This window comes from Pelobates fuscus, chromosome 3, assembly GCF_036172605.1.
Source record: "Pelobates fuscus isolate aPelFus1 chromosome 3, aPelFus1.pri, whole genome shotgun sequence".
NCBI lineage: Eukaryota > Metazoa > Chordata > Amphibia > Anura > Pelobatidae > Pelobates > Pelobates fuscus.
Window position 1 is genome coordinate 250,952,182 of NC_086319.1, and position 72,089 is coordinate 251,024,270.

The 72,089-nt window shown below is 42.3% G+C and overlaps 1 protein-coding gene across 1 annotated transcript; it reads left to right on the top strand.

Moving 5' to 3' along the window:
* The first annotated feature begins 1,443 nt into the window (after positions 1-1,443).
* LOC134601057 (NACHT, LRR and PYD domains-containing protein 14-like) lies at positions 1,444-56,573 on the top strand. The gene is made up of 9 exons (XM_063445474.1): positions 1,444-1,502; positions 15,292-15,377; positions 18,852-19,193; positions 20,179-20,307; positions 26,613-26,645; positions 35,775-37,497; positions 40,700-40,786; positions 48,917-49,084; positions 55,735-56,573. Exons 2-9 carry the CDS (start codon positions 15,296-15,298, stop codon positions 56,051-56,053), a joined length of 2,883 nt encoding a protein of 960 aa, XP_063301544.1. The 5' UTR covers positions 1,444-1,502; positions 15,292-15,295; the 3' UTR covers positions 56,054-56,573.
* Positions 56,574-72,089: the final 15,516 nt, after the last annotated feature.

Genomic DNA, 72,089 nt, shown 5'->3' on the forward strand with positions numbered 1-72,089 from the left:
TAAATCAGGACATATACATGAATTTAGTTTGAATTACTTTTATTAAAGGGACACTCCACTGTCCAAATGGCCAAAAAGAAGAGATTACTGTTTAATAGATATAGCCCCAATGAATACATGCATGGTTTTGTTATTCATGTATTCATTGAGGGTACATTTTCAAATATATATTTCTTATGAACTGCAGCCTTTGCACGCCCTCCTCTTTTTCCCCCGGAATAGACTTTAAGTCTCAGTAGAAAAGCCTCTGAATTGGCACCGTTTCGTTCATTGATCTGAATTCTGTGTGGGAGGAGGCAGATGTGCTCAAGTAGGGTGTGCCTGCCACTTACATTAGTTCACAAAAACAAACAGACGGTAGCAGCAAACCTCCCTGACTGTTTGATTGACAAGTAGGGGGTGTTCCATAGTTTATAAAAATGCTGATTCTTGAAAGTCTACACTTTTATAAACTGGGGTTAAAACAGATTACTCCTAATGCATAAAGCAAGTTGAATTGCTTTTGAAGTTTGGAGTGGCCCTTTAAGATGCACTAATTGCATACGCATTATTGCTGCCAAATCTGTGAAAAATTAGTTTTTCTGCATTTTTTTATTTTTTGTTATAATAAATGAAAATGTATATACTTATATGTCACATCAACGTTTTGTCCTTTAAAATGGTTTATAAATGTGTTGGTGCAAAAAAATGAGAATGATGGAAATTATGGTTGAAATGCCAAAATGTATTGTGTCCTTAAAGGAACACCGTTGCATTAGGAATATCAACCTGTATTCTAAACACTATAGTGTCACTGTCCCTATTTATATTAAGGTCTCCCCCCAGCTACCTGCTGACCTTTCTATCTCCTGTGACATGTCAGAGGAGTCATAGCCTCACAGAGGGGCATTGGGGACATTCTATGCATGTACGGAAAGAGCCATCTGCGCATTTAAACTTCCGCACAGGAAAACATCGACTCTTGCTGCGACTCATGCTTTACTATGGGTGCTTCAGTGTCACTGTTTTACTTGGTCAGTACAGCGGACGTCCCTCTAGTGGTTATAATACTGACAGAGGTAGAGGTAGATTTAACCCTACAATGTAAATACTGCAGTTTCTAAAAATACGGAAATGTTTTTTATTTTGCAGGGTTAAAAAGAGAAGGACACTGCACCCAGACCACTTCATTGAGATGCAAATGAAGCACACTGAAGTGGTTAAAAAACATTTTTGGAATAAAAAAAAAATATATATATATATATCTTTGCATCATGCTAGCAACAACAATAATGACAATAATAATAATAATAATAATAAAGTTAATATGTACATGTTTTGCTTGAGAACCAGGAAACAGTCTAGAAAAAAAAAACATTACATGCCCTTTGCTACCTCTGTTTATTACAGTAACAAAGGTCTAATGTATCTATGTAAAGACTATGAAAAGTTACCTTTGCTCAGCTTCAGGTTTCTAGCAGGTTGATGAAGATGCAACAAGTGGAATAGCAGTGACAAAAAATGTAAGTACCTAATGGAAGAAGATTAATAATAATATTTTACACATTTTGGTTTTTTGCTACTTTATGTTTCAGCGAATAGAGATTTATAAACATTTCCCATTCTCTTCCTAGCATAGACCGTTATGTGAGAATTGAGAATGTAAACTGTATGGGGAGATTAATGGAATAAAATACATTTTAAAATACCATGCTTTCTGATACACAGACTGACATGTTTTTATTATATAAATTATTAGAAGGTATTGTATTACCCCGGGTAAATGTTGCACCCTAACCTAACATACACAAATCCTTCTTATAGTACACTTGGAAATGATATATCTCCTAGTAAAGGTGCAGGATTGGGACCCCCTTCTTAGAGCCCTATACTCTGTTTCTGTAAGTGATGTGTGTATGGGGTTGGAGAGTGTGTGAAAGTGATTGAGAGTTGTATGAGGAAGGCTGAGGTTGTCTGTGTGTGCTGGTTGAGAGTTGTATGGTGACTGAATTGTGAGCACATGGGGGGTATTTGAGTGTTTTCTGTGTGTGTGTATGTTCTCCCCACCTCCTGATATCTTCTCCTGTGGTCCAGTGGGGAGCTCCCTAACCTGCACTAGTAAAGGGTGCAGATCACTTTAAGGGTGTCCTTGTGGCTCCATTGCTATGAGTCATCTAGAAAGTGGTCTGTACCTGATATTGGAACATAACACAATGCTCTCTCTGTGAAGTTATGGAGCGCAGGGCTGTGTAAGGAGTTCTTTTGACCTTCCTGTCAGTTTGTGAAAGGCCCACTCACACACTTTCTTTCTATACCATCTGTACACACCCTATACACCGTCTATAACCTCTATAAACACCCTCTACTCCTTAAACACACACCATATCCCCTATACAGATAATTACCTCTGATACGCATACTATGCCTTATTTTAGTAACACACACTTTATACTCCCACTACATCCCGTATGCACATACCCCCTATACACACAGTACCTATGCACACATGTGCACTACAAAACCTAGACATTTATATAACACACTAGAGAGATACACAAACAATGGAAATCCTATACACACATACATACTGCAGCTCCTTGATACACACATTAACCATTAAAAACACGCACTATGCAGGTCCTATAAAACTCACAATTTCTACAGCCACTATATAAATATGCACACACAGTTTACAGCCCAGAAACACACACAGTCTAAAGCCCCCAGCCACACATAGTGTGGTGGAATCTCAGTAAAAATAAATTTACTAGGACAAGAGTGCCATGTGGCATATGTGTAAATGTTGGTGTATCAGTTACACATAGCTAAGATACAATCAACACTCTATTGAGCAAATGCAGGAATGCAGAAACTGAAAACACTTCCCCCTCCTCCATTGTTCTGGGTGAGCCATGTGGTCTAACAGGTGAGGGAAGTTAGGCTTTGTTCAGCTGATTGTGTAAAGAGTATATGTGGGTAGAGTTAACTATAGGAGGAGCTATATGTCTATATCATGCATTTACACAGTCAGTTCTGGGCTCAGTTCTTGTTGTATTTTGGTGACATAAGTCCCCCTGAGTCCCGATCGGTGATCCAATAAAGAATCTCTTCCTTCCTGAAGAAACCTGTGTCCATCTCTCTGTGCTTTGCTTCCGTCAGCTGTTTTAGACGGCAGACCCACTAGGGGTATACCGATTGTGCGGTAGGCCCAAAAGGGGTTTAAATCTGTGTATGGAATCTGCCCCCTCTGTCGGAGGGAAGGAGCGAAGGCGCACCGCTCAATCGAACGCTCTTTAGTAAGACCGTTTGATTTGGTTTGGAGTCAGGCGGGGTCCTGTGTAAATAGCCCTAGCCGGACACCGGTGTCTTGTCTAGACTAGCGTTCTAGGGTGTATATTACGTTCGCTAGGTCGGAGGGACCGGGAGACTAAGCGGCGTCTGTGTAAATTCGGTTCGCTAGCTCTCAACCTATCTTGGCTAAGTGGGAAGGCGTGTAAATTTGGAACCCACTAGATTTTTGATAGAGTAATAGACTAAGAGGCGTCTGTGTAAATTCGGTCCTCTAGTTCGCTATATGTGGTGCTTGGGCAGTGTGGCTAACCAAAACGGGTGTATATAGTTTTAGGTAGTCCATTCAAGGTACTGGCCAATAGTTTAGTTGGGATTGTAAATGTGTTAAAGATTGTTTAGTAAAGTGTATATCTTGTTAGATAGCGCGAGCTCTGCCGTCTAGCGAGAGTGTGAATAGTGTGTAACTGTATTATAGCGCACGGTACCATAACCATGTATAATAACTACTGATATTGTAAATAACTACTAATAACTGTTGTCTATGTTGTATGTTTAACACCATAACCACTACTAATTGAACTGTGACTTTAAATTGTACTCTAACCAATGCTAACCGTACTATAACTACTGTTTGTAAAGACGATGTTACTGGGGTATGTTATAGACGGGTAATTCAGATATAGGGAATTATAGCGTCGGTGACTGTATAGTTTCGCCAAAGAGCACAGTATTAGTTACTTAGTGACTGGTGTAACAGCTGTGTGTGTACGGGAATTCCCTGTATGTTTTGTTGTATGAGTTTGACCTAGTAACTGTGCCACATGGTGCTGTTGCCAGGGAAACAAATGTGACTGTTGTAGGTGTGTTTGTTGTGTTTCTTTGAATTAGTTGCTAAGTATGGCAGCGCCGGAATTTAAAGATTGTTGATCCCTTAGAATGTATGCTAAATAACTTTAAAAAGGGATATAATGTGTGTGATTTTGGGGACTACCTTATATAGTAGAGAATGACCAGTTTTTGACTGTTAACACAGTTTGTGTTACTAGATGGTTATCAAAACTGGTCTGTCCATCCCCAATGGAATCTGACCCATCTGACCATCCCTCAACTAAATTCTTTAGCAAAAACTGGTGCAGCTGGTATGTCCCCCTGTGCTCTAATTGTCTCTGGCTCTCAGATGCCTGTCCCCTCCTTTTTCTGTGCCTACCTACCCCCCCAACTGGTTCTTTGTATTCAGTTTTATTATTCTCAGTCAAAATTGTGAGGAGAATTCTTAATAACAGTAACTGAATCCACTGAAATCAGATAATTCTCAGCAATTACAAAACACCATAACCACTGAAAACGCCATAACCACTGAAAACACCATAACCACTGAAAACACCATAACTACTGAAAACACCATAACTACTGAAAACACCATAACCACTGAAAACACCATAACCACTGATAATACCATAACCACTGAAAACACCATAACCACTGATAATACCATAACCACTGATAATACCATAACCACTGAAAACACCCTAACCACTGATAATACCATAACCACTGAAAACACCATAACCACTGAAAACACCATAACTACTGAAAACACCATAACCACTGATAATACCATAACCACTGATAATACCATAACCACTGATAATACCATAATCACTGAAGACACCATAACCACTGACATAACACTATAATTACTGAGCCTTGTGTGCCTTTAGTAACAGTAAATTAGTTTTGAAATACAACTGGATGAAATGGTCAATGGTATAGGACGCTGGAATACACTTTAACCATTTTTGGTTACTGGTCAGGCTCCTCCTAGCCCTGTCCGAAACATTTTGTTAACCGAGTTACTGACCAGTAAAATTAATTTATCCATTTCCACCTACCTCACCACTCCCCGACCGGAACCTATGACTAAACAACCCTATCTAAGTCCCACCCTAACCTGACAAATGACCGGTGCCCTCCAACTTTGACATTTACAAATGCCACTGCAGCTTACCCCTGGTCCCCCACACATTGATATTAATGGTCAATTACAGTTGTCAGACCCTGTATTTGTTTATGTCCCGTTCACCATGACTGATATGTTTAATCGGAAGACCCATAATTCCTTTACGAAAGCAGACGAGTCACCTAGTGCTTTCTATGAGAGATTGCTGGAGTCATATAGATTATATACTCCTTTTAATCCAGAGGCCCCTGAGAACTCTCGAATGAACAACTCAGCATTTGTCAGCCAGACCCAAGGTGATATCAAAAGAAAATTGCTAAAGTTAAAGGGATTTGTAGGAATGTCCATATCACAGTTCAGGTGTATATGAACAGGGAGATTGAAACAAAGCAGGAGGAAGAACGTAAAATGAGGATGAAGGCAGATATGCTAGCTGTAGCTATCATAAGTGTAGAGAGACAGGGAAGGGAGGTGAATAGAGGAGTTGAGAATAGCCTGAGTAAGGGAGGAAGTAGGAATCACTGTGCGTATTGTAGAGAGGAAGGATATTGGAAAAGTGACTGCCCACAGAGGGAATATAAAGCAAGTTATAGATAAGACAAGAGAGAAGGTTACGAGATGGTTACAGAGGTGGCTATAGAGAAAGTCTTGGAGGGAATGACAGTAGTAACAGAGGAGGTGTTCAGGGAAGTAGATACTATTCCCCTACCTAGAGATTAAGGGATAGAGAAGATAGAGATTTTGTCGGTCTGGCTGACACTGTCATGGACGACTATTGATACCGACTGGGCTCCATCCCCCTTTAGCCGAGTGCAGCCTATGGTCGATGTATCAATAGAGGGAAAGAGGAGCTCTTTCATGATTGACACTGGTGCTGAGTACTCTGTGGTAACTAACCTAGTTGCTCCTCCTTCAGGAAGACTATAATTATGATAGGAGCTACTGGGAAAAGCGCTGCTAGACCAATTCTCAGGAGTCATACTTGTATTCTAGGAGGCCATTTTGTTAAGCACCAGTTCCTATATATGCTGGAGTGTCCAGTTCAGCTTCTAGGACGAGATCTATTATCAAAGCTTCAAGCCCAGATAACTTTTAAACCCAACGGATCAACGTCTCTGAAGTTTAATAGATCACCAGGCATAATATCAGTATCGGTGCAAAGGGAAGAAGAATGGCACTTCTACTCTATAATAACAAATACAGACCCTAAGAGTGATGAATCCTTATTTGACATTTCAAGAATATGGACAGAGAATAATCCTCCAGGACTTGCTCTCAATATTCCACCAATACACATTGAATCAAAGCTTGGAGCATATCCTGTTAGCCTTAGTTAGTACCATATATTATAGAGGGCTAAGGAAAATATACAAACCTATGTGGATAAGTGTGTAAAGTATGACATCCTAAAATTCTGTACCTCCCCTTGGAACACTCCATTATTACCTGTTCAGAAGTCGGGATCAGATGAGTATCATCCTGTACAAGATCTAAACGCAGTTTATAATGCAGTAGTCAATATACACCCAGTGGTACCCATCCCCTATAATCTGCTTGCTTTAATACCAGGTGGGGCAACCTACTATACCTTCCTAGACCTCAAAGATGCTTTTTTTTTTTTCTGGGGTACTGCTGAAAAATTATGTATGGGCATCCACCTTCCATACTTGGTAACTTAAGGGGGGATTTGAGTCAGTTGGGAGAAGGAATTACCCGGCAGCAGGTTGTAGAGTTGGGTAAAACTATGGAGGAGGTACAGAAATGGGTACAAGATAGATTACCTGTGAATATTTATCCACCTGTTCATTCTTACCATCCAGGGGATCAAGTGTGGATAAAAAAATGGAACACTGTTCCATTAGGTTCCAAGTGGAGAGGTCCCTATGTTGTTCTTTTATCTACCCCAACAGTTGTAAAGGTTGTAGAAGTGACTCAGTGGATTCATCACTCTAGGGTAAAAAAACCAGCGGCAGATTCCTGACAAGCTACCATAGATCCAGAGAATCCTTGCAAGATCCAGTTGAAGCGTGTGACCGAGTTGGATTAAAAGTGTTTTTTGCGAAGATAATATTGTTAAAAGGGAACATCAACAAAGATCTACAAGTGAGTGTTTTTGACGGCCATAATAAAGCCTGACCACTCACCCACGTATTATAGCCAGGGTGTCTCGAAGGGACCTCTGTGAAGAAGAGCAGAACTCCATTCCCTGCAGCCCTTACAGCCTGGAAGCTGAGGTGCCATCGCACGGACGAAGACTGAGGATGAAGACGTCGAAAGAAGTGCTTTTGATAATGTATATTTTTGTGTCTTTTTATATTCAGGAAGGTAGAGGTACCGACACTCCTAGCTGTGAGGTATGCATTAAGACTACAAGAACAGGTAACCATATTTCCCAGACCCTAATTTGGCATTCACAATATGAATGTAACGGAGATGTATCAAGATGTAGATACATAAATATAGAATATAGTGTGTGCCATTTAGGAGTAGGAGAACCTAAGTGCTTCAGTCCAGAGTATCAACCCCGTACAATTTGGTTGATTCTCAGGAATGGAGATCCTCAGGGGACCCTAATAAACAAAACGGTGTTAGAATCCGTACATTCTTCGGGTGTTCTGCTATTTGATGCATGCAAGGCGATATCAAGTGGTAGAAAGCCGTGGAATGTATGTGGGGATCTTAGATGGGAGAGAACATATGGGTCTAATGATAAATATATTTGTCCCAGTAGTAAAAATAAGTATGTGAGTCCGAGATGCCCAAATAGAGAATATAATTTTTGCCCATATTGGTCTTGTGTGGGGTGGGCAACTTGGGGACAGACAGCAGACAAGGATATGATTGTGACTAAGTTGTCTACCAATCCATACTGTAAGTCTATGGAATGCAATCCAATCCATATACTTATAAATAACCCCGACAAGTTCTTAGATAAATATGGTAATTTATTTGGGTTTCAAATATATGGGACGGGTTTAGATCCTGGGACAGTATTGTTTATAGGGATAGAGACTGATACGGTAACCTCCCAAACTCATCAGGTATTCCATTCGTTTTATGAAGAGATGAGTATAGATAATAAGATCCCCCATAACGCTAAAAACCTGTTCATAGATTTAGCTGAGAGTATTGCCGGTAGTCTTAATGTTACCAACTGCTATGTGTGTGGAGATACTAACATGGGAGACCAATGGCCTTGGGAAGCAAAGGAGGTAATGTCCGGTTCTGAGGCAGTTGACCAATTAATATCCTCACAAGCCGATTATCAGATGAGTGTTAGAGGTAAATCTGAGTGGAGATTAAAGACCTCCATCATAGGTTATGTTTGCATAGCAAGAAAAGGAATAATGTTTAACACATCTGTAGGAGAATTAACTTGTCTAGGGCAAAAAGCTTATGAGGATGATACAAAGAATACAACTTGGTGGTCGGCTTCAAATGTCTCAGAACCACCTAATCCGTTTGCAATTTATACCAATTTAAAGGATGTGTGGTTTGATTTATCCATCACATCTAACTGGAGAGCCCCAGCAAATTTGTACTGGATCTGTGGTAAGAAAGCCTATTCGGAGTTACCACAGGACTGGGAAGGGGCATGTGTGTTGGGTATGCTCAAACCATCCTTCTTCTTGTTGCCAATTGAAACAGGAGAGACCTTGGGAGTTAAAGTTTATGATGTGAATCATAAAAAGAAGCTAGCATCCTTGAATGGGAAGATAATGAGTGGCACTGGCTACCTTAGCGCGCTTCATTGCCAATAGGAAGGATGTAATATGTGAGGGAACTGGTTAACAGCCAAACTGTATGCCCATGAAGTGTTATTGTATTCTAATACAGGGATTCAAGCCTCATTCTACCATTAGGCAATTATGGATTCCTCTGTAAAGCACATAGCCTTCTTACCAGGTAAACCAGTTGGGCTGTTGATAAAGTCCTCCATTCACTTCCAGTGCAAATAGAAGGAGGTGTATGTGGAAAGTTCAATCTCAGCAACTGTTGTCTGCACATAGATGATGAAGGGCAGGCAGTGGCTGATCTCACAAGCCACATGGCTAAACTGACGCATGTACCGACTTAAGCCTGGAACGGGTACAATTCTAGTAGTTGGTTTGGAAGTAGGTACGAACAGCTTGGAGGGATCAAGACATTGGAAGGAGGAGTCATGTTGATTATAGTGTGTCTCTTTCTACCATGTTTGGTTCCATTGGTAATTAGGTCCATACAGAGTGTCATAGAGAGCACAACAGAAAGGAAACCAGCTGCGCATGTAATGGCTGTTTGCAAGTATGAACCCTTAGCCCAGAGAGAATATATTCAGAATGAGGAGTGCTGAAGGAATTTGTAATGATGCTAAGATGCTTACGAGGTCTGTTCTGATTCATGGCAACCTGAGGTGTAAGCAAACTATGGTTAAGTGATGCATCTGGAATTGTGAAATATCAGAAGCATCAAAAGGGGGGAATGTGGTGGAATCTCAGTAAAAATAAATTTACTAGGACAAGAGTGCCATGTGGCATATGTGTAAATGTTGGTGTATCAGTTACACATAGCTAAGATACAATCAACACTGTATTGAGCAAATGCAGGAATGCAGAAACTGAAAACACTTCCCCCTCCTCCATTGTTCTGGGTGAGCCATGTGGTCTAACAGGTGAGGGAAGTTAGGCTTTGTTCAGCTGATTGTGTAAAGAGTATATGTGGGTAGAGTTAACTATAGGAGGAGCTATATGTCTATATCATGCATTTACACAGTCAGTTCTGGGCTCAGATCTTGTTGTATTTTGGTGACATAAGTCCCTCTGAGTCCCGATCGGTGATCCAATAAAGAATCTCTTCCTTCCTGAAGAAACCTGTGTCCATCTCTCTGTGCTTTGCTTCCGTCAGTTTCTCCGGTATCAATAGTACACTACAAACAGATCCCTTTACACATACACTGCACCACAAACAGCCTCTTCTATACACATTTAATCACAGAAGCAGCCTCCAAACATATAAAAATACATTTTGCTCAATACCCTTTTCCAGCCCTGTCCCAGTTGCAGGCACCAGAGACAAGTCGCTAGGAAACAACACATGCATATCTTTAAATTTGTTTGTGCTGCACATAAACAAAAACGGGCATTTTCCCATCTAAAACCACTTTACCAGTGTTCTGCATGTGGGATGCCCTGGAGGAATTAAACTAACATCCTAATTTTGGGGTGGCATAACACTCCCCCCCTTTTGGTCCCTCCCTTCTTTTTGGGCGGCTCTGTCTTTAACTGCCTTTGAATTTGTGTCCCAGTTCAGCCCTGAGGGTCATACTATCTTCCAGTCATAATGATCATTGCAGCTTGATTGGGTTTATCCCACATCTACCACCAAAGAATGAGAGGAAATAGAAACCATTGTGAAGATTCCTCCTATATATATATATATATATATATATATATATATATATATATATATATATTTACAATATACACTCACAGACCAGAAGATGGGTTGAAGAGTGTTTGGACAAGATAGTATGCACTAGTTCAGATTACATTAACCTTTCAACCATCACCAGTAAATGATGGAAAATTGAGCAGGTACCCTATTTTCTATCTAAACTCTATCCAACAGCACGGAAAATGGTAGGGTGAGTAGGCTAGGCAGCAAGGCTTCCCACTTTCTTACCCTTCGACGTCCCAATCCTGGTTAAGGTGATAGTGAGACCATTGAGTAGGAGCTATAAACGTTGTTGTGATTTATTCAGCAGTTACATACCTGTTCCCTATTTAAATATACTGCAAAATATGAATTACATTAGTGAAGAATTAATTATGTTAACTAAATACCCACAACCCTTCGATTATCAGACAGCAAACGTATCTAATATATCAGTTGGATTATACTGGTTTGCATAACTATATGGATATATATTATCATTAAGGCTCTTAACATGATATTTGCTACTTTTACATATGACTTCACAGTAACAGCTGAGCAAAGTATACCAGTCAAATTCCAAATTGAACTCATCCAACCAGGTCTTTATGGGCCTTGCTTTGTGCACCGGGGCGCAGTCATAATGGTATTTAAAACATTTTATAGCTCTAGTTTTTATTAGCATTGTTATTGGGTCTAAAATCCCAGACTACCTGAACTTTGAACATATAAAGGTATTTTACAGCCCATGTTAGGTGTGGCCTAATGTAAGTATTATTGTGGTGGAGCTGTTGTGCACTCAGGTACACCAACAATATGGAGCTCCAAGAAAATAGGGGCAGTACAATGCAGGCCCAAAATGGGTAATCTCCCTAGTTGGGATGTATGGGCTCCAGTTTATTGATACTTTATGATACTACTACAAAAAAAAGACCTCCCCCATCATCTAATGATAAACATTAGTAAATATATTATTTAAAATCATACATATAAGATAATGAAGTAGTCCAAAAATGAGACATATTGCTGGGCAACAAATAGTATAACGCAGACTCATCTGGTCAAGATGAGAGACAATGAGAAAAAGGAAACCAAGAAACACCATGTCAAACTTCAAAATGAAAAGAATTCGCTTGGAGTCAACTTGGAATAAATCAGCAAACCCCAACATAGTAAAATATGAGAATAAGAATATCAGATATTCAATACAAAACTGAAAAGACAAACAGGGATAATCACTAAAGTAAGAGTGACTGGAATTTAAAGGAATTCAAAGAGAATATCAAAGTAATGCATATGTAGCTGAACTGGAATTCACTTGGTAAATAAAATCTAAATTCCTTACATTTCTCATTTAAGTAAATAAACCTGACAAAGACAAAGAATGAGCTAACATAGATTTTAAATCTACTTGACTCAACTATGACGTTACTACCGGGTGGAGTGGCGGTGCGGCTGCCCATAATGCTAAAATCAGGGGGAACAAGCTGAATGGGCCCATCGAGTTGCCCATCATGCACTTAGGGCCACCCGACAGTCATTGTTGATCAGTGGCCCAGTCAGGTACTGGGCGCAAGTGAGTACATTGCACTTCCCCCAGCCGCACATGAGAGTAAGAGAGGCGAGGACCAGAGAGAAGGGAGAGTCTGAACCTGACTCCTATCAGACCCAACCAGATGCTAATGGACCCGAGGGAAGTCCCTGCACCAAAAAGGTATGAAAGTAGAAGGGTGGCTAAAAATCTGTAAATTGTAATCTTTTTTTGTAAATGTCTATATGTGTGTATACGTGTGTATGTGTTATCTGTGCGTGTATGGGTTATCTGTGTGTATGTGTAATATGTGTGTGTATGTGTTAGCTGTGTTTGTCTGTGTGTGTATGTGTCATTTATGTATATGTGTTATATGTGTGTGCCTGTATGCCAGTGTGTGTACATGTGTGCATTTGTGTCTGTATGTGTACATCTGTATATCTGTGTGTTAGTGCGTATCTGTGTGTTTTAGTGTGTGTATGAGTCGGTGTGTATCTATGTGTGTATGAGTCAGTGTGTACATGCTTGTCAGTGTATGTGTCAATGTGTGTGTCTGTGTGTATTTCAGTGTGTATTTGCGGGGCAGTGTATGTACATACATCCCAACAATGAAACACCAACTCTACACACAAACACATTCAAACACAAGCACTAAACACAAGTGCATCACTGCTTTTAAATAGCAATAGTACATACAAACATACAACGGCATTCAAATGCCAACACTACACACAAATACATTCAAACACACAAAACATGCTTACATTTGTCACCAGTATTTTTTTTCTATTGCATTAATAAGTGTTTATTCATAAAGAAATTAATGCTCTTTATTGACAAATACTATTGTCTTTACATATGTTGAATTAACTAAAAAACTAGAGTGACAGGGTGAATGGCACTAAGGGGGAAGTAAGGGAGGAGAGAGGGGGGAGGTGGGGGAGGGTTTCAAGGTAGGTGGGGGCGCACATTTCTTTCCCGGGCGACTGTAGCTTTGGTTACACCACAGAGACCCAGATAGGACAGGCATTACTTTCCTAGTAGCACATGTAAGCAAATACTCAGGAACAGGGAAGGACTGGGAAAGAAATTCGACCTGGGCATTTTTGAGTCACAGTGGCCAACTGAGAAGGGGGCAGTGCCAGAGAGGGGGTGTTTTGTCATCACCAATGACAAGTACGCCCCCTCTCAAAGTGAGCAAGTTGTTTCAATGCTCTTGAAGGGTTCAATGTGTGTGTGTGTATGTGTGTATGTGAGGGGTGCAGTGTGTGTGTGTGTGTGTGAGGGGTGCAGTGTGTGTGAAGGCTGCAGTGTGTGTGAGGGGTGCAGTGTGTGTGTGTGAAAGTCGCAGTGTGTATGAAAGGCGCAATGTGTATGAATGGTGCAATGTGTGTATGAAAGGTGTAGTGTGTGTGCCTGTGTAAAGGGAGCAGTGTGTGAGTGCAATGTGAGTGTGGATGTAGGGTGCAGTGTGTGAAGGGTGTAGTTAGTGTGTGTGTTTGGTGTGCAGTGGGGGAAGTGTGTGTGTGTGTGTGTGTGAGGGGTGCAGTATGTGTGTGTGTCCGTGTGAAGAGTGCATTGTATGAGTGCAGTTTGTGTGTGTGTGTGTTTGTGTGTAAGGGCACAGTGTGTGAAGGGTGTATTTAGTGTCTCTATAGTGTGCAGTGGGGGGAGGAGTGCAGTTTGTATGTGAAAGGTGCAGTGTGTATTTGTGTCCGTGTGAAGAATGCATTGTGTGAGTGCAGTTTGTGTGTGTGTGTGTGTGTGTGTAAAGGGCGCAGTGTGTGAAGGGTGTATTAAGTGTCTGTTTGGTGTGCAGTGGGGAGGAGTGCAGTGTGTATGTGAAAGGTGCAGTGTGTGTGTGTCTATGTGAAGACTTCTGCGTGCGAGTGCAGTTTGTGTGTGTGTGTGAAGGGTGCAGAGTGTGAGGAGTGCAGTGTGTGTATGTGTGTTTGGTATGCAGGGGGGGAATTAGTGCAGTGTGTGTGTGAGGGGTGCAGTGTGAGGCTGTGTGTGAGAGGTGCGCATGTGTGTGTGTTTGAGGGATGCAGTGTGTGCATGAAAGGTGCAGTGTGTATGAGAGGTGCTGTGTGTATGAACGTGCTGTGTGTATGAAAGGTGCTGTGGCTATGTGTGTGAATGTGTGAAGGGTGCAGTGTGTGTGAAGGGTGCAGTGTGTGTGAAGGGTGCAGTGTGTTAGGAGTGAAGTGTGTGAAGGGTGTAGCTAGTATGTGTGTGTTTGGTGATCAGTGGGGGGAAGATGAAAGTAATACATAAATATGTTTGTTTTTTATTTAAAAAAAAATCTATATCTTATATCCCCCCTCCCTTCTTACCTTTTCCTCGGAGGGGGGGACATAGAGGTGAATCCCTTGGATTCCTGGTGATTGTAGTGGAGGTGAATCACTGGTGGTCGTAGTGGTGAGTTCACGGTCACAGGATTCCCCGGGTCCTCCTCTCCAGTCTCCCTCCCCAGCTGGCCGCATGTCAGTGCCTGTAGGCCGGTGAGGAAGTTCTTTGCACTAGGATACAAATACATAAATTTTACTTGAGATCAATTTACTTGATAAATCTGGACACCAGATTGTTGTGCTGATAACATTACAAACTAGGATTAGAATGGGAACAGGGTTTACTGCCAATAATACATAGGTCCCACTGGTATTAATTGTACCCTTATTACAGTGTAAATATGCATCACAAGTACATGTATTACAAAATGAAGACAATAAATATGATTAAAATGTATTTGAATCACACAAGTAATTGGTAATAGGGGAGATACATAACTAACAATATTAAAGCACTAGTGAAACTATCCACTTGATTAAATAGGTTATTTAAGATATATACTTTAAAACAAAAGTACTTTTCAGATAATTACATTGACATGATTGTCAATGTCAATTTTCGATGTTTTTTTACAAATATAACTAGTTTTTATACTTATTACTGTTTTTTTGCACTATTATATATTAATATATATATTGTATAATTTACAAACAAGAAACACACGCTTCATTAATTTCTACATTAGATAAATCTACATAATTCTGATTGAAAAGCATAATCATTTGTTTATACATTTGTTTGTACATTTTGGACATTTTCTTTTCAGGTAAATGGACCTTCAAATGGCTTCCATTCCAAATGTTTGTCGCCTGCTATTGAGAATCTACACATTAGGAAGTTTGGTGGTTTCAGGTAAAATATTTTAGTTTCTCCATGCTGCAAAACTATTAAACACATACCTTATATCTCCATTATAAGAATTATCCAAACATATTTATATGTCCATGATTATTATTTTATTACTATTACAACATATTAAACCAAAAAACTGCAAAACCAGTAATGGGAAGTTGAATGGATAAAGTGATTGCATTTGTTTTGACAATGGACATTTGACAATAGCACAACCTTATCCTTAAACAATGTTTTGCAATCAGCACAACATTACAGGACATTTCTGTATTTAAACACTAATTAAACAACAACACCTTCCTCAAACTCCACTTCCAAGTCTATTTGACATTGCTTTGTTATTTTCCCTCAGCAGTCTCTCTTAATGAAATTTCATATTCTGTGTCTGAGAGAGGCAAACCATTGTAGTTTCTGTCTATTGTAGTTTCTGTAGTTTTAGTCCTTTTGTACTACGAAGCATCCAAGTGGCATGTAAATATTCCTTCCTCCATCCTGTAAAACAGGGCTTGATCTGAGGACATACAACTAATACTAACACTAACATTAGATGCTGCGTTGAAATAATGGTATCAACTAGACATGTGCAATTTGTTTGGTTCCAAATGTAAATTCTGCCAAATTTAGGCAATTCGGACATTCGGATGCTTCCGAATGTCCAAACTGCTGAATTTCGGAAGTGCCGAGGTGCTTCAGATTTCTGAAAAGTGGCATAACAGGAAAAGGGAGGGAAAATCGTGGGAATGATGACAGGACTCTAACCCTAACCCTAACCCTACCCATAACCCCATACCCTACTCCTACCCCTAATCCTACCCTTAACCCATAACCCCACCTCTACCCATAACCTTACCCTTACACCTAACCTAACCTAACCCCTAACCTACCCCTACATGTGTAAGTGGTTCTGGTGGTTAGGGTTAGGGGTAGGGTTAGGATTAGGGGAAGGGGTAAGGTTAGGGGTGGTGGTGGTGGTAGGGGTAAGGTTAGGGGTACGGTTAGGAAATTGCCGTAGTCCAGATTTGCAGAAGTCTCGAACCGAATTGCGGAAGTCCCAAATTGCCAAAGTCCCAAATTTCGGAAGTGACGAACCAGATTTTTTGCCCATGTACATCCCTGGTTTAAACAAAGCCAACAAACTGATTCTGGTCTTCAAAATGGATTCACATTCATCTCAAATTAGTGTTGAACCTCCTATTCATTGCATCTGAACCTGATATTGGGTCAGTTGATATCATAGTAAATTTAGTCCTACTTTAAGGATATAAGCATAGGTGTGCGCAAGGTGTACCCACGTGCATGCTAATGCATGGCCAAATAATCCTGCATGTACCCTTTTTAGGTAACTCTCGAAGGGAACTTTTGCAAGAGTTTGGGTTATTTTTTTAGGTTTTCAAAGGTAAACATTATCACTACATATGTATATGTAGTTACCACTGGAGTAAACATTTACATTGTGTTTAATATTTTAATTGGTATTTTTTATTATTTTTATGGTAATTTTCTCTGGGTGCATACCCTAATGCAATGTGCTGCCATGTTTATGGAGATAACGCTATCATGTGAGGTTAGATGGGTTCACTTGTTGAGTTGAGTTATTAAATTTGTTCTAATTTGGTTCACTGACGTTCAGGGTTCATGTCCATTTCAACAAGATAGTGTTTTACAAATACTATTTCTGGTTAAAGAAATATATGGGTGGATTGGCGCTATTAGAGATGATGTAAAAAGGTAAACAGCAACAACCCCCAAGTGCCAAACAAATCACCCAAAGGCACTATACAAATACAACAAGTGATAAAAGACAAAACAGGAGGGGGGTGCTATATATATGAAACCACAGTAATATACTTATATCTGTACATAGGTAATTCTGTCAGAGATCTGCCGGATCGATCTAAGAAACAATAATGTACATAGCATAATACTGTTTAGCAAAATGGTAAATAGATATGGTCTGGTATTGGGTCACTTACGATCTCCAAAGCCTATTATAGCAGGCTTAGACTGTAACAGCTCCTCATAAAGTCATGCAGACTATGTGGTTCAGTATATTCAGCTCTTCGGATTTTCCCCGATCACACCAAAAGCTCCAATAGCCAAGTGGTTACGTATAAAGGGATTTATTGGATAAAATTTTTTTTTAACAAAGTAATATAAAAAGTAGTATAAAAATACAGGGCACTACGCGTTTCGACTTTCGTCTTCTTCAAAGGTGCATACAGTCCGAACGATTTCCATCTATTTAAATAGGTCCGGTGATGCCGGCATTCCCGGGCAAATTTCGGCATCACCGGACCTATTTAAAGAGATGGAAATCGTTCGGACTGTATGCACCTTTGAAGAAGACGAAAGTCGAAACGCGTAGTGCCCTGTATTTTTATACTACTTTTTATATTACTTTGTTAAATTGTTTTTTTATCCAATAAATCCCTTTATTCGTATCCACTTGGCTATTGGAGCTTTTGGTGTGATCGGGGAAAATCCGAAGAGCTGAATATACTGAACCACATAGTCTGCATGACTTTATGAGGAGCTGTTACAGTCTAAGCCTGCTATAATAGGCTTTGGAGATCGTGAATGACCCAATACCAGACCTTATCTATTTACCATTTTGCTAAACAGTATTATGCTATGTACATTATTGTTTCTTAGATCGATCCGGCAGATCTCTGACAGAATTACCTATGTACAGATATAAGTATATTACTGTGGTTTCATATATATAGCACCCCCCTCCTGTTTTGTCTTTTATCACAAGATAGTGTTTTAATACACAACATTCTTGTCACAAATAAATAAAAAGTAGGGTGGAAATTCTTAATTGTAGTATTTATTCTGACCTAAGGAGGGATTATGCACTGCCAGAGTTTGGGCCATTGGTTTGTTGTGCCTGTTTATAGGTCAGATATGAGATCGAACTCCAACTTGCAATCTCATGGAATAGAATCAAGGAATGAGAGTCAAAACATACAGGTGACAATATAAAATACACAGACTTACTGAAGTTAAGTTAACATGTATATTCAAATGGATACTCCTTTATTAATATGAATTTAGTTGCTTATTTAAAGAGATACAATCTATAGAACAGTTGTGTGTGGACTGTCTGCGTGAATGTGTTTAGATTATAATTCACAACCACCTTCAATGGTGGACAAATGTGCTGCATGTGCACGTTTTTGGTGGAAGAAAAAGCAAGCATATGAGAAAGGGAGAAAATGATGATGACCAATAATCTTTGTGGCCTTAGGCACCAACCCCTTTGTCACTGTATTGGGAAAAATGCTAATGCTAGCTTAATGACCCCTCTATTTTCAAAATGTAAAAATTAATTTAATAAAAATGTTCCAAAGTTTTTCTCTGAAAATAATATGTTGACTAGGATTAACATTTTTCTAGAGATTTAATTAGGATTATGTGCAGTATTTTATTGCTTGTTTATGTGTAATAATTTTCAGTATATTGTTTTTCAAGTTTGTATCTGTTCACCACCCACCGTGATATCTGGAATTGTGGAAGAAGATGTCCTCTTACCGTGTGCCATAAAATATGAAGATGAATTTGATCTGAAAAAACTTATTGTGAACTGGCAGACAGACAATTATACGGTTGTTCATAGTTTCTTTTATGGAGAAGATCATCCAGAATATCAGGGAATTATATTTCAAGGACGAACCCAGATGTTCCCACAAGAATTTCCCAAAGGAAATCTGTCTCTTTTATTAAAGAGATTAAAACTTTCTGATTCTGGAAAATATGTTTGTTATGTTTCTTTAAAAACTATACATGCATCATGGATGGATCTTTACATCACAGGTAATTCATAACTGAAGATTTCATAATGTAGAAAAACAGTTATAGGCCTTATTAGTAATTTGATATTGTTTATATTAATTCCCATGTTTTTATGTCATAGTTATTTTTTTAAATAAAATACAGATAGTAAATTTGCATATTCAATCAGAATTGTGTTAGATTCAGTTTGCACAAACTTACCTGTTGTAGCTCGACCAGCAGTCTTATTTTTAGGTGATGCAATGCACATTATTTCCTGATCAGGTTTGATCGTAACGCCAGAATGTGTGATAGAATAGTGAAAACCAATAAATGAGAAAGAAACAGGTTACAAATAGACAGAAAAATAATTTTATAATAAGACCAAAGTAATTTCAAATGTAACAAAAAAAAAAATACCAAATTAATCAGGTTATCACCTGTAGTAGCAAAAAATTAATTTATGTTCTTGAATACCCTTGTGGTCTGCAATATGTAGGCATGACCACCAGATGCCTAAAAACACGCATATATGAACATTGTAGAAACATCACAAAAGGTTTTATCAACCATACTGTGTCTAAACATTTTTTTAAAACATAATAGAAACCCTAATTTTTGTAAATTTTATGCTATCGACATCTGCCCCCCATCTTGGCGTGGGGGTAATATTACTAAAACTTTAGGACAAAGAGAAATGAAATGTTTTTTTTTTTTTTTTATCTGAACACCTTGTTACCTACTGGTCTTAATGCTGATTTTGCTTGGTGGTTTGTCCTTACCATACAGCTGTCTACCATATTGATCATGGAATGTCTGTCCTTATCTTGCCCTGTCTGACTCTCTTTCTCTTGTTTTATATCTCCATCTCTTAAATAGCCAAACATATCCAATACTTGCTCTGCATTTTGTGTGCTATTCTGCTGTTTCCCCCAGGGATCATATAGTTAAACACATACAGAGTGTTTGAAAGTTTAGTATTTCACCGAATTGCATACACAAAGTAACATATTTTTATTTTTTGTAGATAAGGAAACAGCTATCTCTTCAAGATATTATTTCATAAAAGTAGGATCATTTATAAGCTTTGCTCTGATGCTCATTGGATTTCTATACATAGGGAAGATAAAGATAAGGAAAAAGCGTTCATCAGAAGGTATTTTTACATCACTTTTTGAAAATATAGTTTTCATAAATCTATTTTTAAATTAATATTTGTAGCAGTGATTTCCCTAACTAATGTTTTGATTTAGTATTTTTGGATACACTTTTGAAATGTATCAATCTGTTTGGATAAACCTTTCAAATGATTTATCTGTCAAAGTTCCATAGACATTAATGGAGACTCCTGCACTTATATTATATGAAACGTTTGTCCAAACATATTTAATAATTTTAAAAGTCTATCTAAAAATATTACATTGAGGCCTAAATATCAACTTATTTAACCCCTTCAGGACGGAGTCAATAGTGCACGTTCTGATCAAAACAAAACGTAAACAAAAGCTGGAATTTGCGCTATATGTCTGTTCACCCGTAGTTCCCCTCTTTCAAATTATATGCACCCACACTTATTATATATCATTTTGTTCAGGAGAAACAGGGCTTTAATCTATCATTAACTATTCATATATGGAACATCATTTATTATGAATAAAAGTAAAAAAAATGTGAGAAAATAAGATTTTTTTTTAAATTTGCATTTCCGTCTGACATTTTAACTGTGAATGTCATAATACTGTTAGGTTTTACTGCAAAAAAATGCACATATTTGTAATCAGCGATGTCTCACGAGTACAACAGTACCCCCCATTAACAGGTTTTATGTTGTTTTGGAAAGTTACAGGGTCAAATATAGAACATTACATTTTCAAATTGAAATTTGCCAGATTGGTAATGTTACCTTTGAGACGGTGTGGTAGCCCAGGAATGAGATTTACCCCCATAATGGCATACCATTTGAAAAAGTAGACAAGCCAAGGTATTGAAAGTGGGGTATGTTTAGTCTATTTTAGTAGCCACTTAGTCACAAACACTGGCCAAAGTTAGCGTTCATATTTGTTTTTGTGTGAAAAAAGCAAAAAACGAATATTTGGCCAGTGTTTGTGACTAAGTGGCTACTAAGAAAGACTGGACATACCCCACTTGCAATACCTCGGGTTGTCTACTTTTGCAAATGGTATGCCATCATGGGGGTAATTCTCATTCCTGGGCTACCATACGCTCTCAAAGGCAACATAACCAATCTGGCAAATTTCAATGTGAAAAAAATGAAATGCAAGCCTTATATGTGACTCTCTAACTTTCCAAAACACCATAAAACCTGTATATGGGGGGTACTGTTATTCTCGGGAGACTTCACTAAACACAAATATTAGTGTTTTAAAACAGTAAAACATATTACAACAATAATATAGACCATAAAAGTGCAGTTCGCTTGTAAAAAATGCAAAAAACGTCACTTTTACTTAAAATATCATCATTGTAATACAATTTACCAGTTTGAAACACGAATATTTGAGTTCAGCGAAGTCTCCCGAGTAAAACAGTACCCCCTATGTACAGGTTTTATGGTGTCTTGGAGAGTTACAGGGTCAAATATAGTTCTTGCAAATTAAATTCTCTGCACTTTCTCCCTGTGTTGTCAGGCATGTCAATCAAATTTTAATTAATCAAATCACATAATTACGTTAAAAGATTATTTAAATATACATGTAGAATTTTAATATATATGCATTTATAGGTATTTAAATTCTACGTGTATACTAATGTAATCTTTTATGTAATTATATGTATTTATCTATATATATATATTTGCGGTTATTTGTATTTTATATATATATATAGATATATATAGAATGTCATTCTAAGTGTATTTTGTTACCGATATATATATATTAATAACAAAATACAGTTAGAATGAAATTACATATGCATATATAATTTATATTAAATTTTGTTTCAATATTTTATTTATTTATTGTATTATTTTATTTATTTATTATTTTAATTATACGTATTTATATATAATATATATATGTACATCTATTATATATATAATATATATACATATTATATATATGTAACATCATTCTAAGTGTATTTTAATATTAATATATATACTTATATTAATATTAAAATACACTTTGTATGACGTTACATATATATAATATGTATATATATTATATATATATAATATATATACATATTATATATATATAAAAATATATTTAATTTATTTTTACACTTGTCTTTTATTTATTTTTTATACTTCCCACCAGCAGGGGGACTGTCTGATATTTCAAACAGTCCCCCTGCTGGCATATCCACAGCCAGCTATAGGGGGCCATGTGATCGCTCTTTGAGAGCGATCACATGGCCCCCGGGGGCCTGATTTGCCGTGGGAGGGCTGCCTGGGCTGTGAGGCAGTCCTCCCGAAGCGGATCGCGGCGGAGGTAAGTATAACTTACCTCCTGGGGCTGCAAGCCGTAACGGCGTGCTATGCCGTCATAACGGCTTTAAAGCCCACTTAACCCGTGACGGCATAGCACGCCGTAACGGCGTTAAGGGGTTAAATTGTTTGTGAAAAGGAAATGGTAATATTTTGACAATAACACATGAATGATTACTTTATTAACCCCTTCAGGACGGAGTCAATAGTACACGTTCTGATCAAAACAAAATGTAAATAAAAACTGGAATTTGCGCTATATGTCTGTTAAACCGTAATTCACCTCTTTGATATTAAATGCACCCACACTTATTATATATCATTTTGTTCAGGGGAAACAGGGCTTTCATGTCATATCAAATATTTATATATGAAACATAATTTATTATGAATAAAAAAAAAAAAACTGTGAGAAAAAAAAAACTGTGAGAAAAACTGTGAGAAACTGTGAGAAAAAAGATTTGTAGTTTCGCCTCACATTTTAGCTGTAAATGTCATAATACTGTTAGGTTTTACTGCACAAAAATGCACATATTTGTAATCAGCGATGTCTCACGAGTACAACAGTACCCCCCATTAACAGGTTTTATGGTGTTTTGGAAAGTTACAGGGTCAAATATAGAACGTTCCATTTTCAAATTGAAATTTGCCAGATTGGTAATGTTACCTTTGAGACGGTGTGGTAGCCCAGGAATGAGAATTACCCCCAAAATGGCATACCATTTGAAAAAGTAGACAACCCAAGGTATTGAAAGTGGGGTATGTTTAGTCTTTTTTAGTAGCCACTTAGTCACAAACACTGGTCAAAGTTAGCGTTCATATTTGTTTTTGTGTAAAAAAGCAAAAAACTAATATTTGGCCAGTGTTTGTGACTAAGTGGCTACTAAGAAAGACTGGACATACCCCACTTGCAATACCTCAGGTTGTATACTTTTGCAAATGGTATGCCATCATGGGGGTAATTCTCATTCCTGGACTACCATATGCTCTCAAAGGCAACATAACCAATCTGGTAAATTTCAATGTCAAAAAAATGAAATGCAAGCCTTATATGTGACTCTCTTACTTTCCAAAACACCATAAAACCTGTACATGTGGTGTACTGTTATACTCGGGAGACTTCAGTAAACACAAATATTAGTGTTTTAAAACAGTAAAACATATTACAACAATAATATAGTGCATAAAAGTGCCGTTCGTTTGTAAAAAATGCAAAAAACTTCACTTTACATATGTTATATATATATAAAAATACTTTTAATTTAATGTTACACTTGTCTAATTTTTTGTTTTACACTACCTACCAGCAGGGGGACTGTCTGATATTTTAGACAGTCCCCCTGCTGGCAGATCCACAGCCAGCTTTAGGGGGCTATATTTGCTGGGGGAGGGCTGCCTGGGCTGTCAGGCAGCCCTCCAGAAGAGGATCGCGGCGGAGGTGAGTACATCTCACCTCCTGGGGGCTTAAGCCGTTACGGCGTTCTATGCCGCCGCAACGGCTTTAAAGCCCCTTAAAGCCTGGACGGCATAGAATGCCGTAACGGCGTTAAGGGGTTAAATAAATCACCTGCGTTATTTTCGGTATTGTCATGATTATACACTGCTCAAAAAAATAAAGGGAACACAAAAATAACACATCCTAGATCTAAATGAATTAAATATTCTTCTAAAATACTTTGTTCTTTACATAGTTGAATGTGCTGACAACAAAATCACACAAAAATAAAAAAAATGGAAATCAAATTTTTCAACCCATGGAGGTCTGGATTTGGAGTCACACTCAAAATTAAAGTGGAAAACACACTACAGGCTGATCCAACTTTTATGTAATGTCCTTAAAACAAGTCAAAATGAGACTCAGTAGTGTGTGTGGCCTCCACGTGCCTGTATGACCTCCCTGCAATGCCTGTGCATGCTCCTGATGAGGTGGCGGATGGTCTCCTGAGGGATCTCCTCCCAGACCTGGCCTAAAGCATCTGCCAACTCCTGGACAGTCTGTGGTGCAACGTGACGTTGGTGGATGGAGCGAGACATGATGTCCCAGATGTGCTCAATTGGATTCAGGTCTGGGGAACAGGCGCTTTTCAATAGCTTCAATGCCTTCGTCTTGCAGAAACTGCTAACACACTCCAGCCACATGAGGTCTAGCATTGTCTTGCATTAGGAGGAACCCAGGGCCAACAGCACCAACATATGGTCTCACAAGGGGTCTGAGGATCTCATCTCTATACCTAATGGCAGTCAGGCTACCTCTGGCGAGCACATGGAGGGCTGTGCGGCACCCCAAAGAAATGCCACCCCACACCATTACTGACCCACTGCCAAACCGGTCATGCTGGAGGATGTTGCAGGCAGCAGAACGTTCTCCACGGTGTCTCCAGACTCTGTCACATGTGCTCAGTGTGAACCTGCTTTCATCTGTGAAGAGCACAGGGCGCCAGGGGTGAATTTGTCAATCTTGGTGTTCACTGGCAAATGCCAAACGTCCTGCACGGTGTTTGGCTGTAAGCACAACCCCCACCTGTGGACGTCGGGCCCTCATACCACCCTCATGGAGTCTGTTTCTGACCGTTTGAGCAGACACATGCACATTTGTGGCCTGCTGGAGGTAATTTTGCAGGGCTCTGGCAGTGCTCCTCCTGTTCCTCCTTGTACAAAGGCAGAGGTAGCGGTCCTGCTGCTGGGTTGTTGTCCTCTTACGGCCTCCTCCACATCTCCTGATGTACTGGCCTGTCTCCTGGTAGCGCCTCCATGCTCTGGACACTATGCTGACAGACACAGCAAATCTTCTTGCCACAGCTCGCATTGATGTGCCATCCTGGGTGAGCTGCACTACTTGAGCCACTTGTGTGGGTTGTAGACTCCGTCTCATGCTACCACTAGAGTGAAAGCACCGCCAGCATTCAAAAGTGACCAAAAAATCAGCCAGGAAGCATAGGAACTGAGAAGTGGTCTGTGGTCAACACCTGCACACCATTCCTTTATTGGGGGTGTCTTGCTAATTGCCTATAATTTCCACCTGTTGTCTATCCCATTTGCACAACAGCATGTGAAATTGATTGTCACTCAGTGTTGCTTCTTAAGTGGACAGTTTGATTTCACAGAGGTGTGATTGACTTGGAATTACATTGTGTTGTTTAAGTGTTCCCTTTATTTTTTTGAGCAGTGTATATTGCATAACCTACCTAATGGAATGCTTGAAAAAAAAATATCCCAACAAAGGGCAAACATTGTTTAATAGTATTGCTTGATGTTTGATATTCCAATTCTATTGATTTTTCTTTTGACTTACTTTTGTCCCATGTGGAAACTTGCTTTCTTTTAAATTCAGATTTGTAGAATAGGTAGAAAAACTCATATCACTCAGATGAGTGATCTGAGATTTGTGGGACATGTTTCTGATTATATTCTGACATCTTAAAGGGACACTCTAAGCACTAGAACAACCTTAGCTTAATGAACTGGTTTTGGTATAGAGACCAAGTACCAGCTATCTCACCGCTCAATTATCTGCCATTTAGGAGTTCAATCACTTTGTATATACAGCCATAGCCACACCTCCCCGGCTGTGCCTCACATTGCTTCCCTACACAAAATAGATCTATTTTTTTTTAGCTTTCCTCATTGCACGTGTGTTTAAATAAGAATCTTGTATCTCCTGCTAGAGTGAGATCCTCCTGTGTGTGATTAAAGTTCAATTAACATAGCAAGGCAGATAGGCACATACAAAATTCTAATGTAAACACACTGTGCTGTAAGATCTGGTTGAAATTGAAACAGTTTTTTTTATATGGAGGTTATGTTAGTCACAGCCAGGATAAGTGTTTACAGCACAAATTAAAACAAAAGTGATAGAAATGTTTTTTAAAATTGGTTCAAAGTCCATAGTTCATATTTACTTGTACTACAATATCTTTATTACATATTTTATTACTATTGCAATGCTGTAAACCTAGGCAAATTACATATGAAACTGTGTATGAACTTACAGAACTGTTTTATTTTAACAGAATCAGAACCATTGCTAAGGAAAAACCGGAAAGGTAATATATTTCCTTTCTTTCTTTATAAAAAAAGAAACATGTGTGTTAGTAGTGTTTCATTCCAGTGACAAAGTGCTCTCAATTTAAAAGGAACATTAAAGGATCACTATACGGTCAGGAACACAAACATGTATCCCTGACCATATAGGGTTAAAACCACCATCTAGCCCCCCTGAGCCCCTCATGCCTCCATAAATATAGCAAAATCTTACTGTATTCAAGCCTGAAGCTGTAACTCTGCATGCCGTTAGTCTCAGAAAAACAAGCTGTCTGTTGACATCATCAGAAGTGGTGGCCTGATCCAATCACAATGCTGAGACTGACAAAGAGGCAGATCAGGGGCAGAGCCAGCATGATTCAAACACAGCCCTGGCCAATCAGCAACTCCTCATAGAGATGAATTGAATCAATGAATCTCTATGAGGAAAGTTCAGTGTCTGCATGCAGAGGGAGGAGATACTGAATGTTTAGATGCATTTTAGGCAGCCATGACCCAGGAAGGATCTCTAACAGCTATCTGAGGAGTGACCAGTGAAGTTATCACTAGGATGTAATGTAAACACTGCATTTTCTCTGAAAAGACAGTGTTTACAGCAAAAAGCCTGAAGGTAATGATTCTACTCACCAGAACAAATTCAATAAGCTGTAGTTGTTCTGGTGACTATAGTGTCCCTAATTTGGTACTTCAATGGAAAATAATACTGGCATGTGATTTTATAGACTATATTGCCTGGATTATATAAATCAATGTAAAATAATGTGACGAAAAGATGAGAAAATATATTAAATAATAAGTTAAACAAAGGCTAAACAAACAAATAGATTAAGCTGCCATATAAATCAATATAAAAGCTGAAATCATTTGTGATAGTTTAGGTCAATGCAGAGAGCATCTGACTCTCATCATAGTTGAGGTGACCAGAGCTCTGTGGACCCCAGCTAGGTTGTCATACAAGAAACTAGAGAGTAGTGTACCAAGAAGGTATTGGGAGGAAGCAACTTGTGCCTGTGCTACATAATAACCAAAACTTATATAAAAAAACAGAAGCACGAATGAAAAAGACCAAAGGTCAAAAAGCAAAAAAATAGTTTTTTAGATTCTAAATAGTATAAAAAATGGCAAAAAAAAATCGAAAGTTCATTATGATGAAGCAGACTTACATCTAATAAGAAAGAGTAACAGAAAGATTTCATAGTGTAGTATTATCTGACAGTGTAGTAAAATGGTCCAGAGCAATGGATGAGCTCTGTAAATACAGCTCAGATAATCAAGAAAGTTAAACAGGAACCACACACCAGCAGGTAGCTCTAGAAAAGATTTTCTGTATTACAATATAAAATACAATAACAGAGAGAGAGAGAGAGCGAGAGCGAGAGCAAAACTGATATATAGTATATGGTGTATTTTTTGGGGTTTGTTCACTTTGTGCACCAACACTGTGCATGCTTTACACTGTTTGCTTCTTTACCTTATTATGTACTGGGGTGTGTGGATATGTTATTGTTTAGCTCTCCATGCACACTTTATTAGTAGTATAATTGTTAAATAGACAGAAGTGTATTACCAGCTGGCCATTAGCAGGCGAAACATCAGAGTCAAGGAAAAGGATATAATTCACATGTATATAAACAGATTGTTGATTTAAAGAGAAGTTGGATTGCCATTATGTAGTCAAGAAGGAATTTAATATGAATTTTATTGAACGGGTTTCCTTTTGCTTTCGATCGCAATATAACAACTATTTGGACTCGCAGGTCCCATATGGTATATACATTCGTCAGGTTACATAACATGTGAGAGTAATTACCGGTTAGCATGGCTGCTCGCGGTTCATTGTTAGTTTATGTCAAGCCATTGTTTATTGGACTCGTAGGTCCTATTTCGTGTATACACTCATCTCGTAATCCGTCATGAAGGCGCATGACAGTTATGAACACACATCGATTGTATAAATGTCTTGAGTTCGTTTCGGGAACCGTTCGGCTCCATGTGTGGTGTCTACGCCTGCGTCTGTGGGAGCTGCAGTGTGGGCTTAGACTCGCAGGATTCCTAGCTTACTGCGCTGTGCGCTGTCGTGGTCTGAGTCGCTATGCGCTGGTCTAGGGTCATTAATAGTGGTCAAGTATGTATGAAGTCAGGCAGTCAGTGGACTCCTAGGGGAGCTCGCCGATATTCCTGTCTGTCGCCTTGTGGTTGTGAGCTGTGGTTGCTTTTCCTGTGCGTGTGTTGTCTTGTTTCAGTGTTTGGCTGTTGCGGTTATATCACCTCAGGGTGATTCGCCTGTGTTCATGAGTGTTTGTGTCTGTGTCGTGCTTCCCTCTTTCCTTCTGCGTGGAGTGTCAGCTCCTGTATGTTCTTAGTGTGTCCCCATGCGTGTTCCTCGGTCCCCTCCAGTGTGTAGGGGGTTGATGTCCTGTTTTCAGGCAGTCCAATACCGCCCACAGATCCGCTAGGCGGGTACTCTATGCCATCGGCTCCCAGTACGGTCGTGGGCGCCCTGGGTTGGTACAGGGAGGTTGGTGGGTGCTACGGTGGGGGTGGGTATGGGGAAGAACAGGAAGGGGGGGTTATCTGGCTTCCTCCTCAGTGCGCCTGGGCTCGCCCCCCCCGACAATCGCCCCATCTCCCGCCTCAGTGCTTCTCATCGGCTTCCTGCGTTTACGTGCCGTGCAATATCTACGGCGTCCACCTTTCCACGTGTTTGTCATGTTTCCCTTGGGATTCTATTATTTTTGCCTCTGCTATCTTGCTGTCTTCCACCCGTCGTATCCATTCTTCTATCGTGGGTGGGTGTTCCTGTTTCCAGTGTAGAGGGATCAGGGATTTGGCCGCGTTTAGTAAGTGCCTCAGTATCGACCTCCGGTAGGCGGGGATTGGTCGTTCTGTGTGATGCAAGAGAGCGGCTGCCATCGTAAAGTCTGTGGGTTCATCCAGTATTCGTTTTATCTCCCGTTGTATGTTCTCCCAGTAAGGTTTTATTTTCATACAATCCCACCAAATGTGTTTTAGGGTGCCGGGGTCCTCCCCGCATCTCCAGCAGGTGTTTGGTATTGTCGGGTTGTATCGGGCGATCTGGGATGGAGTGCGATACCAGTGTGACAGGAGCTTATAATTTACCTCCTGGTACTGGGTGCTGGAGGCACTTTTGTGTTGTAGGGTTAATATTTTTCCCCATTGTTCGTCCGTGAAGGTCTCCTCCGACCAATCCTCCCATTGTCTTTTGTATAGGTTGTTGGCAGTGCGGTGGGATGTCTGTAGGTTCTGGTACAGAGCGGACACCCGGCCGTCCGATTCAGGCGTTTGTGTGCATAAGTTCTCATACCATGTTAGTTCTCTGTGTATCTTGTTCCTTCGGGGCAGATTGTGGTAGTAGTGCTGCAGTTGGAGGTGGTGGAATTGATGCATTAGTGTGGGCGTTTCTGTTCCCGCGATTTCCCTCAACGGTCGTACTCCCGTATTGTTCAAGACTGCGTGAATCAGTATGTATCCTTCCCGGTCCTCGGCCGGCCAGGCTGTTGGTGGGAGGCTGTCCCCCAGGTTTGGGTTGTATGTGATGGGTATCAGGGGGCTGGGCTTAGGGGAGATCTGCTGTTCTTTCCTCATTGCGGACCAGTGTGTCAGGGTGTGTGTGAGGGGCGAGTCGTCCCCGAGGAGCGTTTGGGCGTCCCTATCAGCGTTCCAGATAAGATTATGCAGGTTTTTGTCTGCTGTGTCCCTCCACAGCTGGACCCATCTTTTGTGTGGTGTGTCGACATGGAGTTCTTTAAGTCTCTGTAGGATAGTTGCCTGATGGTATCTGTTGATGTCGGGCAGGGCAAGCCCGCCCCAGCTCCTCGGAAGGCACAGTTTGTCATAGCTGATTCTGGCCCTTTCCCCCTTCCAGACATATTGTATGAATGCTGTCTTGAGCGTCTTAAAGAATGCATGGGGAATGATTTGCGTTGCCGTGTGTAGGATATATAATATCCGCGGCAAGATATTCATCTTTAAGACCGCTATTCGTCCAATCCAAGATATGTGCGGGTAATTCCATCGTCTGAGGTCCTCCATGATGTGTATCTCATTCTGTCCTTGAGGTATCTCTTTCTTGAGGTATTCCACCGGGAAGCCGTCTGGTCCTGGGGCTTTGCCTGATTTTGCTGTTTTTAGTGCCCGTCGTACTTCTTCTTCAGTAATAGGTGCGTCCAATTCCTCTGCGTCGGCCGGCGCAATGGTAGGTAGTTGTAAGTTGGTCAGGTATTCAGTTGCGGCTGCCCGCCTCCTGTTCGGGGAGTGCCCGTTGTTCCCGTCATGCACGTTGTACAGCGCCTTGTAGAATCTCTCAAATTCATCTGTGCCGTTCGAATGGTGTGGACCTGTGCCCTGCATTGTGTGTCTCTCAGCATCCGTGCAAGGAGTCTGCCTCCTTTATTTGCGTGCCTGTAGAAGAATGCTTGTGAGCGTTGTATTGTTCTGGCATGTCTGTGTTCAAGGAGGTCAGCCAGTTGTCGTCTAGTGGATAGTAGGTCTCTGTAGGTTTGTTCCTGTTGGTCGCGTTTGTGTGTCAATTCTAGTTCGCTAATTTTCTGTGAGAGGGCCATGATCTGGTGGCTCGCTTCCTTCTTTCTTCGGGTGGCAATTCTGAGGAGGTGACCCCTGATGACGCTTTTATGAGCTTCCCACACCGTCATGTCCGATACTCCGTCTGTGGCATTCTCAGCGAAGTACTGCGTGAGGTGTTCAGCCACCTGCGTTTGTATTGCCGGATCTATCAGCAGGGAGTCGTTTAGCCTCCACGTGGTTCTTGCCGGTCGGAACAGTGGTGATCTCATGTGTACCTGTACCGCGCTGTGATCCGACCATGTCGTGGTAATGATATCCGCCCTCTGCAGGTACGTGAGCCCTTCTTGTTGCACAAATACGTAGTCAATTCTGGTGTATCTGTGATGTAGTGCGGAGTAATAGGTGTAGTCCCTGTCTTCCGGACTCAGCGCTCTCCAGGCGTCTACCAGTCTCATGTCTCGAAGAGCTTTACGTATTGTTTTAAGGGCTGAGTCTGGGATGCTGCTGCTTCCCGTGGAGGTGTCTCTTCGTGGGTCCAAGGGTATGTTGAGGTCTCCTCCAAATAATAGGGTCCCCTCCGTGAATCGGGAGAGACGCACCAGTGTTCTTCTGAGGAAGCTGGCCTATCCACTGTTTGGGGCATAAACCGTAGCGAACGTGTACATTTTACTTGCTATCTCTCCTTTAATGAAGAGGAATCGTCCCCCCAAGTCTACCATCTTGTCCGTGAGGGTGAATTGTAAGTGAGATGCCACTAATATCGCCGTCCCCGCCTTTCGTGAGGTCGGATGGTTGCTATAGAAGTTTGTTTGGTAGCAGTTGTCTCTCAGCAGCTTGTTGGTTTCTGGTCTGAGGTGCGTTTCCTGTAGTAGGGCCACTGTTACGCGTTGTTGCTTGAGGTTACGTAGAAGGTGCGACCGTTTCTCCGGGGTGTTGAGTCCCTGCAGTTTTGTGTTCGAATCACTAAGGGTGCTGGTGTGTACGCCATGCTGTCAGGGCCCCGGGCTTCCACCCGGTTGGCGGGATGGGTTCTATCTCCCTGAGGGCTACTGTTTCCTCGTCGGGCGGGCGGGCACAAGCGCTACCCTGAGTGTGGCTGATTGGGGCGGAGAGGAAGGGGGTACGGACCAAGCAGGGGAACGGAAGCTAGGAGTTCAGGAGCTGTGTATGAGTGCGTATGAGAGTGCTGAGACTATGTGAGGGTTGTAAGGTGTGTCAGAAGCCTTGTGTGTTGCTAATCCGCTGACTGTTCTAAAGTATGTGTTTCGTGTAGTCGATCTTGGGTGTAGGGGGAAAGTTGGTGCCCCTCGTTAAGGTGGCTCCGTGTATCTGGGTGGATAGGCAGTGCCGTACCGCCGGTCAGGTTTCCCGGCTAGGCTGCGGCAGTGGTCCCCCAGTGGAAATTCTACACGGGTTGTGTGTCGGGTGGTGGCCTGTGCCATTCGGGACGTATCTCTCCCGTTATATCACTCGTTGTGATGTGTGATGAACTATTTGTGTTCCGCCAGTCTGCGGTCCCGCTATATTGGTAGCTTGTTAGATGCACTAATGTTATCTTGCTATATTTTCTGAAGTATAACCTGGTAGGTGGGGTCGTCGTCTGGTACGTCCAGTGTGTGTGGAGGTCTGTCTCTTCTGCTAGAGGATATCGTTAGTGAGGTGTCGTCTCCCCCCGCGTCAGTCCGCAGGTACATGTGGAGCGTGTGCTAAGTGGGTTACCTATGACAGGCATGGGATCCGCATCGCATGGGAGGTGGCGCTTATATGGGCGGGGGTCTCCTTCGATGCTGGCTGAGCTGTCCTGGGTGGCGGAAGAGCCCACCCGTGGGCTACTGGCGTGTTAGGCGCGGGGTGTCAGCTATTGCTTACGGGTATTCGGTCAAGTTTTATAGATATGTCTGTGCCGGGGTTGGGTGGCAGCTCAGTGCGCATACACTGTAAGAATTTGCATTAGTTTGTGTACTCATTTCAGCATACGGTTCAAGTAGCAAGCATGACATTCATATACATTCCATGTTACATTCTCCCCCCCTCCCTTCCACCCCCACTCTCCTTCTTCCCTCCTTTTCCCCCTAGTATTAGTACGTTAACCTTTCAATTTGTTGTATTGTGTGGGTCCCTGCTTCCCCGGTTTATTTTCTGCGTCCTACCTAATCCCTCCCCCCCCCCCTACCCCCCGCCCTCCTCCGCTACTCAGGCAAGCGAGATTAGTAACTTTTTGTGTTTCCACGCCTGGTCCTTTTTCCCTTCTGCCTACCCTTCCCCCTAACTCCTAGTCTGCTCCCCATGCTCCTTTAATCTTAATGTGTCATAACCATCCGCCGGCCACCTATTCCAAGTGATGGGTATCCTTCCCTCATGTCCTCCTCCCCCCCATCTCCTCGCCTCTCCCTTAGCTGGCCTGTTGCTGCTTAGGTCCCCGTCCTCCCTCCCACCCGCCCGCTTCCCTGGCCCCGGATCCCATTATGCCCTTGCTCTCGCTTTCTGTGCCTTCAGGCAGTGTGAAAATGTCACGTGGACCCGGCTCGGGGGTCGTGTGGTCGTTTCAGATTGCAATCAGTTCACGCATAGTGTTCACATGCATCGGTCCCATATTGTCCCCCTGTCCCGTCCCTCTCAACCTGCTGGTGTTCCCTGGGGTTGGTCGGGGAGCGAAAGTTCAAGGTGCTAGTCGTGGTTCAGTGTCCCAGTGTCTCTCTCCGCTGGGCGGAGGATGGTGCTTGTGGCTCCGTGCGTCTAGGAGGTGTCAGAGTTTTTTCTGCGTGTTTGGGTCATATGTCATTGTCTCTGTCGTCGAGTGTCTATAGGTCAAAGTGTGTGTGGTACTTATCTGTGAGTCCTGCGTCTTGGTCTGCTGCGGGAGAACGTACACCTCTGCTGATTTGAGTCAATAGATCAGACTTCTGTCCATCTCTGTGGTCTAGTCTGCTCCGGGACGTGCTTGTTGATGTGCTGGCTGTGGGAGTCTGCGTGCCTGGCGTCCTTGCGGCGAATCTTCCCTGCGGCGTCTGTGTGCTCTGGGTGCCATTTGGCGGTTCACCTGCTCTGGTGGTCCCAGTACCCAGTCTGTCACTTCAGTGTGAGGTAGACCCATGGTCTGTAGGAAGGCGGGTACCTCTTCCGGCCAGAGTAGGGATTTCCAGTCAGTGCCCTGTTTGGCGGTCAGGCAAAAGGTGAAGCCCCATTTATATGGTATATTCCGGCTCCTCAGTAGCTGGGTTACCGGTCTCAGGGCTCTTCTGGCTTCAAGCGTGAGGGGTGACAGGTCTTGAAAAAGTGACACGTCAGCTCCTCTAAATCTCCTTGTTTGTTTGGTTCTAGCTTTATTCATTATAATTTCTTTTATCTTGTATTCGTGTAGACAGCATATGACGTCTCTTGGTGGGTTTTCAGCAGTGCGGGGTCTCAGGGCCCTGTGTGCCCTGTCAAAGTCGAAGTGCTGTGGTGCGTCAGGGCCCAGGATTTCCCTGAATAGGTCTGTCAGCATAGCGCTGATGTCTTCCTCCCCAGGGGCTTCAGGCACGTTGCGGATCCTTATGTTGGATCTGCGCCCCCTATTGTCCAGGTCTTCAGCCTGCCTTCCTATTTGGAGTAACATGGCTCCCTGTCTTGCAATGGCAGTGTTCGTGGCCTCCATTCTGGCTGCAGCTGCTTGCTGTGTGTTTTCTAAGGCCTGTATGCGGCCATCTTGGGTTGTGAGGTCCCTCTGCAATGTGGCCACCTCTGATCTAATGGCCTCATGCAGGTTGGCTGACAGGGCTTGGAGGTCTTATTTCGTGACCATGGCTGTGGTGAGTGCCCTAATATATGGGTTTCACAGTTATACTTGATGGCCTTTTTTCAACCTAGACTACTATGAACATATGTAAAAAACAATCCGAGGTCAGGGATTCCAGAAAACACAGTATAGAAAAGCCAAGCTGGTTCATGAGCACATAGATCATAGAAGTCAGATAAGTCAAAATGGATAAACAGGAAATCACAGATAATTAGGAACACGCTGTAGGTATCACTAAGAAACCACAACAGGGCACTGAACAGATGGAAATCTCAAGTATTAAGAGACTTCTTGGGAATGTAGCACAAGGGTCATCTTTACATTACCCCCCTCCCACCCATGAAAACCACCCATAGGTCAGGGACCAGGGCGATTGGGTAACTTGGCATGTCAATGGAATCAGGAGGGAAACTTTGATGAATCTAATATGGTCCAATAAAAAAGGTGCTTGCTTCATGGAGGGACCATAATGGCTTTAAATGATTATGTATGTACATATATGGGGAAAAGAAAACTATTTTTTATATTTACATATGTAACATGTAATAGTACTTTTGAATTCCAAACATTAGAGTTCTGCACTGAGTTAACAACGAGTCTAATGAATCTGGTTTTCACAGTTAAAATGTATGTGAGTTTTTTTTATGGTAAAAATTTTAAAGCTTCATTATGTGTGTACATGTAGATTCTCAACTTTTTAGATTTTTCTGGTACCAGATATTCTCCACAACATGTTTGATTTAAATATATTGTAAAAATAACAGTAAATAAAAAAAAAACTAACTAACACATTTATTAATTTATTTAGAATATATTGAAAAATACAAAGAACATGTTCGGAGTACATCTAACTCAAGTTCAGAAGAGGAACGTGGAAAAGATGATTTTATATCTAGAACACTTTTAATTCCTGAGTGGAGAACAATGGATCCATTTGAGAAAATGGATCAAAATATTTTGTTATGTAGGAAACGGGACACATTACCATCAGAGGAACTCTTCACTAAAGAAAATATGGTGCTGTCTTCTAAGAGGATGCTACTAGCAGGAGAGGCTGGCATAGGAAAAAGCTATTTCTCAAAAGGATTGCAGAAGAAGTGGGCTTTTAGGGAAAATCACATGCACTATGAATGTGTGGTGTATTTTACTTTCGCTGAGCTGAAGGCTATTAAGAAACCAACGAGTGTAAAGGAACTTCTGATAAATAAGTGTAAGGATCTTGAAGATGTTCTTCCAGAACTTCTAGAATCAGGCAGACTTCTTATTATATTTGATGGATATGATGAATTTATTGTTAATAAGGAAAAAAATGCCATAAAAAATGCAATTGACAATGATACACCACTTCCTATAGAAAATCTAGTTTTAAGTATTTTGCGCAAAGCCCTTCTTCCTAACACAGACATCCTTGTAACATCACGACTAAAAAGTGAAAATGTAGAGAAAACTGGTGAATATTTCGAAAGAACATTTATAATGCAAGAATTTACAGATGACCAGATTAAGCAGTTCTACAAGAAGTTCTGTTCGGATGAGATATCCCAAAGTATCTACCATTTTATAGAAGAACATAACTTGTCCAGTTTAGTCTCAATCCCACTCTTAAGTAGTGCTCTGTATGAGCTTTCCAAAAATCAAGGCTTGTGTAGTCCTAATTTACAGAGATTAGCCACACGCAGTGAAATGATGTCCTCCCTTCTAAAGGTTTGCTTGGCGAATGCATTGTCCCATGAGAGTGAAAGCACTGAACCATGCTGTGTAATGAAAATGCAGAGCACCAGCAGCAACCTTCCATCCAAAATTAAAATCATGGTTGAGAACATGTCTGAATTGTCCTACAATAACCTACTTGCTGGTGTAGAGGAGATCAATGTGCAAGATCTGGGAGAAGGCTGTGTGCATACTCAAAGACTACTGGAAAGTTTTTCAGAGTTCTTTTTCAAGCGGACCAGTAATACTGGTCTTTTACAGTACAGACATACCAGCATCAGAGACATGTTTGCAGCATTACACTGTGCATGGACAATATGTAACTCCGAGGGAATCCTTGAATGTTTAGATGCATGGACCTGGGGGAATATCCCAGAAAGACAAAGCAGAACACACATTCTGCTCCAAAGTACAAATATGAATCAAAATATTGTTTTTGATAATTTTCTAAATTTCTTCATGGGTTTTTTTATGTATTCCAATATGGATAGTCTGTACACTAGTGGAAGGAATCTCCAGAGAGTGCCATATTTAGAAATGTACTTTGAAGTGTGGATTAAGAAAGAACCTTCTTCTGCAAAACTACTCAACCTTTTCCATTGCATCTATGAGCTCCAAGAGAATAGTCTTACTGGACACTTATCCAGTATGTTCACATCAGTGAATTTGTTTAACACTTCGCTAAATGCTCTGGATATCAGAGCTATGCACTATAGCTTGGAGAAGTCAAAGTTAGAAGAACTCAACCTAACAATGTGTGATCTTAGGAATGAACATTTAAACCAATTGCAGACCGTCATAAGGAATTCTACATATGTAAAGTAAGTAGAGAATCTTTACAAATCCTGATGAACAACTATCAAATATAGCAAATATTATCAGATGTAAACTTCTTAACTCCTTAATTACATTCTTCATTGCTTAATGCCTATCTGGCTTTTTCCCAAGGAAATTATACTCATATTCCAAAGAATTGCTACTACTGTGCTAGTATAATTTGATGAACTGTGCTTTAATTCACAGCTCTCTATATATAGACCACTCATAGAGTTGTGAAGAGCATCAGATGACTCAGGCAATATATATATATATATATATATATATATATATATATATATATATATATATACATATATATAATTGCAAGAAAAAGTATGTGAACCCTTTGGAATGATATGGATTTCTGCACAAGTTGGTCATAAAATGTGATCTGATCATCATCTAAGTCCCAACAATAGACAATCACAGTCTGCTTAAACTAATAACACACAAAGAATGAAATGTTGCCATGTTTTTATTAAACACACCATGTAAACATTCACAGTGCAGGTGGAAAAAGTATGTGAAACCCTAGACTAATGACATCTCCAAGAGCTAATTGGAGTTAGATGTCAGCCAACAGTCCAATCAATGAGATGAGATTGGAGGTGTTGGTTACAGCTGCCCTGCCCTATAAAAAACACACACCAGTTCTGGGTTTGCTTTTCACAAGTAGCATTGCATGATATGAATGATGCCTCGCACAAAAGAGCTCTCAGAAGGCCTATGATTAAGAATTGTTGACTTGCATAAAGCTGGAAAGGGTTATAAAAGTATCTCCAAAAGCCTCGCTGTTCATCAGTCCACGGTAAGACAAATTGTCTATAAATAGAGAAAGTTCAGCACTGCTGCTACTCTCCCTAGGAGTGGCCATCCTGTAAAGATGACTGCAAGAGCACAGCGCAGACTGCTTAATGAGGTGAAGAAGAATCCTAGAGTGTCAGCTAAAGACTTACAAAAGTCACTGGCAAATGCTATCATCCCTGTTAGCGAATCTACAATACGTAAAACACTAAACAAGAATTGATTTCATGGGAGGATACCACAGAGGAAGCCACTGCTGTCCAAACAAAACATTGCTGCACGTTTACAGTTTACACAAGAGCACCTGGATGTTGCACAGCAGTACTGGCAAAATATTCGGTGGACAGATACAACCAAAGTTGAGTTGTTTGGAAGAAACACACAACACTATGTGTGGTGAAAAAGAGGCACAGCACACCAACATCAAAACCTCATCCCAACTATGAAGTATGGTGGTGGGGGCATCATGGTTTGGGGCTGCTTTGCTGCGTCAGGGCCTGGACGGATTGCTATCATCGAAGGAAAAATGAATTCCCAAGTTTATCAAGACATTTTGCAGGACAACTTAAGGCCATCTGTCTACCAGCTGAAGCTCAACAGAAGATGGGTGTTGCAACAGGACAATGACCCAAAGCATAGAAGTAAATCAATAACAGAATGGCTTAAACAGAAGAAAATACGCCTTCTGAACTGGCCCAGTCAGAGTCCTGACCTCAACCGGATTGAGATGCTGTGGCATGACCTCAAGAAAGCGATGCACACCAGACATTCCAAGAATATTGCTGAACTGAAACAGTTCTGTAAAGAGGAATGGTCAAGAATTACTCCTGACTGTTGTACACGTCTGATCTGCAACTACAGGAAACGTTTGGTTGAAGTTATTGCTGCCAAAGGAGGTTCAACCAGTTATTAAATTCAAGGGTTCACATATTTTTCCACCTGCACTGTGAATGTTTACATGGTGTGTTCAATAAAAACATGGCAACATTTCATTCTTTGTGTGTTATTAGTTTAAGCAGACTGTGATTGTCTATTGTTGTGACTTAGATGATCAGATCACATTTTACGACCAATTTGTGCAGAAATCCATATCATTCCAAAGGGTTCACATACTTTTTCTTGCAACTGTATATGCATCTCTCACATTCCTATTGTCTCTGGGATCGAAGGTGTTGCCATAGCATTGCATTTTAAAAGAAGCAATATTGTTCACAATATTATTCAACTGTTTAATCTTTAATAACCCAAACATATATACTTGTTTATGTAATAGTAATAACTAAATAATTTGAAGACTTCAGTTCACATTTTATAAAATGTTTAAGGGCAGATATTTTATATGAGATTTTTTTACATCAATAGATCGATTGAATTTATATTGTTCCATAGTCTACCACCTGCCACCATGACTCCTGGCCATCCAGATAAAACAAAATCACACTTTAGAAAACAGAAGTGGCTTTTTCACATAGGTAATGCAGCTGAAGAGGGGGAAGGTTGTTTGTGTTAAAACATTTTCTTAAAAAAACAAAAACAAGAAAAAACCCCAAAAGAAACAAACAAGAAACAAAAAAAACTAAAACATCTCACCCCCCCCCCCCCCCCCCGTATGGGTTGGCAACTTACCTGGGTCTTAATGTGCACCAGCTGGCTGTAGCCTCCCCTGCTATGGAAGGTCCTACAAGGAGCTTCTGTTAGCTTCACTGAGCTCATCCCTGCCATGCCGGACCAGGTTATTAGCTAAGAGCATCAGATGAATCAGCCAATGAGGGCAGCCTTGCATGGCTAGGCTTAGCGCTGGAGCCGGTACTTCTCGCAGCACTGTAATTGGTGATGGGTGTCTAGCAGGTAAGTTGTCAAACAGTACTTAAACAGAGTTTTGTTTTTTATCATTCACATCTATTGATAGCATATCAAAGTTCAATACATGGAAAACATTGCCTATATAGGCTTCTGATAGAGAAGAATAGTTATTTTGTACACATGACTGGAAAATAAGAAAAGAAAAAAGCTAAAAATAACACGAGAATGTGAATCATTAGTATACACATAGACACAATTGGTCAATTAAGAATATAGTAATAGTAATCCCTATATGTACCTTGACAAGGGACTTGTTTACAAGCAGCTAGAGGAGGAATAGGGAGAGTAAAAAGTGGCAAACATAGAGTCACACGTTGAGGACAACATATAAACAAATGTGCCTTTTGGCACCATAACTGCCACTGCAGGTTGCAGTAGTTATGGTGCTTGGTGTGTTTGTTTAAGAAGTTATAATTACATTTTATATGTAACTAAAGATATAATACATCATTGTATCAATATATGACGTCATGCAATTTAGATTACTTGCATAGTGCTGATTGCTGTAAGTAATACAAGCTATGTTTTGTTTCTCAGTTTAAGCTCAAACATGTTGACAAAGGAATCAGGGCTAATACTGAAAAGTATTCTTGAACATTCAGACTGTGAGATAAAGGAACTTTTGTAAGTAATCATTTTTTTTAAGTTTTTTTTTACATTGTTGTTGATTTTAGTAGCTATACTTTAGCCCACAACACCACTGTGATATCATGCCAGAAGAGATTTGGTTTGCATTACAATACAAAATCAAAGGGACACTAAAGGGAGTACATAAAATACTACAGCTTAATATAGTGGTCATGGTGCTGGGATACAGGGGAGGCCTGGCAGCCTTAGGCCTGGGGGGCAAAACAGGGGAGGGCTGGCAGCCATAGGCCTGGGGGGCAAAACCAGTCAAGTGGCCCATTGCGCCACCAAATCAGTTCACCATCCATGCCCACCTTTTCCTGGTTTTATAACGGATATTGATGTTATGCTAATCAGTAGCTCTTTGCCATACCCGCTCCTTCACGGCTCTGACTTTCAATGTTGTCAGAGCGCAGGTTGAGAATCTCTGAGCCTGTGCTCTGACTCACTAACTGAGCGCCGGAACCACGAGGGAGAGGATATGATCTGACTGCACCTACTGCTGGTGCGCACCAGTGGACCACCAGCGAATCGTTTAAATTAAATATGCTGGTGTACCCAACTTGTGAGCTGTGTTGGCCGCCGGGTGCCTCTGTTGTCATGGCATCCTGCGTTACCGCACAGCTTGCCCACCCCAACGGCTGGCCCTGCTGACACACACTGACGTTACTACTTAGAATTCCCTCAATATTAATACAGACATCAGAGTAAACAACAATAAACTGTGGAAACAGAGCTGATCCCCCCAAATTTATAAAGGTTTGCTTAGAGGATTTATTCAAGATTAAATCATGCCTCCTCCTCTCTCTCCCCCATGCGCTGCTCTGTAGGCTGGGAGGAAGTGAAGAGTAATCACAGTCTCCCAGCACAACGCCACATGTGACTGCATGGGGAACAGCTGTTTAATGTAATGCTTGCAGGACGGCCAGCTGCCGCAGAACCTCTTTGTTTCCATCTCTGCAAAGGGCTCCAGGCACTGCTTGTTGTGAGTGTGAGCCACTGTAAATTAGGGGCAGAGGGCACTTGCACTGCGGTCAAGACGGGTCTGGGCAGGAGAAGAGTGCAGTGCAATCAGTGCACTCCCCTCCTGTGGGTCACCAGTACACTGGTGCACCTGCCCAGGATCAGAGCCGGTGCAAGGATTTTTGCCGCCCTAGACAAAATATAAATTTGCTGCCCCTCCATGTGACATCACAATGCCCCACCCATATGATCTGCCATATGAACTAACGCCAGTGCTGCACACAGTGTGTGTTTACATTAAAAAGCCTGCAGGGACCAGCTATAGATACCAGAACCACTTCATTAAGCTATAGTGTCCCTTTAATGTGAGGTAAATTATAGATTAGTGTCACTAATAATATACTAGATTGCCTACTTACAATTAGATGATGATGATGATGGGCTGCAGTTTGGCTCCACTCTTCTGGTGTAGAACAGGATCTCTTAAGGCTGTTTGCAACTGTGGTCACAAAATTCATTGTTCTGGGAGAATTGGAAGCAGCTCCATTTTTTGGGGCCTCTTACAGAGCTCGAGGTCTGGGCCCCAGTGCCTGACGGTGAGTATGCCCATAAGGCCCACTCATAAGTCCACTTATATGTTCCACCCACCCATGAGTTCGCTCACAGGGAGTGGAGTGTGTAGGGGATGTGTTATGTGTTATTGTAGAGGATCTAATATGTGTGCTTATGGTATGTAGTGTATAGGGATACCAGTTTGTGCAGGTGATGCAGTGTGTTTTTGTGTAGTGGAAGCAGTGTGTATTTGTGTATAAGGGATGTATTATGTGTTTCTGGTTGTGTGTAAGGGATGCATTGTGTGAATCTGTGTTTGTATGCATAAGGGATGCAAGGTGTGTGTGTCTGTATGTGTGTGCATTGAGTGTAAGAGATGCATTGTGTTTCTGTGTGTATGTAAGAAAAACAGTGTGTGTGTTTGCATGTGTGTTTAAGGGTTTGCATTGTATGTTTCTGTGTATGTGTGCAAATGATGCATTGTCTTTGTGTGTAAGGGTTGCATTGTGTGTGTGTGTGTGTGTAATGTATGCAATGTGTGTTTCTCTGTGTGTAAGGGAAGCATGTTGTGTTTCTGTGTATGTATAGGGATGCATTGTGTGTTTCTGTGTATGTATAGGGATGCATTGTGTGTGTGTGTGTGTGTGCGCGTAGTGTGAAAGAGCTCCCTGTCTTGCCCCCTGTCCTATAGAGCTGTCCCTTCTGTCCCTTAGAGCTCTCCCCTGCCCCTTAGTGGTCTCTCCTCTCCCCCACCCTCCCCTAGCGGTCTCTTCTCACACTCACCCACCCTCCCTGTGCTCTTCTCATCCCCCCCCCCTCCACCCTCCCTGTGTTCTTCTCACTCCTCCCTCTGTGTGTTCTCCTCACCCCCCCGTGTTCCTCTTACCCCCCCTCCTCCCTGTGTTCTTCTTACTTCCCACCTTGTTCTTCTTACTCCCCCTTTGTTCTTCTTACCCCTTCTTCTTATTACTCCCCCCTTCTTCTTACCCCCTTCTTCTTACCCCCTCTTCTTCTTCTCACTCCCCCCTTCTTCTTCTTAACCCTCCTACTTCTTCATACTCCCCCTTCTTCTTCTTACCCCCTCTTCTTCTTCTTAACCCCTCTTCTTCTTCTTACCCCATTCTTCTTCTTACCCCCTTCTTCTTCTTACACCCCCTTATTCTTCTTACACCCCCCTTATTCTTCTTACCCCCTTCTTCTTCTTACTCCCCCTCTTGTTCTTACTCTCCCTTCTTCTTCTTACTTCCCCCTCTTCTTCTTACTCCCCCTTCTTCTTCTTACCCCCCTCTTCTTCTTACCCCCCTCTTCTTCTTACTCCCCCTTCTTCTTCTTACTTCCCCCTCTTCTTCTTACTCCCCCTTCTTCTTCTTACCCCCTCTTCTTCTTACCCCCTTCTTCTAATTACTTCCCACTCTTGTTCTTCTTACTCCCCACTCTTTTTCTTACTCCCCCTTCTTCTTACCCCCCTCTTTTACTTATCTCCCTTCCTTCTTACTTCCCCCTTCTTCTTACTCCCCCCTCTTCTAACTCCCCCTCTTCTTACTCCCCCTTCTTCTTCTTACCCCTTCTTTGTCTTACTCTCCACTATTCTTCTTCTTACTCCCCCCTCTTTTTTGTTACTCCCTCCTCTTCTTCTTCTTACTCCCCCTCTTTTTCTTACTCCCCCCTTCTTCTTCTTACCCCCTCTTTTTCTTACTCCCCCCTTCTTCTTCTTACCTCCCTCTTTTTCTTATCTCCCCTCCTTCTTACTCCCCCTCCCCCTCTTCTTACTCCACTCCCCCTCTTCTTCCCCCCTCTTTTTCTTTTCTCCCCTCCTTATTACACTCCCCCCTCCCCTCTTCTTACTCCCCATCTCTTACTCCGCCCCTCCCCTCTTACCCCCCCTCTTATTATCCCCCCTCCCCTCTTCTTACTCCCCCCTCCCCTCTTCTTACTCCCACCTCTTCTTACTCACCCCCTCCCCTCTTCTTACCCCCACTCTTCTTACCCCCCCTCCCCTCTTCTTACTCTCCCCCCTGCCCTCTTTTTACTCCCCCCTCCCCTCTTCTTACTCCCCACCCCTCCCCCCTCCCCTCGTCTTACTCCAACCTCCCCTCTTCTTACTCCCCCTCTTCTTAGTCCCCTCTCCCCTCTTACTCCCCCCTCTTCTTACTCCCCCTCCCCTCTTCTTACCCCCTCCCTTCTTCCTACTCCCCCCTCCCCTCTTCCTACTCCCCCCTCCCCTCTTCTTACTCTCCACCTCCCCCTCTTCTTACTCTCCCCCATCCCCTCTTCTTACTCCCCTCTCCCCTCTTACTCCCCTCTCCCCTCTTACTCCCCCCTCTTCTTACTCCCCTCTCCCCTCTTACTCCCCCTCCCCTCTTCTTACTCCCCTCTCCCCTCTTACTCCCCCCTCTTCTTACTCCCCTCTCCCCTCTTACTCCCCCTCCCATCATCTTACCCCCCTCCCCTCTTCTTACCCCCCTCCCTTCTTCCTACCCCCTCCCCTCTTCCTACTCCCCCCTCCCCTCTTCTTACTCTCCCCCCTCCCCTCTTCTTACTCTCCCCCTCCCCTCTTCTTACTCTCCCCCCTCCCCTCTTCTTACTCCCCCCTCCCCTCTTCTTACTCTCCCCCCTTCCCTCTTCTTACTCTCCCCCCTCCCCTCTTCTTACTCCCCCTTCCCTCTTCTTACTCTCCCCCCTCCCCTCTTCTTACTCTCCCCCTCCCCTCTTCTTACTCCTCCTCCCCTCTTCTTAGTCCTCCCCTTCCCTCTTCTTACTCTCCCCCCTCCCTTCTTCCTACTCCCCCCTCCCCTCTTCCTACTCCCCCTCTCCCCTCTTCTTACTCTCCCACCCCTCCCCTCTTCTTACTCTCCCCCTCCCCTCTTCTTACTTCCCCCCTCCCTTCTTCTTACTCTCCCCCTCCCCTCTTCTTACTCTCCCCCCTCCCCTCTTCTTACTCCCCTCTCCCCTCTCCCCTCTTCTTACTCCCCCTCCCCTCTTCTTACTCTCCCCTCTTCCCTCTTCTTACTCTCCCCCTCCCCTCTTCTTACTCCCCCCTCCCCTCTTCTTACTCCCCCCTTCCCTCTTCTTACTCTCCCCTCTTCCCTCTTCTTACTCTCCCCCTCCCCTTTTGTTACCCCCCTCTTCCCTCTTCTTACTCTCCCCCCTCCCCTCTTCTTACTCTCCCCCTCCCCTCTTCTTACTCTCCCCCCTCCCCTCTTCTTACTCTCCTCTCTCCCCTCTTCTTACTCCCCCCTCCCCTCTTCTTACTCCCCCCTCCCCTCTTCTTACTCTCCCCCCTCCCCTCTTCTTACTCTCCCCCTCCCCTCTTCTTACTCTCCCCCCTCCCCTCTTCTTATTCTCCCCCCTCCCCTCTTCTTACTCTCCCCCTCCCCTCTTCTTACTCCCCTCTCCCCTCTTACTCTCCCCCTCTTCTTACTCCCCTCTCCCCTCTTACTCCCCCCTCTTCTTACTCCCCTCTCCCCTCTTACTCCCCCTCCCCTCTTCTTACTCCCCTCTCCCCTCTTACTCCCCCCTCTTCTTACTCCCCTCTCCCCTCTTACTCCCCCTCCCATCATCTTACCCCCCTCCCCTCTTCTTACCCCCACCCTTCTTCCTACTCCCTCCCCTCTTCCTACTCCCCCCTCCCCTCTTCTTACTCTCTCCCCTCCCCTCTTCTTACTCTCCCCCCTCCCCTCTTCTTACTCTCCCCCCTCCCCTCTTCCTACTCCCCCCTCCCCTCTTCTTACTCTCCCCCTTCCCTCTTCTTACTCTCCCCCCTCCCCTCTTCTTACTCCCCCTTCCCTCTTCTTACTCTCCCCCCTCCCCTCTTCTTACTCTCCCCCTCCCCTCTTCTTACTCCCCCTCCCCTCTTCTTAATCCTCCCCTTCCCTCTTCTTACTCTCCCCCTCCCTTCTTCCTACCCCCCCTCCCCTCTTCATACTCCCCCTCTCCCCTCTTCTTACTCTCCCACCCCTCCCCTCTTCTTACTCTCCCCCTCCCCTCTTCTTACTTCCCCCCTCCCTTCTTCTTACTCTCCCCCTCCCCTCTTCTTACTCTCCCCCCTCCCCTCTTCTTACTCCCCTCTCCCCTCTCCCCTCTTCTTACTCCCCCTCCCCTCTTCTTACTCTCCCCCTTCCCTCTTCTTACTCTCCCCCTCCCCTTTTGTTACTCCCCCCTTCCCTCTTCTTACTCTCCCCCCTCCCATCTTCTTACTCTCCCCCCTCCCCTCTTCTTACTCTCCCCATCCCCTCTTCTTACTCTCCTCTCTCCTCTCTTCTTACTCCCCCCTCCCCTCTTCTTACTCCCCCCTCCCCTCTTCTTACTCTCCCCCCTCCCCTCTTCTTACTCTCCCCCTCCCCTCTTCTTACTCTCCCCCTCCCCTCTTCTTACTCTCCCCCCCTCCCCTCTTCTTACTCTCCCCCTCCCCTCTTCTTACTCTCCCCCTCCCCTCTTCTTACTCTCCCCCTCCCCTCTTCTTACTCCCCCCTCCCCTCTTCTTACTCCCCCCTCCCCTCTTCTTACTCTCCCCCCTCCCCTCTTCTTACTCTCCCCCCTCCCCTCTTCTTACTCTCCCCCCTCCCCTCTTCTTACCCCCCTCTCCCCTCTTCTTACTCCCCCTCCCCTCTTCTTACTCTCCCCCCTCCCCTCTTCTTATTCCCCCCTCCCCTCTTCTTACTCTCCCCCTCCCCTCTTCTTACTCCCCCCTCCCCTCTTCTTACTCTCCCCCCTCCCCTCTTCTTACTCTCCCCCCTCCCCTCTTCTTACTCTCCCCCTCCCCTCTTCTTACTCCCCCCTCCCCTCTTCTTACTCCCCCCTCCCCTCTTCTTACTCTCCCCCCTCCCCTCTTCTTACTCTCCCCCTCCCCTCTTCTTACTCTCCCCCCTCCCCTCTTCTTACTCTCCCCCCTCCCCTCTTCTTACTCTCCCCCCTCCCCTCTTCTTACTCTCCCCCCTCCCCTCTTCTTACCCCCCTCTCCCCTCTTCTTACTCCCCCCTCCCCTCTTCTTACTCTCCCCCCTCCCCTCTTCTTATTCCCCCCTCCCCTCTTCTTACTCCCCCTCTCTTCTTCTTACCCCCTCCCCTGTAGCGTGGCCGAGCTGCTCTCCAGTCCGCGGTGCCCGGCCGGAGTGATGGAAAGGTGCACGCTCAGTGTGCACTTCCTGTCAGTCCGGCCGGTTAAAGGAAACAGAAACTCCGCGCGGAACAGGAGCTTCTGTTTCCTGTAACCGGCCGGACTGAAAGGAAGGTGCACACTGAGCGTGCACCTTCCCATCACTCCGGCCGGGCACCGCGGACCAGAGAGCAGCTCGGCCACGCAACAGGGGAGGGGAGAATCTGTTCTGCAGCCGCCTGAGCGCTCTTTACAGAGCGCTCAGGCGGCTGCAGCATTTAAAGGGCTGGCCCACCGCGGTCGCTCTTAATGGGATTTAGGGCGGCCTGGGGGCAATTGCCTTCCTGCCCCCCGGCCCAGCTCACCCCTGCTGGGATATTGTACCTGGAGACTGACAGATTTAGGCATGTCCGTTTCTCCTTGTTGCAGCTCCTCTCCAACCCCAAGAGATCATTACTACTAATGATCACAGGGGAGCTGCAGTGAGAGAAGTAATGGGAGACAAGGCCAAAGTGCTTAAGTTGCAGTGCTGCACCCTAACAACTTTTCATTGAAAAACATTGAAACCAATACTTCTATTTGAGAACCCGTCACTTCTATCTGGAGTTAGCACTCAAGGTGAATTTGGAAGAATATCCTCCCAGCTGTCTGTTTGAAGTCAGGAGGATGCACCCAAGGAGCTTTATAAAAAAGTACTAATTTCTCTTAAATTTGGCACTTTTCTAAAGTGGGAAAGAAGGGACAACGTGATAACCCTTAAAGCACTTGATATACAGTATGACTAATGTTACATTCATTTCTATCATGATCTACATGTATGTCTTAATAAATTATTCTAAGCTAAATCTGAGCTCAAATAGATATTTAGTTAAGTTAATGGTCTCTTCTTTTCTAAGCTATTTCTGTTTCCTTCATTAACTCTGAGATTTTAACCCCACTATGTCTCTGTGTATTATACCTTTGTTTTTTAATACTGGTGTTGAGTTCAATAGGGGGTGTCTGCAAGGTCATACTCTATAATTCATACGACCGTGTTCCCTGATGCTTTGCCAACATTATGGCTGTAAGAGCATTATGGTAGATGTAGTCCACAACATCAGCAGTGATTAAGGTTCCTTACCGATGGGCATCCCAGCTTATTTGCTCCATCAAACAAGCAATTAATTCCAAGGGGCATTTATAAACTATATATATAATTTGGCATTTATTTTTTATTAATTTAATAATAGTCCTTTGTTGCTATAATTATCCTCAACAGTAAGACCATTTTGAAATAACTTTCACAGAATTACATGAGGGATATTTATTACATATTTAGACAAGATAAGAAGATATCGATAGTAAAGGCAGACATCTATATTAATAAGTTTACAACTTGGATTTCTTGTATGTAATTAATAGTTATAGTAATAAGTTATGTTTTCCCTTTTTTTCCCTACCACCTTAATTTTTAAGTTGTTTTTAAGGGAGTTAATGATAACATTTACTATTGCTCACTTTTTATTTTCTACTCTTTAGCCTGGCAGTCAATAAACTGGGACCATCAGGTGTTAATAACCTCTGGGAAGCACTTAAAACAAACACGTCAGTGGAGAAATTAAATGTATGTGACAATGAATTACAAGATAAAGGAACAGAAAACATGGTGTCCAGTTTATGTGCAAACAAAACACTGAAAAAACTCATGTGAGTATTTTACCTTCTTCCAAACGTTTGATAGAAAGGCAAAGTGTGAGATTGCAGCACATCCCTGTGTTGTATCAATTATGATTATTGCAGAGTCCTTTGCTAGGTAGTGTAAATAATTGCACTGCTACTGAATCCAGTAATGCTTGAAAGTTAGTTTAAAGATCTATGCAATTTACTATTAGGGCTGGCAGATTGGTGTCCAGACAGGGCTGGACTGGAGATACAAAGCAGCCCTGGAAAAAAAACATGTATGCAAGCCCTTTGTATGCAAGTCATACAAACTTAGTACATACAAGCTCTGACACAAACAGAAGCTAACTACAGACAAGCTCACTGACACACACATGCTTCCTACAGAAAAGCTCACTGACACACACATGCTCACTACATACAAGCTCACTGACACGTACAAGCTCACTTACACACACATGCTAACTGACACACACATGCTCACTAAAGAATATCTCACCAACACACACATGCTTTCTACAATAAAGCTCGACACACACATGCTCACTACCGACAAGCTCACTGTCACACAACATGCTCACTGACACACCCAAGCTCACTTACAGACATACAGACAAGCTCACTGACACACACATACAAGCTCACAAACTAGCAAGGCATACACACACACACACACAAAGTCACTGTCATGGGATGAAGCCTACCTGGCACTGAATGCTGTAGAAGCCATATTCTGGCTTTTTTCTGCAGGTAAGATCATCAGCTTGAGAGCAGGGCGGAGCTTGTGTGCGGGAGGCAGTGCTTGAATGTGGAGGTGTAGCATAAGAGGCCTGAATTGTTGGAACATGTGAAGGGAAACTTACAGTGCTCCCTTCCAGTCGCCGGAGGCTCCCTCTTGTGACAGACTGTCACAGTCCGAGGGGAAAATCATTTAAAGGGTATTCAAACGAATGATTAGGGCTGCAGCCAGGAATGTTTTAGCCGCGAGGCAAACAAGGCATTTGCCTTGGGCGGCATTTTCCAGGGGGTGGCAAAATAAGCCGCCCCCAAAAGCCCAGGGCATATGCCTTGTTAGCCTTGCGGCTAACTGATAAGCCGGTCGGGCGGGCGGCGGCGCTAGTGAGGCAGCACTTCCTCTGAGCTGTCTGCTCAGCTCCCTCACGCACCGCAGAGTGAGGCTGGGAGCCGGAATATGACGTCATATTCCGGCTCCCAGCCTCACTTTGCGGCACGCGAGGAGCTGAGCAGACAGCTCAGAGGAAGTGCTCCCTTGCCAGCGCCGCCAGCCCAGCAGGCAGCCAGCCTGCCCGCCCAGCAGCCCCACTAGAACCCCCAGAGAGAAAGAGAACCCCCCCAGCATTCCCAAAGGTAAGGAGGCTGGGGGGGTTAAATAAAAAAAATGTGTTAATATGAATGAGTGTGTGTGTATGTCTGTTAGTGTGTGTGTGTGTGTGTGTCTGTTAGTGTGTATATCTGTTAGTGTGTGTCTGTGTGTGTGTTTGTGTGTCTGTTAGTGAGTGTGTGTCTGTGAGTGAGTGTGTGTCTGTTAGTGTGTGTCTGTTAGTGAGTGAGTGTGTGTCTGTTAGTGTGTGTCTGTTAGTGAGTGTTTCTGTTAGTGAGTGTGAGTGTGTCTGTGAGCGAGTGTGTGTTTCTGTTAGCTAGTGTATGCATACTTGTCAGTGAATGTATGTGTGTGTGTATTTAGAAGGCCGGGCAGGGGGAAGGGTTGGGTGGGGGTGGCGCGTGTAACTAAGCTGAGCCAAGCCTAGTAAGGACAACTTAAACCTGCACTGTCACCCGTTTTTATGAAATCCTCATTTTGACTGTGTTGGAATTCTACTGAAATTTAAACCTAGTCAAGAGATATACTGAGACAAAGTGAGGACTCCTTTGTCTCTGTATTTCTCCTCCGCTTGACTTTCTTTGCCTCAATATGGAGTCTAAGAGTCCATTCCAACAGCTGTCACCAGTGATGACTGCAGGGAATTGGCTGTGCCTATAGAGGATCTTGCTCTCGCGGGATCTCCCATGGACCTCAATGCTTTACTTTCGCGCATGCACGCTTAGGTGCCAGGAGTTGAAAAGGAGCAAAGCGACAAGATGGGGGCACCCGTGAGGGACAGGTTTAGATAAGTAATCTCTCTTATCTCTTATCCCCGACCAACAGTGGCAATGTTATGGTTTGTGGACTTTGCAAATTTGTCAAAGTCCCTTGGCGGTAGCAGTGCCGCTTTAAGGGAAATAGCAGCTGCAAGCCTGTAAACAGAAATACAGTGCCACTATTTGCAGGTATAATTGATCTAAAAAAATAAAAAAACACCATGTTAAGGTCTGTGAGACTTTAGCATGTAGTGAGTAGACTTATGCACAAATGGAAGATTCGGTTTGTCTGATTTTTTTTGTACGAATAAAACAAATCGATTTGTGACAAAACAAATTTTGTTAATGCTTTGGTTTGGTTCATCTGAATTTTGTTTGCAAATGAAATCTGGACAAACTAATTTAATTTTTAAAGGCCCGCTAAATAGGGTTACCACACATCACGTCTACCTTACATACCTGTCTCTTGCTCTCTCATAAAGGGCAGCACTCCACTCTCTCCTCCAGCTCTGCTTCACTCCAACCTTATTTGATTGCTATTTCCTGTCCTAATGTGTTTTATATCCCATTTCCTATAGACTGTACGCTCGTTTGAGCAGGGTCCTTTTCAACCTATTGTTCCTGTAAGTTTTCTTGCTTGTAATTGTCCTATTTATAGTTAAATCCCCCCCCCCCCCCCCCCCATAATATTGTAAAGTGCTATGGAATCTGCTGGCCCTATATAAATGGCAATAATAATATTTAATAATAATACATAGTGATGGGCAGCACGTGAAAAAGGTTGCCCTGTAGTATGTAGCACTCAAAAGAAAGTGTATAAGTTTAAGTAACTAGGCAATGAAGAATCCTGCAGAATATGCATTATACATACTACAGGGCAACTCTTTTCATGTGTTTTCATAAATATGACAACATTATATGTGTCTGAGATCCTTGTTTGTAGTTAGCACGGTCCTCTAAGGACCCATGGGGCCCCGGTGTGAAAATTAATCCGTGGGCCCCCCCCCCCCCCCCGCGCTTACTCTGCACGGGCCGGGCCGCAACACATGGCGGCAGGCACCTGGTCACAGTGTTGCGACCCCTGTGACCGCGGTATGTACGCCAGTGCCTGAAGATGCACAAACACTTAAAGGACCACTACAGACACCCAGATCACATCAGCTCAATGAAGTGGTCTGGGTGCAAGGTCCCTCTAGTTTTAACCCAGCAGCTGAAAACATAGTAGTTCCAGAGAAACTGCTATGTTTACATATGGGTTAATCCAGCCTCTAGTGGCTGTCTCACTGACAGCCGCTAGAGGCGCTTCCGCAATTCTCACTGTGAAAATGACAGTGAGAAGACGCTGGATGTCTATAGGAAAGCATTGAGTAATGCTTTCCTATGGGCGGTTTGAATGTGCGCGCGGCTCTTGACGCGCATGTGCATTCGGAGCTGAGAGGCGGAACGGGGCGGAGGGATCCCCAGCGCCGGAGAAAGGTACGTGCTGAAGGGGTTTTAAACATACACTCTCACGAACAGACACATACACACTAGCTAACAGACACACACATTTACTGACAGAGACACAGTCAGCGACGTACATACATACTCACTGACAGACAGACACACATACACACTCACATACAAAACATATACTCTCACTGACAAACACACACTCACTAACAGACATCAAACAGACTCACTAACAGACACACACAAACACACTCAGTAACAGACACACACAGTAACACACTCACTGACACACACACACACTCACTGACACACAAACTAACACACACTGACACTCACTAGCAGATACACACTCAATAACAGACACAGACAAACTAACATTCACTGACACTCACTAGCAGACACACACTCTAACACTAACACACACACACACACTCTAACACTAACACACACACACATACACTCTAACACTAACACACTTACATACACTCTAACATTAACACACATACACAAACACTTTTTTTTTAAAAAAAAAATGTAATCCCCCAGCCTCCTTACCTTTGTGAGAGCTGAGGGGGATTCCCTGGGGTCCAGTGGTGCTGCTAGGCGGCCGGTTCTGTGCGCGCGAGGGAGCACTCTCCCCTGAGTGTTGTCTCTGCTCTGATGTCATATTCCGGCTCCGGTATCAGTGCGGTGCGCGCGAGGGAGCTGGGCAGAGAGCGCTTAGGGGAGAGTACTCCCTTGCGTGCCGCAGAACCGGCCGCATGGTGACACCAGGGCCAGTCTCGGGGGGGCCCTGAGGTGGTCAGCTCCTGGGCCAACCAGAAGAAAAGGCTGGCCACACTGGCATGCATACCGGGTCACAGGGCGGCCGGGCCCCCTGGTGGGCCGGGCCTAGTCGCAGCCGCGACCCCTGCTACCCCGGTATGTACGCCACTGTTCTAGGGTAAGCAACATGCACAGTCCTTTGGTTTTCACATAATCCAGGCACTTTATTGGTAAATCCACACAGATGACAGCAACACAACTTGTTAAATAGCAACACTCTGCAATCCAGCGCTCAGTCACCTTGAATCTTGACTCTCTCACAGGAGAGAACAGAGTCTCTCCTACCTACTTCCAGGGAGGAAGCCAGCAAACCCCCTTTACCTGCCTAGTAGGTAGGGGTTTATTCCCACTGCTGCAGCTGATTACCTGCAGCTGAGCAGTGGGTTGAGGCCAGTCCAAATCCCATGGTCTGGCTGGAATGGTCTTGACATTTTAACTCTTCAATGTAACACATGGAATTTTGTAGAAACAGCAATATTTGCAATGAAGGAATAAATACACCTCTAGTGGCTGCCTTTCTTACAGCCAATAGAAGCACTTCCACCTTCAGAACCTAGGCAGACATGGCTCTTTAATAAAATGCTGCTGTAGGATTTGATTGGAGGAGTGCTGTGTTTTTGAACGCATGTGTATCTTGCCCCGGTGTTTCTCTATGATAAGCATTGGATTGGACAATATTGAAGAAGAATCAACAGGCATGCTTACAAAGGTTGAGGTGGAGCGGCGGCTGCAGCAGACATGTATTGGTACTGGAAACAAGATAGGTAAAATAAATGAAACTTCAATTTGACATCAGCAATAAGAGGTGGACAGAGGTCAGAACAACAGAAGGGAACTTAAAGAGACAATATAGGCACTAAAACAACATTAACTTAATGAAGCAGTTTTAGTGTATAGATCATGCCCCTGCAGTCTCACTGCTCAATTCTCTGTCATTTAGGAGTTAAATAACTTTGTTTATACAGCCCTAGTTACACTTCCCTGCATTTGACTTACATAGCCTTCCTAAACACTTCTTTTAAAGAGAGATCTAATGTTTAAACTGGCTTTATTGCACAGTTTGTTTAATTTAAAACATCTTCTGCTTTGTTAATAACCTTCTATATCCTCCAGGAACCTCCGGTTTGTGATTAAAGTTCAGTTTACAGAGCAGGAGATAGAAACTTCTAAAGCAAGTTTACATTTGATTGAAAATGAAACATTTTTTTTCATGCAGGCTGTGTCAGTCACAGCCAGGGGAGTTGTGGATAGATTTGCAGAAACAGATACAAAACTGATTTATCTTCTAAATGGCAGAGAACTGAACATTGCTACTGCAGGGGTTTGCTCTTTTATACCAAAACTACTTCATTAAGCTACAGTTGTTTTGTTGTCAATAGTGGCCCTTTAAAGTCCTGACAAAAGGAATCTTACTTTTGGCACTATAGGTTCTCTTTATTCTCTCTCACCCATCGAACGTGGGTTTATAAACGGAAGCAGCAAGGAGCAGAGCTCCCCATTCTTCCAATTCCCTGCCCCCCGTACCCCCTAACCCAATACAGTGGGTGAGTGGTTAAAATTGAAATGTTTGCATGGCTAGTTTCTGAGACATGCAGTTTGGCATAAGAAGTTCACGTCTTATGTCAAAACGCATATCTCAGAAGCTAACAATGCAAATATTTTAATTTTAACCTCCCACCTGTGGCCTCAGGTGAGAGGGAATGGAAGGATGTAAACCCCCAAATCCCAGAGGCCACAGGATTGGTGAAGGGAAGCAGCTGGAATCATTGCTCCTGCCATTTCTAAATTAAATATACTAACTACAAGGAGGAAGCCAGTAGCTCCCTCCTTTCAATTAGATAAATTATAAATGATTGATTGATTGAATGAATGAATGAATTGCATGGACAAATTTTCATCCAACAAGTAGTTAGCTTTTTATTTATTCTGTTACAAATACAACTCGCTTATTTGCGATTTGCCCGAAATTCATATGAATTAACTTTCATCTGAAAACGAATGCACTAATGTACGAAGTCTAGTAGTTAGAGAGAGACAATCAATTTTATCACACTCAAAAAGCAGATTGTCTCTTTCTAAAAAGAAATAACAAAAAACTAAATAAATAGGTTCTCACAAGACTGCCCTCCAAAATAGGAGAGTGGTGTCATCTCTTTCTCTGTACTATAGGCTCTGGGATAGAAAACATTATGTATATAATAGGGCTTATGAAATGTACTTGAGATCTACAAGACACACATCCATCTAATATATAAAAAATTCCGTACTACTTTTGTTTCTCATTGTCCTTTCTGTTTCAGACTGTGCATGAACAACTTTAATAGTATTGGAATGAAAAACATTAAGGAATTAATGCAGAAGAGAAGCGATCTTAAGGTTGTGATTAGAATAACTGAAGATGACGAATTCTTTAAGTATGTGAAAGGCCAAGTTGACAGTTTAAAATCTGATGGCTGGAAAAAATATCAAAAGTATTGGGTTCATCACCTTCTCAAAATTGTGCAGCAAGATCTCCGTCATGTGGATCACAGTAAAGATGTGACTTTATTAAAACGCTCAATCAGAGATATTATTCAGTCAATGAAACATGCAGAACAGAAGCAAGTCTGTATGTCATAGACATTTTGGGTATTTGATAACACAATGAATTATCTATTTAACTACTTACCTAATATGGATGTGAAGCAGAGTATATTCCTAATGTGTTCCCTCTGAGCGTCAAGGTTCCAATAACATGTTTTGATTTATGTATTGGATAATTAAGTCTGCATGAGGAAAATCCTGAATGATATTTCCATGCACACTAAAGGGCAGTGGTGGCTAGACCACAGAGAAGTTAACTCTACTGCATTGAAATCCAAAAACCATCATTCAATCTATACGTTGATATATCCATGTCCCCAGATTGGCAGTCTCAACAATTGAAATAGTTAGAGATTATTATTTATTAATAGTGGCTAAAAGAAAAAAAATAAATAAATAGCTTTGGTGAGGAAATCTCAAGTTCAATATTTACTAAATATTCCATAGATAGGAATCTAGATAGGAATTCATAATTAAATGTTAAAATGTAACTCAGGCCTATCTATTCACCAAAATCCTAATTTGATATAACATTAGACAAATGTGATTAGTATATAGCTACAAGATATTATTTAAATGGGACATAATATGTGATTTAATTTTACACCCTTGATTTTATTATTTATATTATTTATTAATAGGTGGATGGCCTTTATAAATATTATTATAGTGTATTTGACTTTCTAACTGCTGTAAAAATTGGCTCTTGTATGTAATTTGTAAGTATTTGTTGAAATTGGCGATTTTACCTCTTCCCTTTCTGCTTTTCTTTTTTTATGTTCACTAATTGTCCTTTGAGTTTTTTTTCTGCATTTATATGTTCTTTTTTATGTTATGTGTAATTAGTAATAAAAACGTAATCAAACACTCAAAGCACCATAACCACCACATCAAGCTATAGTGGTTATGGTGTCAGGAGTACCATGGCGCCTCTCCATTGTAAAGAGTCAAATCTTTTTGAACAGTTTCACTGCTTACCTGATATCAGCTAGGCTCCACTCTTATCTCCACTACAACCTCCCAAGAGCCAGAAGTTCCTCAGCAGATGTTTCTGTAAGCTCTCTTGGACTAAGCACTCCAATCAACTGACACTCACAGCGAATGAGCTAACCCCTGCATTGGAGTGGACGTTCCTGCTTGAGACAGGGGAAGCTGGTCTCTTGGACCCAGATAAGACAACAAATGATTTGACACCTTACAAAAAAGAGAAGTGTAAAAGAATAGGTTTAATCCATGTACAGCTATGATAAGCAATACAGGGAGTGCAGAATTATTAGGCAAGTTGTATTTTTGAGGATTAATTTTATTATTGAACAACAACCATGTTCTCAATGAACCCAAAAAACTCATTAATATCAAAGCTGAATATTTTTGGAAGTAGTTTTTAGTTTGTTTTTAGTTATAGCTATTTTAGGGGGATATCTGTGTGTGCAGGTGACTATTACTGTGCATAATTATTAGGCAACTTAACAAAAAACAAATATATACCCATTTCAATTATTTATTTTTACCAGTGAAACCAATATAACATCTCAACATTCACAAATATACATTTCTGACATTCAAAAACAAAACAAAAACAAATCAGTGACCAATATAGCCACCTTTCTTTGCAAGGACACTCAAAAGCCTGCCATCCATGGATTCTGTCAGTGTTTTGATCTGTTCACCATCAACATTGCGTGCAGCAGCACCCACAGCCTCCCAGACACTGTTCAGAGAGGTGTACTGTTTTCCCTCCTTGTAAATCTCACATTTGATGATGGACCACAGGTTCTCAATGGGGTTCAGATCAGGTGAACAAGGAGGCCATGTCATTAGATTTTCTTCTTTTATACCCTTTCTTGCCAGCCACGCTGTGGAGTACTTGGACGCGTGTGATGGAGCATTGTCCTGCATGAAAATCATGTTTTTCTTGAAGGATGCAGACTTCTTCCTGTACCACTGCTTGAAGAAGGTGTCTTCCAGAAACTGGCAGTAGGACTGGGAGTTGAGCTTGACTCCATCCTCAACCCGAAAAGGCCCCACAAGCTCATCTTTGATGATACCAGCCCAAAACAGTACTCCACCTCCACCTTGCTGGCGTCTGAGTCGGACTGGAGCTCTCTGCCCTTTACCAATCCATCCATCTGGCCCATCAAGACTCACTCTCATTTCATCAGTCCATAAAACCAAAAAATCAGTCTTGAGATATTTCTTGGCCCAGTCTTGAAGTTTCAGCTTGTGTGTCTTGTTCAGTGGTGGTCGTCTTTCAGCCTTTCTTACCTTGGCCATGTCTCTGAGTATTGCACACCTTGTGCTTTTGGGCACTCCAGTGATGTTGCAGCTCTGAAATATGGCCAAACTGGTGGCAAGTGGCATCTTGGCAGCTGCACGCTTGACTTTTCTCAGTTCATGGGCAGTTATTTTGCGCCTTGGTTTCTCCACACGCTTCTTGCGACCCTGTTGACTATTTTGAATGAAACGCTTGATTGTTCGATGATCACGCTTCAGAAGCTTTGCAATTTTAAGAGTGCTGCATCCCTCTGCAAGATATCTCACTATTTTTGACTTTTCTGAGCCTGTCAAGTCCTTCTTTTGACCCATTTTGCCAAAGGAAAGGAAGTTGCCTAATAATTATGCACACCTGATATAGGGTGTTGATGTCATTAGACCACACCCCTTCTCATTACAGAGATGCACATCACCTAATATGCTTAATTGGTAGTAGGCTTTCGAGCCTATACAGCTTGGAGTAAGACAACATGCATAAAGAGGATGATGTGGTCAAAATACTCATTTGCCTAATAATTCTGCACTCCCTGTATATATATATATATATATATATACACGAAGGATGAATAGCACCACTCCTAAGACCTAACTGCTCTGACGCAGAGAGACAACAACTCCAAACACCATGGTACAACAGCCAACATTGAGGTATACCAAGCTGAGGTTAAACAATCTACAGGGCATAACGGAACAAACACCCACATTGTACATAGTTAAGTAGTTAGATAAGGAATATATGTGTGGATGAATCCCTGATGAAGTATAAGGGAAGGCTGGGATTCAAACAGTATGTTCCTTCCAAGCGCTCTAGGTATGGTGTAAAGATGTATAAGCTCTGTGATAGCGAGACTGGGTATACTCATGCCTTCCGGGTGTACGAGGGAAAGGATAGCCACCTTGACCCTCCAGGTTGCCCAGAACATATGGGATGGAGTAGGAGGAGTAGAGGAGGTGGCAGCAGGCCTGCCTGCAAGTCGTGGCGGTGTCACCAACTCCTCTGCAGAGCCACGCATTCCATGCTTGGCAGCCGTCAGCAGGTTTACCCAATGCGCAGTGTAGGTGATATACCTGCCCTGACCATGCTTTGCAGACCAGGTATCAGTGGTCAGATGGACCCTTGCCCCAACACTGTGTGCCAGACATGCCATTACTTCCTTTTGCACAATCGAGTACAGGTTGGGGATTGCCTTTTGTGAAAATAAATTTCGGCCGGGTACCTTCCACTGTGGTGTCCCAATAGCTACAAATTTTTTGAACGCCTCAGACTCCACCAGCTTGTATGGTAAAAGCTGGTGGGCTAATAGTACAGACAAGCCAGCTGTCAGACACCGGGCAAGGGGGTGACTTTCTGACATTGGCTTCTTACGCTCAAACATGTCCTTGACAGACACCTGACTGTGGGCAGATGAGCAGGCCTGACACACAGACGCTTGGAGACAACTAACTGCTATTCAATCTATAACAGTGAAAAACGTTTTTTGGTTTTTAAATGCATACTATTGGGACACCAGATATGAGTGGCAAAGTACACTGGCAGAGGTCTGCAGAGAACAAGCTGAAGGCCTGACACACCCGCTTGAAGACAACTAACTGCTATTCAATCTATAACAGTGAAAAAACTTTTTTGGTTTTAAATGCACGCTATTGTGACACCAGATATGAGTGGCAAAGTACACTGGCAGAGGTCTGCAGAGCACACGCTGAAGCCCTGACACCCGCTTTAAGGACACTGACTGCTATTAGCTGAAACTGAAAAACTTTTTTTCTTTGTAAAAGCACGCTATACAGACACCAGATATGAGTGGCAAATTACACTTGCTGAAGTTGGCAGAGCACACGCTGAAGGCCTGACACCCAGACGCTTGCAGACAACTAACTGCTATTAGCTTACAGTGAAACCCTTTTTTCGTTTTTAAAGGCACGCTATAGTCACACCAGATATGAGTGGTGGCACTGGGCAAATGGGCACAGTATCCACTGAGCCTGACACAGAAGCTGGCAGACAACTAACTGCTCTTCAATCTATTACAGTGAAAAAAGTTTTTTGGTTTTAAATGCACGCTATAGAGACACCAGATATGAGTGGCAAATTACACCTGCTGAGGTTGGCAGAGCACACGCTGAAGGCCTGACACCCAGACGCTTGCAGACAACTAACTGCTATTAGCTTACAGTGAAACCCTTTTTTTGTTTTTAAAGGCACGCTATAGTCACACCAGATATGAGTGGTGGCACTGGGCAAATGGGCACAGTATCCACTGAGCCTGACACAGAAGCTGGTAGACAACTAACTGCTCTTCAATCTATTACAGTGAAAACCTTTTTTTTTTGTTTTAAATGCAAGCTTAAGCTATTGTGACACCAGCAGTGAGTGGTGGCACTGGGCGGATGGGCACAGTATGCACTGTGAGCCTGACACAGAAGCTGGCAGGCAGGCAGGCAACTGCAATTACATTACACAAAAAAAAAAAGCAGACTGATGTTCTAGCCCTAAAAAGGGCTTTTTGGGGTGCTGTCCTTACAGCAGAGATCAGATGAGTTCTTCAGGATTGTAGTGGACACTGAATACCCTAGCCTAGCTATCAATTTCCCTATCTAATCAGCAGCATCTACATTTTCCCTCCTCTCACTAAGCATGCAGCTTCAGAATGAATCTAAAATGGATGCTGGGAGGGTGTGGAAGGGAGGGTCTGCTGCTGAGATGCAGCGTTTTATACCTGGCTAATGAGACTATCCACAACAGGTGTACCAGGAGTAATTCCAATTCATGTCCAGCCCACAGTGCTGGATACTAGACAGGGCAAGCATGAACTTCCAGGCTGAAAGCAAGAACCACATGTGGTTCAGAGGCAGAGACACAGACCAGGAATGCACAAGGCCTCAGGTTCAAGACCCCTGTTGGGCTCTTCCAGGGCGACCAGGGCCGGACTGGCCCACCGGGATACCGGGAAATTTCCCGGTGGGCCGTCGGCACCTGGGGCCGGGGTGACCTGCGGCCGCAGGGAGAAGTTGAATGGCGGCCGCAGGGGAAGCTCTCGCGCGCAGCTTAATGAGACCGGGGCCGGAATATGACGTCATATTCCGGCCCCGGTCTCTTTCTAGTGCGCGAGGGAGGGGGAGCAGAGACAGAACAGCCTGCTCCCCCAGCGGCCGCCAGAAGAGCTTCCCCTGCGGCCGCCATTATGGGAAATCTCCCTGCCTGGTCTTGCTCTCTGTGTGCAGGGAGGAGAGCTCAGAGCTGAATACAAGGAGGAGATAGGGAGTGACATCCCTTCTGCAGCATGCTGTGTGCTTCCAGCACGTGTGGGAGGAGCTGCTTGCAGGAGGAAACACTGTGGGCAGGATTACTGCAGAGGCATGCTGCTCAAGGGCTGGTGGAGAGAAGAGTAAGTTAAAACAAATAAAAGTGGGGTCTTGAGAAGGAAGAGATTAATACATGGTTAATGGAGGCAGAGGTACAGCTGGGGGGGTGTAGTGTAGTGAGAAAGTAAGTGGTGACAAAGACAGGTGTGTGGGGTAAATACTCACATTCTGTAGATATATTTACCACACAGATAGTACCACAGCAGCTATCAGTTTCACATAGCCCAGTTCACTGTTTAGTGAACCAGGCTATGTTCAGTTTGAGGCAGAGCCACAGTCCAGGGCTCTCTCACCTGGTCCTAAGACCACACTATTGCCACTTAGCACCCTCTACAGCCCCTTACCCATCACTATTGCCACTACGCACCCACTACAGCCCCTAATCCCCTTTTATTGCCTATGATCCCCCACTACAAGTCCTGACCCTCATCACAGGTCCTGACCCCCTCACCTTTCACCACAGGTCCTGACCCCCCCTTTCCCCTCACCCTTCCTATTGATCCCCCTGCCCCCAATTTCAGCCTTTAAACCCACACTACAGGTCATGACCCCCCTACTACAGACCCAGACCCACCGCACTTCTGGCCCTAACCCCCCCCCACCACTACAGTGAGCTTGTCTGTAAGTAAGCTTGTGTGTGTCTGTGAGTTTTTCTGTAGTGAGCATGTGTGTGTGTCAGTGAGTTTGTCTGTAGTGAACATGTATGTCAGTGAGCGTTTCTGTAGTGAGCATGTATGTGTGTGTCAGTGAGCATTTCTGTAGTGAGCATGTATATGTGTGTTAGTGAGCTTTTCTGTAGTGAGCATGTGTGTCAGTGAGCTTGTCTATAATAAGCATGTGTATGTATGTCAGTGAGCTTGTCTGTAGTGAGCATGTGTGTGTCAGAGAGCATTTCTGTAGTGACCATGTGTGACAGCGAGCTTTTCTGTAGTGAGCATGTGTGTGTCAGTGAGCTTGTCTGTAGTGAGCATTTGTGTGTGTGTGACAGTAGGCTTGTCTGTAGTAAGTTTGTGTTTGTATACCAATGAGTTTGTCTGTAGTAACCGTGTGAGTGTCAGAGTTTGTACTAAGTGTGTGTGTGTGTACCTTGTCTGTGTGTGTCAGTGAGATTGTCTGTCAGTGAGCCTATAAATGTGTATCAGTGAGCTTGTGTTTTTATGTCAATGAGCTTATATGTATAAATGAGATTGTCGGTCTGTGAAGCTGTGTATCAATGAGTCTGTGTGCTTGTGTCAGTGAGATTGTCTGTCTCCATGTGAGTATGCTTACTGTATAATTACATTTTTTACACTGACAGAACCAGTGTTTTGAATTAGAAAAATAAACATACCAATAATATATATATATATATATATATATATATATATATATATATATATATATATATATATATATATATATACATACACATACACTCACACTACATGTCACAATGACTTATGGGGCTGGCACACATTTTTTTCCAAGGCTGCTTTGTAACCCCAGTCCGGCCTTGAGGGCGACCACGTCTTGCTGTCTCTATGTTGCGGTGATAACCATGACATCCTGCTACCCAAGCAGATGCAGTTAGTATAACCTGGTAGAGCACTGTTTTTTTCCACACTGAAGGACATTCACCTATTTTGTTTCCAGGAAAAAGTGAGAGCTTCCCCATACATCCAATCTGCAGAGTGAGTGACCATCCTTTATCATGGAAAATAGCAGTGTCCTATCAACTTATACTAACTGTATCTGTGGAAATAGCAGGTGTAGTCACACTACAAGACTAAGTCAGGTCGGGTGAAATCCTTACAATGAAATGCATAAAAAAAAATGGAGCAGTTTGCTTGTTTTTCTATGTGTTTTCTAGGGTGGGATTGAACAGCAGCAACTTTCTTGCTAGATTTATTAAAATTATCTTTGTACATGCATACTTTGTGATTTGTTTTATACTATATTTATTCAAAGGAAGAGAAGAAACAGCAACACCTAGCTGTGTGTTGTAGGTTTGCGTATGGGTGGGTTCATAAGTGAACTGATGGTAACGCACAGTGTCTTAATGCAGTTCTTAGCTTTACAGTATATTTTAGACATTTTTGTATTTTCAGGCTAGTGGTTACTATGGCACAGCTCCTACAAATACTCTGGATAATTGTGATACCAACACTGACAGGTAAGTGTCATAATCTTGGGTTGTGTTACATTTAATCAATTCATTTTAGAAAATAATCTACTAAAAAAAATGTAAACAGTGGACCAGTAACATATTATAGTTTTGGTTTACATTAAACACTGAGAAATGAGCTCTTAATGCATAATTAATTAGAAGAGCTTTTACACAGGTTAACAAAAGGTTCTACATTTAGACAAACCAAGAGATCCATTTAGTTGTAATTTCAACAGCAATAATCACAACGTGAGAAAAATGAATATTCACCTGTCCTTCCTAATGATCTTGATTTAAAAAGAGTGATCACTACCAAGCTTAGATTTTAACATAAATTGGTACCCAGTATTAATAACCATTTAATAAAGAATCACATTAAATCAAGTATCGTACAAGACTTTATAATTAAAACAAACAAAACAATGTGGATGCTGTACATGCCTGGTTATATAAAGTTGAGAAAGAATGTTTAGATCTACATAACAAATGGTTGAATAAATAAGTAAACGTTTGTAATATATGTTTATGTGTCCATGTTGCTACTATTACATATGAATGACTTCTGGTGCACTGCCTTTTCAGATTAAGAAACATGTTATAAATATTTTTTTAAATAAATATGGAAACCATAGTTTTTCAGAAAAGCATGATTTGAATGGTGTTAAGCACTTTGATTTAAGGCAAATCAAAGTACTCAGAGGAATTGGAAATACAATGGTTAAGACGTTTTAAAAGATGGAAATTAAATGGATTTTCTACATGAATACCCTGCAACCCCATGGATGGAACTCTGACTTTGAATTAAGCTATTTTCTTATTGAATAAGTTGTAACATATATTCTTTATTTATTTTTTATTTTTCCTTGTTTATTATTTTTTTAGTTAGTCCCCTGCTTTGTTCCCTGTAACTAAGGATATAAGAGTGAAGAAAATGTGTGATATGATTTTCTTCTTCTTCTTCTTCTTCTTCTTCTTCTTCTTATTATTATTATTATTATTATTATTATTATTATTATTATTATTATTATTATTATTAATATATATATCATTTCTAAAAGTTACTGATTGGAATGTGTATTGTGTGTCTTGTTTAAGTGCTACTTTCCTGTTTAAAAGTTATACGCACATATTCTTATTCCATTTCAATCACTCTCAGTTTGCAGAAATATGTCTTCCTCCAAATCAGTCCAGATCCAGATCACTGGTATCAAAGGAAGTTCTGTGAATTTTAAGTGTCATACAAATTTTACAGACATTCATAAATATAGCTCCCTGTGGGAATACTATGCTGAAATTGGAAATCTGACGAAAACATGGAACTATATTAAAGAAGACAAATCATGTTCAAGAATATGTTCAGTAGAAGGACAAAATCCAAATTCATCTTTGGTTATTACTGATGTTCAAATTACAGATTCTGGATACTACAACTGTACCATTATCAGAGCAATTCCACCACCGTCTAAGAATATTACTGGGAGCTTTTTTCATCTCATTGTGAAAGGTAAACAAAAATATATTTCCCTTCAAAACCAGTGTACTGTATGATTGCTACTTATCATAAAATAGTTTCTTGAATTTATCGCAACATTTTTCCTGTCACCTTCTTGGCTGTAATGCCCTCATTTGACACATCTTCATTCATATGGCTGACATAGCTTGAATTTTATTGGGAAGAAAAAAGACTTTGGGGCCCAGCATAGTTTTGTTTGCAAGCTCCCACCACAGTTGATATCACTTTGAAAATACAGTTAAGGACTAAGACACATAACTTTAGCAAATAATAGGTAAAATACAGTCTCGTATTCTACTCCAAGACACTGCAACCAGACATCAGGGCAGCTAATGAAAAATTATCAGTAACTCAGATATAGGCATTCCTTTCTAGGAGCATAACACAATTATAATGAGGGGGCTTATATCCAAGTTTAATTTTTCAATTTCCTGTGTTCGCTATTTTCCCTGACACCATTAGGCAAAGCAGCATGTTAATGAATATAGTATTGCTACTTGTATAACTGCGATTTTGCAACTTTTTATCTGTATATAATACATTGTTGCACTTTACTAACAATGAATCCTAAGTTGATTATTGTAGTATTTTGTTTATGTTAGTTATTCATAATTAAGTGTTCTTGCATGGCAAGACCACTTACTATTATCTCACATATATATTATTATTATTATTATAGCCAAATTTACCACCCTAACTCCTCCTACAGTTTTTACACTACATAGACAGTAATATACCGAAACGTGCAGATTGTTCCCGATCGGTGTGCTATTACTTTGTAGAACCTTTTGTCGAATGTTTCAAGAAATATCGTCGTTTTTGTGGCGAAATTGGTCCCATAGGAATGAATGGCGGAATGTTCAAAACTAGAGTGGGAGCTGACAAAAGCTGAAAAGTCAGGACATGGTTTCTAAACTGCCACCACTCCCTCATTTTCAAGCTCACCTACACAAATCTTATATCAAAACGTTCAGCTATCCCTGCTGCCACTAAAAATGTCCACTTAAGCCATAGTCCTGATAGTTTTCAAGATATGACCATTTGTTTGCAACTCACGCCGTCCATTGACATTCATTGAAACTCCACTCTAGCCACCTCATATTTGAAAGGCAATTTCTAAACTGTGACTGTGCCTTCATTTTTAATATTTCAGAGACATACTATGCATGTCTGGGTCTTGTGATTCTCACAATATAAAGCTCTTCGCTGTAGGATTTATAGTTTTTAAAACTACGTCCGTTTGAAGATGGCAACGGCCAGTGAAGTGAGCAATTTGGAGCAGTTTGTTTTTAACCACTCTTCTCTGCCCTTGCTGTAGAGTGAGTTGTCTTAGGAACCCAGGTGTGTGAGCAGCCATCAGAGTGTTCCAGAACACAGAGGCTGCTAGATAAAACACATTATCTAAACTGCTGTCATTCCTACAGTTTTGATAACACAAAAGTGAACACTATCACATTTAATAAACATATTTCCATGTTAGTCAATTAGTTATACCCGTAACAGAAAAACAGTAACATACAATGTTACAACAAAACAGCTAATCAATGTTTCATAAAATTACTCTGCCCAGTCCAACCTTTCCACAGTTACTCCAGCCACTCCAACCACACAACAGTTACTCAAGCCACTCCACCCAGTTACTCCGCCCACTCTAGTTGTAGACTACTGGTGGAGGCAAGAACACTTCACACAATTTTCCCAGAAATTGTAGCTTTTCTAGTTACATATATTATTCTGCATATAATCTTTGATGTATATCTTTTTTCCTAGCAACATCTGATAACTTTTATTATTCAGGCGTAATAGTTCTACTACTATTAATTAAGCCCCAGTTACAAGATCTTTAAATTATTTTGCAAGGATTGACTGTATGATATTTAATATGCAAAGATATATCTAAAATTTTTTTGTACTCATATATTCAATAAATCCTTTTATGTAGAATGATTAAAGGTTAAGTTCTACTCATTTCTCCTTCTACCTTTTCATTATTCAACTTTTTATTGAAAATTTCACAGAAATAGTCAAAGAGAAGTACCGTTTGACAGTTAATGCAGGTAGCACAGTTTATCTTCAATTCTAGACTGTACATAAACTGCCACAGGACAACAATAAGAAACAACATTGCAAAAGAAAGAGAAGAAGAAAAAAAAATTAAAGGGACACTATAGTCACCTGAACAACTTAAGCTTAATGAGGTTGTTCAGGTGAGAACTAGAGCTCCCTGCAGCCTTTCTCATGTAACACTGTATTTTCTGAGAAAATACAGTGTTTACATTGAAAGCTAGGAGCACCTCCAGAATGAGCCAGAGGGACTTCTAAGTTGATGGAGGCATAATATGCCTCCATCCACTCAGATCTGCTGTGCACGAGCATCCTGTGATTCAGTATCTCCTCCCACTGCATGCAGACACTGAACTTTCCTCATAGAGATTCATTGATTCAATTAATCTCTATGAGGAGATGCTGATTGGCCAGGGCTGTGTTTGAATCATGCTGGCTCTGCCCCTGATCTGCCTCCTTGTCAGTCTCAACCAATCCTATGGGGAAGCACTGTGATTGGATCAGGCTATCACATGTCAGCAGACTGCTTGTTTTTCCGAAGTCTAACAGCATGAAGATTTACAGCTTCTGGTTTGAATACAGTAAGATTTTTACTATATTTATAGAGGCATGAGGGGCCCAGGGGGGCTAGATGGTCGTGTTAACGCTATAGGGTCAGGAATACAAGTAGTTGCACTGGTCACTATATTGTCCCTTTAAAGTCCCTTCGTATACCTCCATCTACAGTATATATTTGTGTTATACAACCCTCAGTGAGTTAGGTTATATATTTCATGCAACATATCTGGTTCTAAGAACATTCAAGGTGATTCCAATGTGAGGTTTGCAGACAATATTGACAAAACCTAAAGAAAGAGAAACAGAGACCCAAACCACACGCAGATTGTCCTCTACTACTCAAGCAGGATTTTTCTTCCTATCAAAAAATGAGTGTGATTTGCATCCCTTCATAGATTATGGTGCTTTCAACCACCATAAACCACCATAAAACCACCATAAAATATGTGTACCCTATACCTTTAAATTTGGAATTATTTGACATACTTCATGGTTCTAAGGTGCTTACCAAACTTGACCTTAAGATTGCCTATAATTTAGTGGGAAGAAAAGCATGAGTTGAAAACCGCATTCAATACCATAAGTAGTCACTACAAATATTTAGTTACGCCATTTGGGTTTCCCACGCTGTGTTCCAGGACCTCATAAATGATGTCTTAAGAGAGAGACTACATTGTCACAGTGTAATACCCCAACACGCAGAGTTCAGGTCAGCAAGTGACAAGACAAGGAAATAACGTATAACCGGGCCTTAGAATGGCCAGTTTTAACATTAGACTTAGAAAAAGCATAGTTCGTAACAAGCCGAGGTAAGAATAACAGAGGGTCAGTGAAAACGACAATTAACCAGAGTCAGGTACACGGTAATCAGTCAGACAGGCAAACAACACAGGTAAAGGTTAAATATAAATGTAGAATCAGAATAAAACCAAGGTCAATACCAGGATATTATACAAGAGAACAAGGAATGCACTAAAGGGTACTAGGACAGAAACCACAAAAGGGCACATAGTACAAGGTAAAGAAGGTTTATATGGTATTAAGTCACATTTGATTGGTCCACATCATGCCAGAGTCCCCAAAACATGGGTGCATGGTGGTGCCGGAATGATGCAGACCAATGGTAGTCAAAATTTACTTGGGCCTCCCAGTGCCCCTTTAAGAACATACTTGTGACGCAAGCAGCACTCTTAATTTTGCAAGCTCTACAGGAGAAATGACCGAGCTGCACATGGCTTGTGTAGAGACAGGAGTGTACAAGCCATGTGCGGAATGGATGAGTAGTGTTATATACATATATTCTTGTTTTGGTATAGCTGGACGATATACTAATGTACACACCTGATCTGACCACACCCCTATGCATGTCAAGCAGATTCTACAGACATTACTTAAAGGGTTGCAGAATATTGTAAATTGAAAAATGACTATTTGATCATGGTTCATTTTAATAATCTAAGGAAATTACTGACTCCTTATGACCTTGCCAAAATCCTCATCAAGGGAATATTCCAAGTATTGTGTCTGACAAGGGTACACAATTTTTAGAGAACTTTCTGTAGGGAAGTAAGCATAGACTTATCGTTTTCATATTCTTACCATTAACAAACTAACGGGGCAGCAGAAAGAGACATTCCTTGGAGGCGTACTTACGTTTTATAAATAGCACTCATGAGAACTGGTTCAACCTACTTCACCAGGAATTCAACAACACTACCCATGACTTCTCTGGTCTTAGCCCCTTCTATGTTACCGACGGCTGTCATCCTAATGTCATACTTGCTGAGCTTTCTATGACTCGGATACTAGTCTTAAACAAATATCTTGCCAACATGAGATAGATTTGGACTCTTACTGTAAAGAAACTTTGCTCTGTTGTAAGCAAACATGCCTTTTTCCCCGCTTCAATGGGTTCCCTCTTGTTTGTTGCATATTTCTGCTAATGAACAGGTTACCGGATAGCTGTTTGTACTAACCCTGTATATATCTATATAGTGCGATCATATGCCACTTTTGTTGTAAAGAAAATAAATCAAAACTGTGGCAAACCTAGCCACTTCAGACTATGGAACTAGTTCCCTAAAGGTTGTCCTACACACTGCTAATATGTTGTCATTGAATGTACTTTGTATTCCGCCTGTAAATGTATGGTTGCATGTATTTCTATGGTATCCGTATGCTAACAGCCGAAAGCCGCTAGCATTTACATGGTCGTTTCACAAACAGCAACTTTACTGGCTGTTCTTGAAACGAATTAGGTACCGAACGCAAGCCCACACACTTAGAGGCGTGTGGCACCAATTACCCGATTGCAACATTGTTGCAATCGGTAATTAAGTGGATTCTTAGGTGCCCGTCGTTTGGCTACCGACCACGCGGCGGTCGGCCATCTTGGATCCTTTGTCTCCCTCAGCGGTGTTTGGTCGTCGAGTGCATGGAACTAAAAATGGCTACTCGACAACACGAACACCGCTGTACTTCCAAGCTGTTCGGGAGCTCCGGTCTTCTTCTATTGGTAGATCCATAGGTGTTCGGTACTTTTTATACGAATTAAATAGATGAATGTATTTCGTGCGGCGTTCAATTAGTTCAGCTGGGATCTGAGCGGTATTCCCACGAAACGTACCCGCAGACCCCAGCTATCTACCGAACGGGTGTTCGTGCAAAATAGACGAATATTGTCCAAGTTACAGATTTTAATGTGAAATGCCGGTTCTGCTGCACGAGGGGATAATCCACTTAACAGTAAATTTCAGTGGGAGTATCCCTCTCGTGCAGCGGTGCCTGATGGGAAAAATGTACCAAATGTTAAGTCCCCCATGTAGTCCCTTACTGTATCACCCCTGCTTTGTCAGTAAGGAAATCCCGTGCATGGGGACTTGCATAAATACTGGAAGTTCTGAATAAAGCTGCTAGTTGACTCCCAGACTGTGTTTCGTCCGGTTATTGGGAGGATTGGGGATATTGCCTTACTTTTCAGCGCTGACTGCGGATTTACCTGTTATACCAGCGGAGATCGTGGATTCTAATATTGCACTCCGCTACAATTGGTGGCAAGTGACGGGATCCAACCTTACAGCCGAAAAGCGCAATTCGTCCAATTTAAACTGACGAATAAGAAAGGGAATGGCAAGTAGACTACAGCAAAAGAACCGACTACCGAAGTGAATGGAGATGGATTATTCTACACTAAAGCGGCAGACATTAAAGGAACGGCTAGAAGCCAGGGGTAAGGTAGCCAGCAACAAACCCAAAGCTGTACTAATTGCCGAGCTGATGGAGGGAGACAGAGCCCGCAGTGCTACACCCCCAGCAGCCATGGAAGAGACCCTCTACCAGAGAGAAATGAGGACCAGGCTGGAATTTTTACCACATCCCATATCAGATGCCATGCTGCACATGGTGATGGCGAATGTGCAGGAGTACGTGATGGCACACAGTCCACAGCATGCATCGTCCCGAGCAGAATCCATTACTGGTTCCCTCTACAACCAGGTAAAACCCAAAATTCCCTATCATGCCTTTAAAATGTTTTGCGAGGAGAAGGATGAGATTGATGGGTATTTACAGGATTTTGAGAGACTGTGTGATTTGCATGATTTGGAACGGACAGTATGGGTCCCATTACTGGCAGGCAAGCTGGCCGGTCGGGCAGCAGAAGCCTACCGCGCTGTACCCAGTGAGGACAGCAAAGATTATGACAAAGTGAAACGGGTGATATTGGAGAGATATGCCATCATGCCAGAGGCATACCGGCGCAAGTTTAGAAACCTGCGCAAGCCAGAGAAAGATTCTCATGCTGAATGGGCACACAAGCTGGACCAAGCCTCACAAGGCTGGATACAAGCCAGCCAAGCCACTACTATGGAAGAATTGCGACAGTTAATGCTGTTGGAGCAATTCTTCAACGGTTTGTCTCCAGAGGCACAAGAATGGGTGCGAGACAGGAAACCTCTCACCCTAACAGAAGCGGCACGATTAGCAGACCAGCATTTTGATGCGAGGAGGCATCATGGGCCCTTAACCAAAAGTTACCCTCGACCCATGGGGCCACCCAGTACTCTACCACCCACTGCTCATGCACCACCTGCTTTTTGTCCATCCCAAGGGAATTTACCACCACCCTCCAGGTATAACGGACGTGCCAACATTCA

Excerpts from the sequence above, each read along its gene's own strand:
- LOC134601057 (XM_063445474.1), top strand. The coding sequence starts at position 15,296 with ATGGACCTTCAAATGGCTTCCATTCCAAATGTTTGTCGCCTGCTATTG. Across the intron at positions 19,194-20,178 it reads GATGGATCTTTACATCACAG|ATAAGGAAACAGCTATCTCT; the intron begins GTAATTCATAAC and ends TATTTTTTGTAG. Across the intron at positions 49,085-55,734 it reads AAAACACTGAAAAAACTCAT|ACTGTGCATGAACAACTTTA; the intron begins GTGAGTATTTTA and ends TTTCTGTTTCAG.